General features: G+C 39.2%; 1 protein-coding gene and 1 pseudogene across 1 annotated transcript; one reads left to right on the top strand and one right to left on the bottom strand.

Annotated features, from left to right (window-relative positions):
• Positions 1-31,051: 31,051 nt before the first annotated feature.
• Positions 31,052-32,822, bottom strand: LOC134375923 (vomeronasal type-1 receptor 94-like; annotated as a pseudogene).
• Positions 32,823-42,320: 9,498 nt separating this feature from the next.
• LOC134375922 (zinc finger protein 670-like) lies at positions 42,321-62,476 on the top strand. The gene is made up of 5 exons (XM_063094657.1): positions 42,321-42,450; positions 59,723-59,849; positions 60,055-60,115; positions 61,246-61,620; positions 61,873-62,476. The coding sequence occupies exons 1-5, from the start codon at positions 42,421-42,423 to the stop codon at positions 62,474-62,476; spliced, it is 1,197 nt and encodes a 398-aa protein (XP_062950727.1). The 5' UTR covers positions 42,321-42,420.
• The last annotated feature ends 9,613 nt before the right edge of the window (positions 62,477-72,089 follow it).

Below are 72,089 nucleotides of genomic sequence, written 5' to 3'. Positions count from 1 at the left end.
CAGTCAGTTGCTTTAACAGATGTACACTGTCTTTTTCTCAGGCTGCCTGTGAAGATTATCTACATATTATAGTAAAGTGGAGGCTTGGGGAAAAACCACATGCTTTTAATATTTGAGAAAAATAAGGACTTTTAAGACAATTTTGGGGGCATTACTGTCCAGATGAATTTTTGGTTTTGCCAGGTAAAGGCAGAAAGATATTGTCTGGCTTGATTCATTGTAATACTGAAAAATGTACTATATAAGTCAATGACTATGAAAAACATGCTATTAATGGGCATTAAGTTTAATAAGTTATGAGAATTTGGGACCATTGAATGCCATGGAACAACAATATTATTTTTTGCTCTTAAATCCTGAATAAACCTCCACCCATGGTTACTTTTCTTTTATTGGGTATAATCAGGCATCACACAGCTAGCACATGAGAAAAAAAGGCCCTGTTTTTTATATTCCTCTGTGGTAGCTCTAATACCTTCAATGCAATCTGGCTTAGTGGATATAAATATTAGGCAGGGGTTTTGATCAATTGCTTATTAATAGGTGCACTATGAATTTTACAATTTTTATCAGTAGGTGAATTTGCCCATAATTTGTCCAATTTAGCAGTGAAGAGGTGGTATTGTTTTTGCTCCCTGAACTGGGAATGACATAACAAATGAGGGTACTTGACAAGTCAGAGGACTCCAGGTTGAGTCAAAACAATTTGGTTTGTGGGCTGAGCCCGTGGCGCACTCGGTAGCGTGCTGCGCTAGCAGCGCGGCGACTCCCGCCGCCGCGGGTTCGGATCCTATATAAGGATGACCGGTGCACTCGCTGGCTGAGTGCCGGTCACGAAAAAAAAAAAAAAAAAAAACAATTTGGTTTGTCAAATTTTAAAATTACTTTCTCCTTTTGGGAAAAAAAGTCCAGCATGTTCTTGTTTAAAAAAAAAAAGATCACACCTGAGAAGGTGGACAGGGACAGAATTAACAAGCAAAAGGGGTGTGTGTCTTGGAGAGCGCCAGTGCAGAGAAGAATGTGGTGTGACAGAAAAGCAGTTAAAGGTTTATTTGAAACTCCCACCATTTGTATTTTGTTGTTCCTCAGAGGCGGGATCTGATTGAGGGCTACAGGGGTTAAGGAATGATACACAGTTAATACCTCATTCCCAGTTTGAAAGGTCATTTCACCCAGATAATTAAGTGAGAGAACTGGAGAAATCCCCTGTAGGTTCTCAGAGTCCCTTCACTGAGACTGTTCACCAGATGGGGGAGAAGAAAATATAAATTGGGAGAGAGAATCCCTCTTGCTTTCGAGGCAATTTCCAGTTACCTTGTTTTTACGGTAATGGCACAACCCAGGAAGTTGCTGTTTTGACTTATGCCTGGGAACCTCCATCCTTTGTTGTAAGTGGAGATTAAGAAAGTGTTGTTTGTTTTGAGTGGTGTCCTCCAGAGTGCAGGGAAGCCAATTTATCAAGTTAACTAGATCATAGTGGACATTTTCTATTTTCTGTGGGCTCTTAAGCTGGGAATGTTGCCAAGAAAGGCCATTCACAAAGAGAATTAATGACTTAACATCTATGGATAATCCAGAATTATCTTTAAATACAACCTGGAGCCAAATGTAATAGATGTAAACTAGCTCATTAGATTCTTGGATACAGCCTGTACTTCATAACATTACTAAACCTCAGCCTAATATTTTAGGAAATGCCTCAAGAATAGCCTGGTAGAGTCTTTTTGCCATGCCTTGGACTTTTTTATGGTATGGGGGAATGTTTTTTGTTTTTTTCAAAATCCAGCTCGGGATTAGGTCAACAAGCTTTATCCATCCAGTGTTGGGCCTGGCCTTCACCAACAAATATGTGAACCAACTGATATAAGTTAGAAACCCTGACTGATAAGCCTGAATTACTGTGTTGAATTCATGAGCAAATTGGTGAGGGTCTTCAGTGAATTTTGGGAATTTTTTCTCAATGGCTGGAAGTTCTGTCTTGCTCCAAGGACCAAAAGAAATGTGGGGCTTAGAGAAATCATCACTGCTTTTAAGTTTAAAGGGACAGGTTGCAACAGGCTCAGGGGTATCAGGAGTTTAGGAATCCAGAGGGAAGGGTAATTCAGATAAAGAAGGATAGATAGAAGGAGCAGAGAAAAAAGAAAATAGGATGTCTTCTCTGGAGAGGAAGTATAGGAAGGCGCCTAAGGCCTTGTTGAGATAGTATCTTGTGAAGGCAATTTTAGAATCCTTACTTAGAACTTTCAAGGTAGGTATCAGTTAAAAAAGGCCTCACACTCTGATTAATCTTAGGACCTCAGTTTTCCAAGTTGCCCCTAACAAAAATAAATTTGGGGAGCTCAGAAGACCTGGAGGATGGCCATTGAAGATGTAAATTAGTTTTGGTGTACTCTTAATTTTAAAATGTGAACCATAATTTTTGAACATATAGCTGGCTTGGGGTCTCAGAAAGGGGGTCACTATTGCAAGCTTTGGAATTTTGGAATTTCATCCTGTTTCTTAGTAATCTCTCTATAGCAAAAAACTTATAAACCCTGTTAGAGAATGTTAGGTTTTGGACCAGTATTTTGCTTTGCAGCATCCTAATTACACTGAATTTTTTTGAAACTAGCAGGTCCCGAGGTAGTAAACTTGACTCTCCGTGTACCAGTTCTTCCTTACACAAGAGACTTTTTCGTGGAGACTAACATCTTCCATAAAAATGTGGCAACCACTCTAATGGCGTTTAAAGGGTGAACCCATCCATGCCCATCACTTTTGTAAAGTAACTTGCTCTTGAGTGATGTTCAGAAACAAAGAAAATGACAGGAGTATACACATACACAGCCCTTTCAATGCAAAACCAAAAGGAAAAGTGCACTTACCAGACTTACCACGTTTTGTACCAAAAATAACTTGTCCAGAAAAGACAAAGTCTTTTATAGACCCAAAGGACACAGAAGATTCTTTATTCAAGTATCTTAACCCAAATAGATCCAGAAAAACTCAAAAGTGGGGTGCTACCAAAGGGAGAAAGTTCAACCTGGGAGATAATTTACCTGAGCAGAGAGAAGTAAACCATGAAAATGGGGAGTTCAAGTGGCTGCATGGATTGTCTCTAGGCAATCCTGCTTCAGGGCAACTCTGGCACCAAATATTTTAATCTAGAAAAAACATATTAGAGAAAATTATCTCAAAGTATGTTTATTCTGAAATATAAACTTGGATTATAATCAGAAATGCATACAATGGCAAGCCACAAATGCATTGAGAGAAGGGTTGGAAAGAGATTTTATTGACAAAAGGGGAGAGTTTCACATAAGCTGCTTGGAAATGGTGTCCATTGGTGTTGAGGTGCAGAGTCAGATTTATCTTAGTTTTTTGGTTGAGATGATGTTATTGGACAGTTTCTTCTCAGAGCATCTTATCTGAATTACTGCAGTTGCAAAGAATGTCTGTTGATTAACTTTGTCACAGAAACATGCATATACACGCAAAGCAGGAGATGTGTGAAGGACATTAAATATGTGAAGGGATTTAGAAAGTCCCTGGAAACAGTTCTTATCTCAGACAAGCAAGCATGAGCTCCCTTCTTTCCTGGCTCTATCTGGTCTGGGTCTGAAAAAAGAATGATTTCATTACCTTTCACAGGTGTAATTACTCCTGGTGAAGATGTGAACATTGTTGAAATGACAACAAAATATTTAGTGTATTATATAAAATTAGTTGATAAAAAACAACAGGTTTTGAAGACAATAACTCCAATTTTGAAATAGGCTCTACTTAGGGTAAAATGTTATCAAACAGCATTGCATATTACAGGGAAATATTTTCTGAAAGGAAGAGTCAGTTGAAGCTGCATACTCCACTCTTTTAAGAAATTGTCACAGCCACCCCTCCCTTCAGCAATCACCATGCTGATCAGTTAGCAGCCATCAGTAGCCATTGATATCTAGTCAAGACCTTCCACCACCAAAAAGATTACAACTCACTGAGCCTTAGATAATTGTTAGCAGGTTTAGCCATAAAGTATTTTTAATTAAATTATGTACATTTTTTTTAACACAATGCTATTGTGCACTTAATAGACTGTAGTATACGCATAACTTTTATATGCACTGGGAACCTCCCACCCACCAAAAATCGTGCGACTAGCTTTATTATGATATTTGCTTTATTGCAGTGGTCAGGAAGGCCACAAAATCTCTGAGGTATGCCTGTACTCTTGTTCTTGGTTTATTAAGAAAATATCCACACTCTGTCCCGTATAAAGGGGTTAAGGTGATACACAAAACACAAAGGGAACATAAGGGGGACACAGAGAAAGTGCCAAAGTGTCCACTCCCTCCTCTCCTTGTCCACTGCACAGGGCTTTTCTGTTGAGACAAAAGTTTGTCAGATCAACTCAATAGATTTTGTTCACAGCCAAACCAATACAGTATCTACCATTCCCCTGGCACAAAAACTCTGCAAGAGAATAGACATTTCAATCCTCATTTTAAAGGTGAAGAAATGGCACTCAGAAGAGTTGAATAGCACAGAGAGCAAATATTAGTGAGTAAAGCTTAGACTCAGTCTGCGCATGTGACACCATCTCAGGCTTTTCCATCCTATATCACAACCACACACTTATGTGACTGCTGCTGCCCTTTCTCACCCTCAAAATACCAACTAAATTGACTTATTTGGGAAAAAGAAAACGACAGAAAAAAGCAGGTGGATTTGAGTGAATGTGGGCACAGTGCTGGTGGGCTGGGATGCAGCTGAGATGGGTGACGGTGATTCTGGTTCTAGAGCAAGTGCCCAGCACACTGCACACTGCTGCTACTCAGAAAGGGCTGTTTGCAAAATAAAATGAACGAATCTGAGGCCCAGTTGACTGGGGGTCTGACTGGAGACATACTGTATCCTGTGAAAGATTTATCCATGATTGGGAATCTCCTACTTCCAAAATTGATGGCCTGACTACAGAGGACATCCTTCATGGCTTGCTGTCCATGTAGCAGGAAGACACATGGGAGCCCAAAAACAGCAAGAACACAGGACGGGACTCTTCAGTCAATCTGGGAAGGGAGATAAAGATCAGCTGAGCCACATGCTGCCTCCCATGGACTCAGGGGTGTAAATTAGAGATGAAAACCCACTTCCTCCACAAGCCCATGGATATGGTCATCATCCTGCCATAGTTCTCCATCTTTGTAGTTGTTATGCTGCAGAGACCTGAGCCAAAATGTAGGACTGCAAATTTCTGGTGCCATAGAGGATCTGGGGTGAGTGGCTGGGAGAAGATGGCCTACCTAGTATATGAGATTCTTTCTTTTTACACTTCTGTCATTGTTCTCATTTTCTCCTAATTTAATGTTCCCTATTTGAAGTATAAAAAATCATTTATTAAGCCTTCAACAAATATTCTTGAGTATCTATTAGGTGCCACACAGTGTTTAGGAATGGAGACAAAGCAGGGAACAGCAAGAACCTTGTAGTCTTTGAATACACATTCTAGTGTAGAAGACAGACCACCCCACCCTGGAAAATGACAATATTGTATAGAACATGATAGCAGCCCATGCTTATGAGAAACCTAAGGATGGGTATGTTAGGTTATGTTTTAAAAGTCCATTTTTTAATAGGCATGCTGAAGTGTTTTGGTTAAAATATCAGGAAACTTTGGACTTGTTTGAAAAGATGACAGCAGAAAGAAAAAAAAATGCAAATTTGGCAAAATTGTAGTAGTTTTCAGATCTAGGTGATGTGTACATTGGGTTCATTACAGTATCCTTTCTACCATAGTATGTGTATAAAATTTTCCTTAATGCAAATTAAAAGGAAAACAATCACATACCTTCTTTTCCCATTATTAGAGTAGATTTAATTTCAAAAAAGACATAAGGGAGCTGGCCAGTTAGCTTAGTTGGTTAGATCTTGGTGTTACAACGCCAAGGTCAAGGGTTCAGATCCCTGTATCAGCCAGCTGCCAAGGGGAAAAAAAAAAGAAAAAAATCAAGAAGACATAAATGTCTGTTTATAGAGGTTTGCTCTGGAGAAAGGTTTAGGGCCAAAATATAACAGAGGAGTTTAATACACATAATTTTATGTTGTTTGCACATTTTAAGACAGGATTTATTCGTGTGTTACTTGAGTATAAAAAACACTAAAAGCACTACATAAAATGCACTTTAACAAAAGGTCTACTAGTCTTCACCAAACTGGCTGCAATTATGTCTATGAAGTGGAATAACTGGGGGAAGGGAGTGTTGGTGTTTTACTTTTTGTTTCATTTTCTAATACTTATGCTAATGATTTGAATAATTTAAAAATCTTAATACAAAAACGTATGAATATTATCTAATTTGTATGAGATCTCAGGTGAGAACAACAAAAAGGTTAAAAAAGGGAAACATGAAATTTGCTGATTCATAAGTATTTTTGCATAACTTTTAATGACTGAAGAATTTCCTCCTATGGATGTACTATAATTTATTTAACAAATTCTCTCAAGCATTTTCAGGCAGTTATTAGTTTTTACCATTTTAAACAATACAGTAATAAAGATCATCATTCATTATTTCCTCAGGATATATTCCTAGAAAGGGTGATGCCTCCATTTAAGACTTAACATTTATTGCCAGAAAGTTTGTAAGGAGACACTAGTTTTGTATACATGGTTAACAAGGAAGAACACATTTGAAAACAACTGATTGGTAACAGTGGAAAATGGGGCATCTTGTACAAACTGATAGGCTCATAGTAGGTGCACAGTGTTTTGTAATGTCAATCAAAAGTGCAGTTTGGTAATGTCCATCAAAAGTGTGGCAAACACTTCCTCCCTGAGCAAATTTTTTTCTGACTCCTCTGAGCCTTCTTAACTAGGCCTCAACCGTGGCCTGCTTTTAGCAAAAATCCTGACAAGTCAGTTTAACAAGAATCCTACCACTCTTGATATCCTCTCTCAGTAATTTTCTAGCCATTGACCCTCTCGTGTTGCCATTGGCTTTAAATTTACACTTATCTCTGTTGTATTAGTAGTTGAGCTCAATCCTCTCTACTATTGCAATAGAGTTGGCTCCTATTGTAAAAGTCTTGAATAAAGTCTCCCTTACTTTATTTTTCACAAATGTCAAAATAATTTTTCTATATGGTGACTACTAATATACTTGCCCTTTAGTATAGCAGGTAAACTTCTCAGAATTCATCTGACAAATTTTCCCACATGCACACAAAGATGAATGTATAAGAATGGTCTTCATGGCATCATTTGTAAGAGCAAAACACATGAAATAACTTAAATGCCCATCAGTAGAGGAGTGCAATTAAATTATAGTTCGTCCATACCATGGGCCACCACATTCATACTGTGCAGCTTTTTAAAAGTGTAAAAAAGTTCCATATATACTAACACAAAAAACCCCCCAAATATATATTGTTACATAAAAAAATCAAGGTGTGAGACATCATCTCTAATATGCCATGATTCCTTGTAGGAAAAGGACCAGGGTTGTCTATGAATCGAATTATTTTAAGAACACACAAATAGCTGGTTACAGTGGTTCCTAAAAGGAAACCACTGTAAAGGGGAAATGGGATGTTGGTGTGAGAGAGAAATGACTCACTGTACATTACATGGGGAAACAGTCCTTCATCCACTTCATGATCACCGTGTCTTTTGTTAGCTTCCTTTAAGTGTGCTATGCTCATTTTTATTGGGAATGGAAGGAGCATTGAGATTTGGCTTTTTGTCATTGACATTAAAATTGTTACCAATAGTAACTTTTTTAATTAAAACAATATGCACAAGTTTATGTGGTGAAAAATAAACATCCAACTTCCTGTGTCTAACCAGCCAGTCTTACCCTTTCTAGGTAACCACTGTCAACAGTTTGGGAGTTTTTGTTTGTTTTTTGATTCTTACCAGATTATCTAGATATGGTATCTGTATATTTGTTGACTGACAGGTATATCTTTTGCCTCTTTTTGTAGCCAATATGTGATTCAATGTGTACAATAAAACATTCTGCACTTTCTTTCCCTTTAATATATGTAGGATGTCTTTCCCCATTAATATATTGTATTAGTCTGTTTTTGTTGCTTATAACAAAATACTTGGAACTGGGTAATTTATTAAAAAATGAAATCTATTGCTTACAGTTTCTGAGGCTGGGAAGTCCAAAGTCCATCTGGTGATGGCAACAGTGACCCAGGGGTCTCATGTTACAAGATGGTGGAAGCAGAGAGAAAAAGACAGACTCTCTTCTTTTAAAGCCTTCTTTAAACCCTTGACCACCATTTTTAATCCATTCACTACTTCGTGGTCCTACAATCCAATCACATCTTCAATGCTCCACCTATCAATTACCATAATAGGATTTCTCACCCTCTTAACAGTAACAGTGGGGGCTAAGTTTCTAATACATAAAACCTGTGGGACACAATTCAGGCTTCAATGAGTTTTGGGAGAACATAATTCAATCCACTACATACATCAATCTTTTCAATGGCAACACAGTATCTGTCCTGTGGATGAACCATAAGTCCTCTCCTGATAGGTATTTGAGTTGTTTCCTGCTTTTGCTTTGACAAATATTGCTTTAACACCATTGAACATGCCTTTTGTATGCTTCACTGAGGATATCTGATGGATAAGTTTCAAGTAGAATTATGTTTACAAAATGTTGGATGTAGCCAAACTGCCCTCCGAAAGTTTCATCAGTGCCCACAGCCTCTGTCAGTGGAGATGGGTGTCTGTCTCCACATGTCATCACAGATACTGAGCTTTATCAAATGTATTAATCTTTACCAATGTGCTAGGTGAGTATTTAATTTGCATTTATAAAATTATAACCAAGGTAGTACATATTTCCAAATATTTATTGGTCATGTGTGTGTGATTTTTTGTTAGCCATTCTCTCCCATCCTCTACTCTTATGTAGACATGATTGTTTAACTTTCCTATATTGATTGATTCATTTTTTGAAACTTTATTATAAAAAAAATTTAAGCATATATGAAATTAGAAACAAATTATAATTACTCTATTAACCCATCTACCAGCATTAACAATAATCAAGTCTTGGCCAATATTGTTTCCTGCTTAGCCTCACCCACTCCCTACCACTCACTCCACTAGTTCATTTTAAAGCATCCCAGGCATTACAGTGTATCATCCATAAATATTTCCTTTAAAAAGATAAGTCCTCTGCAGAAAATTAATACCTATGCCACATCTAAATAATAGCAACAATAATTTCTTTACTTCACCAAATATCTAGTCAATTTTCAAACTTTCCTGATTGTCATCAATAATTTTTAAGTGTATTTGTTTGAATCAAGATCTAATTATAAACCATTTATTGAGATTGATTAATGTGTCTCTTAAGATGCTTTTAGTCTTTAAATGTCTTTCATTATCCCTCTTTTCTCCCTTGGCATTTATTTGGTAAACAGCTGGATTGCTTTTCCTGTGGAGTTTCCCAGTCTGAACATTGCTAATTTCATCCCCATGAGACACTGAACATGTTGCTCTATCCCTCTGTTTCCTCTGAATTGGTATTTGCATCATTTGGCAAAAGTCCTTAGTAAGTGATATTGTCTTTTTACATCAAGTAGCTCATGATGTGTGGCTACATTTATTGTGATGTTAATGTCATAATAGTAATTTCCTAGATCTACTAATTTATTAGGGGGGTAAAAATAGGTGCCTATATTGATTACAAATTAATGTAAAAATATTTTATAGAGAGGCTTTAGAATTCTTACTAATTGTATATAGAAAAGCTATTTGTATTTCTATATGTTTATAACAAGCATTACATTTTCTTACTACTATTTGTGGTTTTCTACAAGATTCTCTAAAACTATGTAATCAGTTATGCCATCTGCCAGTCACAATGATTTTTGACTCCTTGTTCCCAGTATTTTATACTCTCCTTTTTTTTTCTTGCATTATTACATTGTGAGCTCTGACCCAACTTTGAACAGCATCAGCAGTGAGAGTGCACACTGTGCTTGCACTGAGTTTTGTAATGTGGATCTCTGTGGTGTCATTTCACCCTGGAGAGAAAAGCTGGTCACCTCTTGTGCACTGTCTGCCTCAGGACAAGGAGTAGAGGCACCACTTTGGCTGAAGACTTGCCCTCAGTCCACCACAGTCACAGCCCTGGGCTGTTGGATCCTTCCTCTAGCCTCTCACCCTACTGGATTCTGAAATGTTTGATTTTGTCTCTACAGGGCAGGCCACATTCTCATAGAAAACTAAAGACTTAATGGAAATGGTGAAAAAGATGCAGAAAGGTCACATTCCTCCTCTATGTCTGAGGCTCAGCCTGCAGTTTGGGATCAGGCAGATGTGGGTTCAATTCCAGGCCCCCAAATTTACAAACTTGGGAAATTATTCCATTTCCTTTCTTTTATAAAAATTTAATTTCTTGAACTAAAAATAGGGCCCCATAATTCAAAACAGAGTATAAGATGATAGAAGGCAAAAGAAATATAAGAAATATAAGAAGATATAAGGTATAAAGAAGAATAGAAAGATAGAAGGGAAACTTTTTCACAAAACCTTGTCCCAAGCCCCCTGTTGATCACCCATTTGGTTCCCACTACACTGTGTTAGGTCCAGAAGTTTCCATCTTCATTCCCCATTCCTCCACCTCACCTCCCTCTACTCCCCGCTTCCCCCCCAGGCTCCTCCCAGCCAGGTTATCAGGGTGACCTTTGCACTAAGGATGTCCCAACCCACCTGGAGAATTGCCGGCCTGCCTGCTCCTTACCGGATTTGGGGCACTCAAGAAGTGTTCACACATCTGAGATACATTTCCTCCTCCTTCACTCTTTAACCCCTTGCCCTACATTATTTATCTTGACCCCAGTTTCCACAACCTGATTCTGTATCTCTGTTTGTCTGCTACTTGTTTCCCTATCCAGAATGTGAGCCCCTTGAAGGTTCCACACAGCACCTGCTCACAGTGGGTGCTCAATAGATTTATGTGGGGAGCATGCCTCACCTCAAGGGGTCCACACTGGTTGGAGGCAGGGCTATATCTAACCTCCCATGTGACTGGGCAAGCCCCATCCCTGAAGGTGCAGGGGGTGGTTTCTGATACCTGAATGTGTCACTGTTTTCCAGTGCATGGACAAAAAGCTTGCATGGAGGAGGTCTTGAACAAAAATAAGGTATCAGCAGCTCCTGTCTCCAGGCTTTTGCCTTTGCCACCTGCAGAAGCCCACTCTCTCTATGGCAAACAAAGCCTTTGAAACCTGCCTCAGCTTGATCCCTACTGTGCCTTCCACCAGACTCACAGTAAGTGTCAAAGCCCAATTAGGTGTCCACAGACTAGACATGATCTTGCCCTGTTCCAGCTGCCTGAACCTGATGCTTGGTGGACTCTCACAGGACCTGTTGCTCTCCCTGCAGAGACACTAAGGACCTTGTGGCAGCAGTGCCAGGAGGAGGAGTACACAGAGGAACAGAGGAACAAGCTCACAGCCAAGCCTGGCTCTGCCCTGCACCTTCATTCTGGTAGAGCAGAGAGGAAAGGATATGAGGCTAAGGCCCGCAGCTCTCATTCTTTCCTTCGTACAATGAGAGGCTGAAGAGCATCTTCCCCTTTGGCCCCAACAGCAGATGGTAGTGTTGAGGGAAACTCTCTACTCACTGGGGTAACCACTTATTTGCTACCTCCTAGATTCGGTTTCTTCAGCCAGTTTTTATTCTGTTCATTTTGCTCATTGTCACCCAGCTCCTTGGCTGTCTCTTCACTCATCTGCCTGTTCATTTAGGCATCAGGTACACCACCTGTCCATCCTCTCTCCTATCATCCGTTATCCCTCCATCCACCCTACTATCTGTCCATCCATCTCCCCCACTCCTGAATGCTTAGCTAGCCATTTTATGACCAGAGGTCCTGAGCCCTGGCACACCGAGAAAGGGGTTGTTTGGGAAAATCAGATGATATTAATACATGTGTATGGGAACTTTACCACATCCATGCTGATCTTCCTAAACCTCACAATGATGCTTCCGGGGGGCAACTGCTCCTGTCACCCTTTCCATTACCATGTAACAGAGAGAGATGTCAGTGTAGAGGGGCAGAATAGCCTTCAACAGAGATAGGCAGGAGCCCCACTCCAGTCCCTCCCGGGGAGTCATTCAGAGAACATGGCTGAGGACTGCCTCTTCCCATGTAGCACACCGTGTGGCAGGAGGGCAAGGAGAGAATTTCTGCCCTGAACTCTCAGATTGAGGAAGAGAAGAACAAACAGAGGCAGCTGAGGTGGCCCCTATGCCCAAGGCCTAGGGGGCTGGGCTGAGTTGTAGGTCGGGCACTATCAGGTATGGGGGTTAGAGGAACTGGCTAAGCTGAGCCCTGGAGGATCAAGGAGAAGAAGGTGCAGCTACTGGAGCAGAGCATGGGCAAAGCCCCTGAGATTTGTGCATGAAGACACGACCTAGGCCAGGCTGTGGGGCAGGGGTCTCAGCCCATGGACCTTCCTGCCTGTGTGGCCAGCACCAGGTTGCATGTTGAGAAACAGCTGGAGGATCTGATGGGCCAGCACAAGGACTTCTGGGAATTCCATGTGAGTCACTCAAAACTACTCCTTGTACCTTCCACATCTACCCCAGAAATAGCAGACCCAAATTGCAGGGTCATCCCAGGTTTTCTTCACCTTCCACACCCAGTTTCTCAGCAAGCCCTTGTGGTCCTAATGTCAACATCACCCTAAGTCCAGTCCTTTGTCAGCACGCTCACGGCCACCCAGTGTCCTCATCATTGATCCTGCCAACTCATCTTTACTGCCCTCCTATGTCCACTCAGTGGTAAGGAGAAACCTGATAAAACCAAACTGGAGTCATCCATTGAGGATTTCCATGAATGTGTCTGGGACTATCACACAGAGGAAAAAGTGGGGACCAAAGCATCCAGTGTTTGTCCCTGGGTAATGGAGAGAAAAGGAATGTCAGGAGGGAAGGGGTCAGTGAGGAGGTGACCAGAGCAACAGAGGGGAGGGGAAGGGTTACAGTTGTGCTGGTAACTGATCTTCCTGACAGCAGCCCAGATTTATAGTGTTCACAGTTTCTCTGTTGTAAATACACACTCAAGGGCCAATTTGAATGCCTGCAAAGTTCCTGAACACTAACAATTACTTGAGTCTCTCCATCACAGCACTGCAGGCATCTGGGATGAGAGAGGTCTCTGGGAGGGGATGGCCAGTGCAAAGGTCCTGAGGCTGGACGCTGGCTGGCATGCACAGAGGAGCAGAGTAGTAGGAAGTGAGGTGTGGTGACCGAGTAAATAACTGATTCCAGGACAGTTTTCCTGAGGCATCACGAGGGGAACAGAGGTGTGGACTGGCCTTCTTTCAGCCCCCTCAGAGGCCACAGTGGCTGGGAGGGAGATCTGCACCCCAGGCAGCAGCAAAGAGAAGCTTCTCCTGGGAGGTGAGGACAGGGGAAGAGGGTGGCCCTTATCTCCCCTTACCTGCTCATCTGCTCCTTCCTGCTGCAAGAGGACCTGATCAAAGCAAAGCTGGAGGCCATAAATCATGGGCTGTGCTCTTTATGTGGGGCCAAGGTCTCTCCACCATCATCTATGGGCTCTTCCTTTGCAGCCAGGAGGCACAGCCATGCAGTAAGATGTGGAGGTGGAGGGGGCAGGAGGAGGGAGAGGCCAGTGCTGACCCCCCACCCTCAGCCTCTCAGGCAGCTGTTCCAGAGCTGGATGACCAAGGAAGTGGCAGAGCTGGGCATGCAGCTGGGCCATTCTCCCTCTCTTCTGTGCCTTCTGTCTCTGTCTCTTCACACCCTCTTGTCCCTTCCCCACCCCTTCCCTCTGTTCTCCCATCTCACCCTTCTACCTCACATCTTCCCATCCAGGTGAAAGTGTTGAAAAAAAGCAGAGTGAGTTCCCTGCCCAAACCTAGAGCACACAAGAGCAAGAAGCCAGCTCAAGAGAGGCAGTGAGCCATGGAATTGGGTGGCAGGAAGCAGAGACAGCTCCTGAATGGGAATGAGGACAGGAGAGCAACAAGGGTCCAAGGAGTGTCTTCAGGGAAGGGCATTCTCAAAGGGGGCATAGCCAAGGTGAAGGCACAGAGGTCTGTTGGTGGTGGAGTAGGGAGGGTTTGGTGTGGGGATGATGAAGACCCCCATCCCCAGACAAGTCCTGGGCCCTTAGAAGTCTGTGAGGAGAACGACCCAAAGCCACCCACTGAGCAGGACCTCCCTTGGAGGACATACTCCACCCAGACCTTATCCCACAGGGCTTCAGGAAATGAGGGTGCTATTACTTTAGCTGAGTCTGTGCTGAGGGAGAGGTGGGGATCAGGCACAAGACAGCCAGGTCCTTGAAGCTGGGTGAAGCTTTGGCCTGGGCCAGAGTTGTACCATAGGCACTCAGTAAATGCTTACCTGACCTTCTGGTCTCCAGGACCTGACAGGTGTTGTGGGACCCCTGGCAGAGGTATGCAGGCCTGAAACTCTCACCATGGCTCCCGGGGGTCTGGAACCACCAGATTTTCAGAATTAAAAAAATTTAAAAAGTACATAAAAAAGAATCAACAAGCTGGGATCAAAAGTCAGTCAGTTCCATGCTGTAGTCCCCACTGTGTAGCTTTGGGTTTTGGACTCCAGAACTTGCACTACTGGCCTCCTGGGGACTGTCAGGCCTTCTGCCTCTGACTGGAAACTGCACTGTCAGCTTCTATTGTTCTGAGCCTTTTGGACTTAGACTGAGCTACACTACTGGCTTTTCTGGGAATGATGCTACCAGCTTCTATGCTTCCCCAGCATGCAGTTGGCCTATTGTGCATTTATGAATGTATGAGCCAATTTCCCCTAATAAGTCCATTTTAAATGTATATGAGGGTCCTTTGAAAAAGTCTTGGAAGATAATAGGCAGAATTGGAAGATAATACACATCTTTACATAAACTTTTTGAAGTACATTTATATATCCTATTGGTCTATTTCTCTTGAGAACCCTTACTAATACAAGTACTGACAGGACATGGTACATTCTAACTTTCTGGGGGCCACCAAAAATAGAGACAGCAGTTTGGACAAACAATTTTGGGAGGCACCTTAGAGTCACTGTCTGAATGAACTGATAAAATCCTCCTATATGAGGCCAGTCTGACAAGACTGGGAGAGGTTGTCTTAACTAATCTATAGAAACCAACAGAGTCAACAGAAATGATAAAACATGGAAATATATTTTAAATAAATATTTATAATAAATCTCCAGAAATCAATTCTAACAAAGTTTGCCCAACTGTAGGCTAATGTAAATGTTGTGAGCATGTTTAAGGTAGGTTAGGCTAAGCTGTGATGTTTAATAAGTTAGGTGGATTAAATGCATTTTTAACTTACAGTATTTTGAACTTATGATGGGTTTGTCAAGAAGTAACCCCATCATTATACATGTATTGGTCATAAACATGCTCACTGAAGTCAGGAAAGCAATGTAAGAACAAATCAAGTATTTCAACAAAAAGAATGTACAAAATAAAAGTGCCAATCAGAAAGCAAGGAGCTGAAGTATACTCTAAATTAACTCAAAATTTCTATAGACGGGTTTGACAACACACTAGACCAAACAGAAGTCAGGATCAGTGAACGCAAAGAGTCATCAATAAAAATAATCCAATCTGAGGATTAAATAAGTAAAGAAAGAAATGAAAAAGAGTGAACATAGCTTAAGAGACTCATGACAGCACATTATCAAGAGGAACAACTTATGCATGATTGATGTACCAGAAGAAGAACAGAGAGACAGGAACAAAAAACGTTTTTAAAAATAATAGCAGAAAACTTCCCAAGCCTAAGAAAGAAAATAGAAATGTACACCTAGGAAGTTCAAAGGACATTAAATAAGATAAATCCAAAGAGACCCACCCGAGACCCACCCACACTGAGACACATAATAATCGAATTGTCAAGTTACACACAAAGAAAAAATTTTAGAACCAGCAATGGAAAGGTAATTTGGTATGTACAAAGCAACCCCCATAAGACTACCAGCAAATTTTTTAGCAGAACTTTGTGGATCAGAAGGAAGTAGGATGATAAATTCAAAACTGTGAAGGAGAAAAACTGCCAGCCAAGTATACTATACTCAGCAATCCTGTCTATCAAAAATGAAGGGGAGATAAAGATTTTCTCAGATAAACAAAGCTGAGAGCTTTCATCACCACTAGACCTGCCTTACAAAAGTGCTAATGGGAGTTCTTCAAGCTGAAAAAAGAGAATGCTAATTAGTAACATGAAAATATACAAAAATATAAAACTCACCAGTAAAAGTAAATACATAATCAAATTCAAAACACTTGTAATGGTGGTGGGTAAATTAATTATATCTCTAATAAAGAAGTTTAAAACAAAACTGTTAAAAACAACTATAGCTACGAAAGTTTGTAAAGATATACAAATTATAGAAACATATACGTTGTAGTATCAAAAACATAAAATGCAGAAGAAGGAGTAAAAGGGTAGTTTTTGTATGCAATCAAAATCAAGCTGTTATTAGCTTAATGTAGCATATGTGTAGATGTTTATGTAGGCCTCAGGGTAACCACAAAGCAAAACCCTATACCGGATACATAAAAAATAAAAAGGAAATATTCAAAGTGTATCACTACAGAAAACCATCAACCCACAAAAGAAGAGAGCAAAAGATAATTAAAGAAACAAAAGGTATACAAAACAACCAAAAAACAATTAACAAAAGGATACTAGTAAGTTCTTACTTATCAATAATTTCTATGAATGTAAATGGATTAAATTCTCCAATCCAAATACATAGAGTAGCTGAATAGATAAAAAAACAAAACCCAACTATATGCTGCCTACAAGAGACTAATTTCTTTTTTTTTTTTTGTGACTAGTAAGGGGATCGCAACCCTTGGTGTGGTGTCATCCACACTGCGCTCAGCCAGTGAGCGCACCGGCCACCCTATATAGGATCCGAACCCTCAGCCTCAGCGCTCCCAGCACCGCACTCTCCCAAGTGAGCCACAGGGTCGGCCCACAAGAGACTAATTTCAACTTGAAGGACACAGATTTAAAATGAAGGGATGGAATAAAAAGTTTAATGCAATTGGAAACCAAAAGAGAACAGGAGTATCTATACTTATATCAGACAAAATAGACATTAGGTAATAAAAATAACAACACCACAAAACAAAAACAGTGGCCTTGAACTGCACTTTAAACCAAATGGACCTAACAGACATATACAGAACATTTCATATAACAGCAACACAATGCATAATTTTATAAAGTGCATATGAAATATTTTCAAAGATAGATAATATGTTAGGCCACAAAACTAGTCATAACAAATTTAAGAAAACAAAAAGCATATCAAGTATCTTTTCAGACCACAACAGTATGAAAACAGAACCATAAGGAATGAAAAAAAATTCACAAATATGACAAAATTAATGATTGTGAACAACTATTGGGTCAAAGAAAAAAATAAAAGGAAAATTTTAAAAACTATTTTTAGAGACAATTGAGAATGCAAACAAATACACAAAACTTATCAGATGCAGCCAAAGAAGTTCTGATAGGAAAGTTAGTAGCAGTAAACACCCACATGAAAAAAAAGAAAGTTCTTAAATAAAAACCTAACATTACAACTCAAGAAACTAGAGAAAGAATAAACTAGGCCCAAAGTTAGCAGAGTGGAAGAAATGACCAAAATCAGAGCAGATAGTCTGAGTCAGATGTCAGGGTCTCATGATGGACTGGGTGCTATGGCATCATGGAGTCTGCAGCTGGTGGACTGGTCAGCTTTAAACCCTTGACATTATCTTGGGGTCAGAGTTCTTATCACCCAGGGAGAGCTCAGAGACAATAACCTCAGTCAAGCACCACTGGAAAATAAAAATACCTGACTCCTGCCTCTAACTGATGTGGATACAATTTTCCTTTAAGCAAGATGTTGAGTTAATAATCAGCTAGGGTGTTTTGCCTTTCTCTTGGAATTCCTTTGTTTGCAGTTCATTAGGAAAGGTAAGAAAGACAAGAACTTACTTCCAATTCTTAATTTTAGTTATGCAACATCTAAAGTAAATCAGCCTAAGAGGGTGTAATGGGAGATAAACAGAAATAAACTTCCCAAAAGGATCCTTTTGGGGCATGATTTCATCCCAGGGTAGTTCAGCCATATGGTCAGTTTCTCAATTACTCTGCAAAGGTCAAGGAATTGATGATTATCAGTTCCTAAGTTAGTGACTAACTGAAATTTTCTGCTTGGTCTTAGTTACACAGAAGAGACCATTCTCTGGATAAGATCCCTTTCATTAATTCTATATTCTCCATTTGATCCTGCTTCTCCTGTGGGAATGTCTCGGTCAACTGAAACTTTCCTCTTACCTACTCTGCCAATTCTGTTCACCTTCTTCTTGTTGACATAATTTCTGCTATACCTTAAAATTCCTCTTTGAGAAAAACAGAAACCCTGACTGATATATCATTTAAACTTGTAAAGAAAACAAAATAAAAAGAAAAAAGCAGTCTCTGACTGTAAGACAGACAATATTACAAGTATCCGTGCTGAGTCCAGACATAGAACATGCTTGCCCTCTTTCTCAAAGGGTGGATCACATTAATTTAGTTGAAAAGCAGAAGCTGGGTTGAAAAACCACTAATATAAGCAAATGAGTCTCCAAAATAGGCATTTCTAGCAATAAGGCCTATTTTCTGCTGGTTACTTTGAGACCCTTTTGTAAGAGAAATTTACATCTATAAATGAAATCTCCATTTGGAAAGTGATCTCTCTCTACCTCAGAAAGGAAAGGAGGACTGAGTAAGAATGAAGAACACATTGACTTAAATCTACAACACAAACCATACCTTCAGTTAAGGTATTTTTACTGATCATCTTGTCTTAACTGGGCCTTAACCTACATCCTCCTATCTTTGTTTAGGCAAATGATGGTATTTAAGTATGAAGTGGAAGCTCTTTTTCTTCTCTAAACCTCATAACTATTTTTAAAAAATACGAATTTAGAAGAGCTGTCTAAGAAGAAGAAAAAGAGTAAGAGGAGGACAATGAGAAAATAGAAGAGGAAGAGTTATTTGGAAATTGAGCAAATTAAAAATCTTGAGTCTTTTCCACAAATATTAATAAAAACTTCTAGTCACCTCAGGAAGTAATCAGGTGTGCCATCTCCCAGAAACAATCTGATGCAGGTATTTTATAAACTAGTGGGTTTTATGTTACTGTACTTGGCATAAGGCTAAATTTTTAGAATAAAAGCTCTAAGATCTGCTCTGTCCGGATTTTTATATATGTCTAAAACATATACGTTTGTGTGATTTTTTTTCTACCGTGGATGGTATTGACATAATTTATAAAAGTAATCTATATAATTGGCTTAAAAAAATAAGTGTTTACATAAACTGAGTATTCATAAAACTCTCAGAAATATAGAAACTAATCCACATTTTTTTTCAAGTTTACATGATCTGGCATAATCTTTGGTAAATGAAAGCTAGTTAAGGTTTCTCAGTTTAATTAAAACAGGCATGTGTTCACAGTTGTCAGCAATAAATATAATACACACAAATTTCGTTATACATAGGCTTACTAGTCAAATAAGCTCATGTTATCAGCGTTACAAAAATTGTTAGCAAGAAAACAAAAAACCAAACAAACAAAAAGTCTTGATAAGGGCTGATCTTGTTTGGTATTGTAATATGCTTACTTTTTAAAAGTTTCCCAAATACCTTTGACAACTTATATCTGTCAACCAGAATTAAGGCTGTTGAGGCAGAAATAATTTTGTAGAGTATTTACAAATGTGAGGATCAACCCAAGAAACACCATCCATCTGACAGAGTCAGAGAAGTGCTCCAAAGTTTATTACAAATAACAAAGGCTTTATAGACAGAAAAATGCTGGGGGGTGGTGGGGGGCGGGGGAAGCAGAAATATCAAAAAGTGGATCAATCATTTCAAAGTTACTTTTCTTGTAAGGTGGGGACAGACAAACAGAACAATAGGAAAATAACATTAGTTAACCTCAGGTTACTTCAGGCTATCTCTTTTGCGTAAAAATTAAAGCAACAGAAACTTTATTATTATATATATTGAAGATTTAAACTGGCCTTTTCAGAAAATCAGTTATTTGTCTCTCTTGACTCCTTGGAAGGTCTGACCATAATCTAAGTGATGTGGAACTTGGCAGGAGTGACTTCATTTTAATTTTTATTCTGGTCTTCTGGGGCCCAGTGTAGAAACTTAGTTCAAATCAATGGCCTCTGATAATTTTTATTAAACATACCCTTAGTGCTCCACTAAATTAAATGATGGATGTTTATTGAACATCTAGATCATTTTCAAATAAGATGATGTACTGAATCATTAATTGCTGAAAATAAGTTTATCTAGTTTTGGCTTCTTGTTACAGAAGGACTAAATATATTTGGGCCAGTTAGCAAAATGTCCTAGGCACAATTGAAAAATTATGGTATTAGGTAACACATGCGTCTAGAAATTATGATTAATAGATTTGCCAATCTACAGAATACTGGTATAAAAGACAGTTCACAACTATTTATAGTTTTACCTAGAAATTAAATGTAGTGAGAGTTAATTATGATTAGCTTACAGTAGTTAAAATTACTAAAAAGTAATCAAGGAACCAACTCTATGCAAGAAAAGTGAGACATGTATGATAATTGAAGCCATGTGGTATGAACAGTCTGTTTTTGTTAAGGGAAAAAAAGAATAAGTTTTGTCCTCAAGTGGAATGACTGTGGCACAATAAGAAAGAGGAAGAGTATAGAAAAATTATAAATGAGTAAAATAAAGTTGTAAAAGTTTGTTGAAGAGAAAAAAACTTGGAAATAAAATTTTATGTGTGATGAAGCTGGCTAAGATTTGAGAAAATTATTTTTGTTTTGTTTTTTAATTGAGCATTGTTATCAATAGTACATTGATGCAGAACTATAATTCTTCTTTGTTAAAATAACAAATTGTTCATGGAGTATTGGTATGCTCCTAATAAGAAATTATAAAAGGTTTTTCTTAACCTTGTAAATAATTGGCATTGGAAACAAAGATTCTGCTTTAAACAGTTAGTTTTCTGTGCTTCATTTTATCATTTTTAGGTCTTCAATTACTTAAGAAAACTAAGTTATTTTCATTAAAAGCCTAAGTGTATTTTTTCTATCTAAAACTATAACTTTCTGTATTTTTCATTGAAGTCTTTTAATTATCACTTTGGTTGAATAAATAAGTGTTGTTTTTCAGTGACAGAATTTAAACTGTCTGATAATTTTGATAATCATTCCAAAATCAAAGTTTAATTAAGCCTGCTTTGGCCATGAACTAACTTTGGCAGTTTCCAGAGGGCCCCTGAAATATCTCCAAAGAATTTGTTATAGGGGAAGCCCATAGACCTAAGCCTTCTTAGGAAGATCGTAGGATGTATGAGATTCATGGTTTTGTCAGTCTCTCCCCAGCCATAGTCCACATATGCCCCTCACACTTTGGAATACAAAAAGTTCTCTTTCTGGACCCAAAATACACCCATTTTTCAGTTGGTTCTGAGGTCTGTCATCCTGGCCAGAATGTGGGAGGATGCATTTGTATGTTGAGGAAGTCGAATCTAACATTCTGTGGACATGACCTGCTTACGATATCTACTGTGCGTGTCTGACTCCCTGACTAGAATTGAGGCCCAGTGATTGCTGTCTGCTTTGGTCACTGAATTATGCCAGGTGTCTAGAAAAGCGACTGTGCAAGGTAAGTTTTTAATATATGTGCTGAATGAGTAAATCACAAACAGCTCTTTCCTAGATATCTGAGTGGGCCTTGGCCCTTCTTTCAGTGCCCAGTGGTCCCTGTTTTTTTCTATATCATGAACAAAGACAAGCTAAAAGTAATCTGAAACCTCTTTTACAAATGGAAGAACAAGTTTGTATTCTACGTGCTTTTCCACCACAGTAAGTTCACAGGCCAGCAAGGCTGCACTTGTGACTCTCCTTGTGTCAGTGCAGTTGACTGGTAGTCAGGCCACCTGCACAGTGACAGGGGTGGTCCACATCTCTGCTGAAATCCCTGGGCATGCTCCTGCTATCTGTCAGGTGGGGGGTGGCCCATGGCTCCTGCTGAGGTCCCTGGGTGTGCTCCTGCTGTCTGTTGGGCTGGAGGCTGCCTGTGGCTCCTCCTTCTTGTGGTGTTTTTAATCTGGTTTTGTTACCAGGGTGATGCTAGCTTGTAATACAAGTTAGAAGTATTTTCTCATCTGTTTTAGTCCATTTTGTGTTGCTATAACAGAATACCTGAGACTGGGTAATAAATAAAGAAAAGAGATTTATTTGGCTTATGATTCTGGGACGGTTGCATCTGGCATGGGCCTCAGGCTGCTTCTACTCATGGCAGAAAGTGGCAGGCAGCCGGCGGGTATGAGCAGATCACATGGCAAGAGGAAGCAAGAGAGAGAGAAGGTGCCAGGGTCTTTTATACAACAAGCTCTCATGAGAACTAATAGAGCAAGAACTCACTTGTTAGTCCCCCCGTCCCCCAGGGAGAGCATTAATCCATTCATAAGGGATCCACCCCCATGACTCAATCAGTTTCCAACACTGCCACATTGGGGATCAAATTTCCACATGAGTTTTGAAAGGGACAACTCATTCAAACTCCATCATCATCTTTGATTTTTTTTGGAAGAGTTTGAGAATAATGAATAATGTAGTTTTTAGATGTGTTCTTGAATTAACCTGTGAAGCTTTCTGGTCCTGGGCTTTTATTTTGAGGATTTTCTTGTTGTTGGGTTTTTTTTGTTTTGGGGGGGTTTTTTTGTCTTTTGGGGTTTTTTTGTTGTTGTTGTTAATTTACTCATTTGATCTTCTTATCTGTTATTTGACTTTTCAGGCTTTGTTTCTTTTTATCTTATTCTCGGTAGGTTGTGTGTTTCTATAAATTCATTCATTTTGTATAAATTGTTGGCATATGTGTTCGTAGTTTTCCCTTTGTATTTTAAGGTAAATATAAGATGCCATTAGGTGGGTCCCACATAGCTGCAAGAACACATTTTCAGGGTGGATTTTTGTCTTTTTAAAGCTAGTACTTTTCCTGAAGCAATCCCTAAAATTATCCAGCAACTCTTCCCATAGATGCCCGGATTTAATCAACATTATACACTTCTTCCGTTAAAGCAATAGCATCCTTCACACCCCAAAGTTGTTGCATATTATCAACTATCATACACATAAAATTAAATAGAGTGGCAGTAATCTCAGAGTGAGCCTAAGTTTTCCATAGCACACAAAAGATGACGACAGCCACATCAAAAGGTTTAAGACTTAAGAGAGTTAAAATCTGTAGAGGGCATGAATAGAACAAAAAGGAAAAGTAGAGTACATTTGCTCTCTCTTCTTGAGATAGCACATATGTCTCTTCCTGATTTTATACATCACCACTCCTGGATCTCAGGCCTTCAGAATGCAGGGAACAGTGCCACCCCCCACCTCAGATCTCAGGTCTTCAAACTGTCACTGAAAGTTATGTCATGAGCTCATGTGTTTCTCAGGCCTTCTGAACTAAACTAAATTATACTGCCAGCTTTCCTAGTTATCCAGCTTCCAAATAGGAGACGTTAAGACTTTTCAGCCTCCATAATTGTGAGTCAATTCCCATTATATATATATGTATATAACACATAGAGAAATATTTATGTTCCCCCCAGGGTTGACATTGACAGGAAAAGCCTGGGGTTGGTAAGGAAAGGGTGGTAGAGTTTCCCAGGGATTCCCCATTGGCTCATGCTGTTTATAGTTAACGTTAATGGGGAAAGCTTGAGGCTGGTGGTGAAAGGGCGGGGGAGCCTCCCAGGGATCATTTAGTTGAAATTTGTGTTGCCAACTGGCTGTTAATTTGTTTATTGTTTGTGGCCCCCTCCTGTAAGTCTTTAGTGAGAGGAGGGAGGGGAGGGTAAAGGCCCTCCCCTGGGGGCTTCCGCTGGGGAAAGTCCCGGTCCTCTTGTGACCCCCCACGTTCCTCTGGTGGGTCCCCAGAACTATTTGTTGGCTGAAAGGTATCCTGGGCATGACCTTGTGAAGAGATGGTTAGGCCACCCTTAATACGCTCCCTTTCAAACTTTTCCCATTGCCCTTCTAAGTCTGGGGAGGTAGGGGTATGGTTATCACCTTTGTGGTCTTGCAAGAAGCAAAACTTAAGAGCTGAAATAGTAGGTAAAACCCTAAGCATGGGTCCTCCCCACAGAGAACCTCACACTGCTGGGCAAGGGTTTGTACGCGGTCCCACATGTCCCAAGAAAACAGGTTAGCTGAGACAATCCAGGGAGCCAGGGCTAGAATGGTTTCCCAGGTCTTGGCAGCCATATTGTCAGAAATCTCAAGTCCTCTACTTTTTAACAAATATTTTAGTGCCTTAAGGGCCAGTTTTGCCCATGGTATTTCCCATGGTGTTTAGACGTATAGAAACAGAAAGACAAAGCAGCTGAGTGTTATCACCAGAAAAAACCTGACAGGACTGGTGATGGCCAGTATTTTGGGAAAAGGGGATGGCCGGTCCCTCAGCTGGAAGAAGGCAAGGAGGACTTTCACCTGGTCGGGCTTCCGCTACTGGAGCCGACTGACATGAGACCTTCAAGGTCTACCAGAGAGTAACCCTGTCCATGACCTGTCAATTGTCCCACACCCGTCAGCTTGTTTGCTGAAAGGCACAGAAGGGAGAGGAAAAGGGTAGTGGAAAATACGAGTAGGAGGAATAAGAAAAGAGTGAATATGACTTACCCTATTCGCCTGTTGGGAATAAGGAGACTCACCTTGAAAACGTCCGTTATCCCAAGATGGCATTTCTCCAGAGGGAAACTCCGCGCTGAGGCTCGTGGCCGCTGGTCGCCTCTCTCTCAAGGTTGCACGGTGGGTCGGTTCTTCTTATGTGGTGGGCCCCACATTGGGCGCCAGCTTCTGTGGGGGTGCACCTGGGGTCCTCCCGCAGACCCAGAAGGAGAAGGAGCTGACAGGATTACCCCCAGTGTTGGGACCGAGGGATCTTGGGGAAACGTGAGCCTGCTGCCCACCAACACAGCCCCGTGAAAGAGACACTCAGACGCGGCAGGGGTTCTGTCAGGGCAGTTCCACTTTATTGCCGTTACACTACAATTTATATAAGTAAGCAAGTAGGGGCTTTCCATGAACTAACCAATCAATTAAAGGATCACGCGGGCATGCATTTTGTACTAACATGTTGAGCATAGCGATCATGCAGGGCTCATGAGTGCAGAAATACTGGAGGACCAATAAAAACCTTTTGGAGCTATCTTGAGTTACGCCTCCCCTACTACCCACGGGCACCATCTTCATCCTCCACCCATAGGCGCCGTGTAGCTCATAGATAATGTTTGCTCCTAAAAATGGGCCCAACAAATCTTCATTTAACAATAACACAGTTGCAGTTTGATCTCCATGTGTCAATACCACCCCTTGTTTTGTTGCTTTTTTGGTGGGCTATACCATATATTTTTGCCCTTGACGCTATCAATAGGTACATGTGTGTTATAAATAAGGGCTTCTATTGTCACTTACAACAACAGACCTATTTCTGTTCCCTGTTCTAGAGCACATGAGGAAGCTACACAGACTAAGTTTGGGCCTTTCCCTAAATAAAAAAGATATTTGAGTGTGTTACTAGAGACAAAGCCATCTCCCCATGGATAAGAACACCAGGCCACCTGGGAAGGGGATACTATTTTAACTTTTAATTCAATAAAGTTTTCCCAGGTGGGAGGTCCTGTGGCAAACTCAGAAAAAGCCCCTCACCAACTGGTAGTGGCCTTAAACCTCCTTTTGTATTTGTACTTTCAAAGCTCTAGTGATTGGCATATGCTTAGCCAATTGGTCCTAAGCAGACATGTGTTTCTTCTCATGGTGGGCGTAGCATTTATCAGCCTGATGGCTTCCATCAAGCAAGGGGACCATACCTTTAGTGTCCCATCTGGTGATAAAGCTTTCAGGGTGGTTATCATCATATTTCTCATCCTCTCAATGAGACCAGCAGCTGTAGGATTATAAGGGAGATGAAAAGTCCAAAATATGTTGTGAGCCTCAGCACACACTTGCACATTATATCTGGTGAAGTGAGTTCCTTGGTTACTGTCAATTTGGGACAGAGTTCCATACATATTCTTTAATTTGCTGAGTTCCTTTATAGTGGCAGCCTGGTTTGCTCTTTTATAGGTGAAGACTTGTACAACTCCAGTTGCAGTGTCTGTGCATGTTAAAATATATTCTTCAGATTTTGGTAGAGGCCCAGTGTAATCTACTTGCCATCTGATGACTGGGTGGGTAGATCTTCCGATGTGCTCTGGTGCCCGTCTCAATGAGCATTGCCGCAATTGACACTGCAGGCAGTACTTATCAGTAGTATGCAAATCTGAATATTTAATTGGTAAATGAAGCCTTTTTATTATTTCCCAAGTTGTCTTTGTTCCTCAATGGCCAGACTTATGATGAACCCAATCTGCCACATCAGAGGTCAGCAATCCTCCAGCAGAATAGCTTGAGCCCTGAAAAGGGTGTTGACCTCGTCATTGCCTGGTAGGGTAGTCAAGGAGTAAGCAGACAAATGCTATACAGACACCTGAGCTGCTGACTATGTGTACACTTCCCATGTCTTTCCATAGCTTGGATCTCCATAATGATTTCCAAGTACAGTCCAATTTTCATGGTGTCATTGTGGCATCCAGGTAGTCAAGCCTGTCCAAAAAGCCCAGGTGTCAGTGACTGTACTGAGCTGCATTGGCTCATGGTTCAGTATGGTCTTCACCACTCATAGCTCAGCCCACTGCCTACTCTGTTTAGTCTCTGCTTAAAGCCAGATAATACCAGAGTTCAGCCAGAAGACAAAGGAATGCCAGGTTGGCAGATTCCCTTGGATGCTACCATCAGTGTGCCAGGTATTCGGGGAGAAGTGCCAACCCCTTTCTATACTTGTGAGACAGATGAAGCAATATCCATGATCTTTGGAATGGGATCTGGGTCCATCTACATGACCAATCCCAATAAAGTATGCAGATCCTGAAACAGCAGGATGGAGTTATATGAGTTCTTTTGCTGCTGATATGCATGCCATTTCTACAGAGTGCTTATCTGTGTGCATGCACTGTTTGGTTTTAAGAACATGTCCTTAATCCATCCTCTTACCACAAGGAGGTTTGTACCTCCACAGGCACATCAGTTGTTAAGGCTTCTGTCTGCTGCAGAGATAGATATATAGCCAACAGCTATTTCTTTATGGGGCTGTATCTGATCTCTGCATCTTTCCATAGCTGTGACCAAAATCCTTAGAGAATGAGTTTCACATTTTATTTTTGTGACAGGCCCCAACCAAATCCCTCCAAGTAAAAACTAACATTCAGTTTATATCTTACATTGCCTAGCATCAACACTCCTGATGCTGTTCCTGTTTTACCATTATCTTAGCCTTGTCAAATGCTTCTTGATGGGGAATGACCCAATCCTATCAAGTTTTTTTTTCTTTCTATAGCATAAAGAGGTCTCAGGATTTGAGCTAAATGGGGGATTAAAGTGTGCCAATAACCCAATAGTCCCACTAATGTTGGTAGGTCTTTCACAGTTTGAGGAACAGGGAAAACCTGTATCTTATGTACAACCACCTTTGGCATTACTTTAGTCTTACCCAACCAGATAACTCCCAGGAATTTTACAGACTGCCCTGGCCCTTGTATCTTGTACAAGATTTACTTTCCATCCCCATTTCTTCAAGTGTGCCTGCAAGGACACATTCCAGCTTTGCAAAGAGACAGTAAATCCTCATTGGTTACCATAGTATCATGAATATTGTGAAACATTTTGAGGGACATATTTGATTTCCATCCTTTTAGGTCCCTCGCTACCATGCCATGACAGATGATAGGGCTATGTAAGTAGCCTTGAAGCAGTACCTAAAAGGCCCATTGCCTCCCATCCCATATGAAGACAAACTGATTTTGAGATGACTCATCTAATGGAATGTTAAAGAGTGCATTTGCTAAATCTAGTACACAGTGTATGTCTCAAGAGTGGTAGATATCTTTTCCAGTGAAGAAGATGTGTGAGGCACAGCAACATGTATGGGTGGTAAAACCTTGCTTAGTTTGTGGTAACCAACCATCATATGCCAAGTGCCATTGGGCTCTTTTTTAAATTTTAATTTACCAATATACAATGTAGTTGATTTTCGTGTCCCTTTACCAATCCATTGGGCTTTCTAACTGGCCACGCAGGGCTGTTATATGGACTTTGGAACTGCAGAATCACACCTGCTTTATCTAATTCCTGAATGGTAGCTATGATCTCTTCATGCTCTCCAGGCAGTTGTACAATGGTGATGGCCTGGCAAGGCCTGGGTAGCTTTACTAGGTCCCAGTTTGAATGTCCTACCCATACCAGTTTGACAACCCAAATGCATAGTCTGAATTCACTCATTGTCATTCTCAGATCTAGGTTCTACAATACGTCTACTTCTAGTGTATACTCCAAAATTGGGGAAATATATACCAGAAAAAGATGGGAGGCGCAGCTGCCCAATTTGTAAGTACAGACTCATCTGTTTAAGTGATTTTTTGGCCCTCATATTCATCAGTGGCTTGAATCTCACCTCTAAATTTAGCTGGATTGCCGTAAATCAGAGTGTACTTGGCTCCTGTGTCAATTAAAGTCAATACTGTTTGTTTATTAGTGGGGGTCCAATAAATGGTTAATTCTACATGGGGCCTCCAGTCACCCCTACCACATGCAACAGAAGGAAATGTTGATCCAACCCCTAATCTGTAGGTGTAGTGGATTGAATTATGTCCCCTCAAAGCTCACTGAAGCTTGAATTGTGTCCCCCAAGTTTCACGTACTAGAAACTTAGCCCCCACTGTGACTGTTAAGAGGTTGGCAAATCCTATTATGGCAATTGAAAGGTGGAGCCTTGAAGAGGTGATTGGATTGTAGGATTGTGCAGTCCTACAATCATTAATGGATTAAAAATGGTGGTCAGGGGTGTGGTTCTGAGGGCTTTAAAAGAAGAGGAGAGTCTGTCTGTCTTTCTCTCTCTCTCTCTGCTTCCACCATCTTGCAATGTGAGACCCCTGGGTCACTGTGGCCACCACCATATGGCCTTTGGACTTCCCAGCCTCAGAAACTGGAAGCAATAAATGTTGTTTTCTTTATAAATCATCCAGTTTCAAGTATTTCTGTTATAGCAACACAAAACAGGCCGATCCAGGAGGGGTTAGGACTATCCACCCCTCGAAGTCCTCCCGGGAGAGAGGGGCACTAGGAGGCACTGCCGGTTTTTCTTTATTCAGCTTAAGGGGAATGAATCATTTGTCCTCTGGGAGAGATTCCCATAAGGTCAGAATAACTGAATTTGGCTTCATATCAATGTCCTCTTTTGAGTTGCCCCCTAATAGCAGATCCTGCCTTAATAGCTTATGGGAGACGCTTGTGGAGCCCCAATCTTTGGCATCCCCCTTCTTAAAGTCTTTGGTTTTTTATTAACCTTTCTATTTCCAAATACTGAGCAGAATAAATATAGCCAAATACAGTAAAGAGAGGTAATGTGATAGAAAATACAAATATAATCATGCATATATGAAGATTAGAATGAGAAGGAATAAAACACCTCTAATTTCTTAGCTAGAGTATAGAAAAATAATGAACTAATCAAAGGAAAAGGGATTTATATATTTATAAAATTGAGAACCAGGCATGAATCTTTGAATTTGTTAGTGTAGTGTGTAAAAAAGAGAGAGACAAATAAATAAAAGTACTAAAAATAAATAATAGCTATACTACAAAACACCAAAAAAAAAAGGACAAAGCTTAAAGTTAGTGAGAGAGAAAGAGATAACCTACAAAGTGACAGCAAAATCTCCACAAGTTGTATAGGACCAGAAGCCAAATAAATAATGAATGTTGAGATAATTATTCAAGCTACAAACAATACATAGCTAAAATATCTGTAATGAATAAGGTAGATTAATATTTTTCAAAAGTGAAAAAAAGTGATGGATTTGTTTTCAAATAGGAGCTTTTTAAGCATATAATTTGTTAAAATATACCCTAAAAGACAGATAAAGATGGACTCTTTGTGGTTAAAAGACATATTCAAATTGCTAAACAGAACCAAAAGGCCACAGCAAGATGGAAGGGGCAGAAACACATTTTCCTGCTTGCAATTATGTGTTACCAACTGTTACAAGGTTTTTCATTCCTGTAACTAAGTCGAAAACAGCTCTCAGAAGATAAGGCCTAATCAGCTATGACTGGAAAATCTTCACACCAGCCTCTGTGGGACACAAGGTAGCTGACACCAACCCATCCTTCTCACTCCATGGAGCCCACTATGGCTCTGCTTGGACAGAGAATAGGCTTCATGGACATTCTTCTGGAAAGAAAGTCCATACTAAAACCAGCTTCAGCCAGTCTATGGAGACTGCACAGTCACTCACTTCTGTGCCCTACAGTTAACCCTCTGACATCAGGGGCTAAAATTCACCTTATTTTAATACTAAATCGCCACCCCAATTTAAATGTGGGATGTATGTTATGTATATGTTCACTCACTGCACACATGCACGGCTTCCTTCATAAATATTCATAGCATTTCTCCAAACTTGCTGAATATGTATGTAGATCTGGTCCCTGGGAGCCTAAATGGCTTCCTCCTCTCCCTCAGTGAAGCACATGCCTATGGTTAATCTGGAGGCCGTGTTATCCCAATCTGCAGATGGTCTCTTTTGCAGGAAAATAAAGTCTCCTCTTTTCTCTCCAGTGAATCCTGTGATCCTTTTGTTAATGACTTCAAAAAGAAAGAAAATTTTTCTTGCATGAAGTTCTGTATATCAAAATGAAAGACTAAGAGACCTGATGTGAGAATATCAAATCATAATAGTGGACATGAAAGTAAAAGAACCACATAGTCCTTGTGACATCAAATCCAAAAGTATTTAGAAATATTTAAAGCATAATTCTACAGATTTTAAATAAATCAAGTAACAAATATTGTGCTCCTCAAATTTAGATGGGCAGAACTAGCTATTTTTTCAGAAAATTTTTTCCATCACTAAAGTTAAAATTTGAAGGCATTTCTGTTGCATTTTTTGCAGAATGTTTACCATATTCTTATTAGAACAGAGTAGCACCAAAGCACTGACTGTGGAATAGGCATTGACCACAAGACTGGACACCCAGGATGGCTGGGTCATACACCCACAACAGAGTTGAGGAGAATGAGATGATGAAGTCTACCCAGTACATGACCACAAAGCAACTCACAAAGCAGCAGGATGGCCTGGGTGACCCTTTTCTTTCGTGAGGCTCTTGGGAAGAGGCTGGTGCTGTGAAGGTATTGGGATTGCCTCTGATGGCTGGACAAAAAAATTACTGTGTGTACACTTTAGAGCAACATAATCCCTACAAAGAAAACATGCCTGGATGTTGTCAGAGTGAAAAACAGTCCCCTGATGATGAAGTTCATAGGGAAACCTGAGCAATATTTGCCTATATTCAGTAGGTCAGTCTGCATCATGTTGGAAAAAGCTACAATATAAAAAATCAAGTTACTACTGAAAGACAAACTAAGGGATCATAAAGAGAAGAAAACATAGATAATGTAATTTGTGAATTTATGTTTAAAACTCACCAACCAGTAGGTGCTGGGGCTGATGGTGATAACCTGGAGCACACACAGGAGGCAGATGGTGCAGACAGAGTCCCCTCCACTCTGTTCATATAGAAAAATGCCTTACACTTGAAGTCATTCTGAAAACTCAATGACTCAAGGAGGTCTGGAGATGACAAAAACAGTAGGGTGAGTGGATGAGGGTGAAGTGACAGATAAATCAGGTCAAAGTGTTACCAAAATCCCAAAGGTCTGTTTGCTCACCACTCCATACCCAATAATTGAGAGACAAGTGTTGTTTTAAGGAAAGGTAGCCTTTAATCAGGAAGCTGGCAGCCTGGGGAAATAGTGGACTCATGTTTCAAAGACCATCTCTGCCTCTCCCAGGCTTGCCAAAGGGTTTTGTTGGGGGTCTGCGGTGGGAAGTTGATTCATGGTGACCAAGTGGGGATGTGCAAACATGCTTCAGTGTTTCAGATAATCATCAAGGAAATTCCCAGGTGGGAGTTGGCCAGTGTCATACTTCATTTTCCATGGGCTCCCTTCCTGTTATTCTCAAGTAAGATCAGGCTAGTTAGCTAGTGAAGAATGGCCATCTGGGTTAATTATTTTCCCTCTATTTGTATATAGCGTGAGAGCAAGAGTCATTGTGTTTTGCAATTAGCTGCAGGCAATGTGGTTTGGGTAACAGGAGAGAAGTTTTTAAATTCAAAGGCTTAACAAAATGTAGTCACTTCTTTTCATGCTGTTACAAATGGGCTTAGGCCCAAGATTCAGAAGGAGTGTAAAGATTTGTAAGTAAAGGAGAAAGGCATTTGCTGAGATTCCACATCCAGATTGGAAAAGAAAGGCATTTTTAGTGATAACATAAGTGGAAAATTAATGGCACAGAGAAAAACTATTTTGTATATCTAGAAAAAAAAAAAAGACTTCACATCATCAATGTTCTTTTTTGGGTAGTCAAAATCATACCCATCATAATTATTTTTTATTTCTCCCAATTTTTCTTGTTTAACCCTATCTCATATGATTTTTTAAAAATAAAGTTTCAGTATTACTTTTTACACAAAATAACTCATATATATCAATTCACAGCATAATCCAAAATCATGACTATACAGGGTACCCATTATCTATACTCTCATTTTACCTGAGACTCTCTCCTTAGGAAGCATTTCTTTATTGTTCCACATTGCCTAATTTAATAATTAGCATCCCAAACAGTTATGAACATGTAAAATTATTCAGTGTTTTGTTTTTGATAAGTTGAACTGAAAGAAATTTTATGATAGGGAAAAACACCACCAAAATGAACAATTGAAAAAGCAATCAGTTTGAGTCTCACAACACATCACTTTGACCCTTTCTGTATCACACTTCCATTTTGTGAGCCCTGCAATTTAACTGCAGCCCCTACAATACAGAATAATTGATACTAAACCACGTTCTTGGGTCTCAATATTATAGAAATAAGTAATGAACCTAACAGCATGTCCAGCAAACAATGCTTTATTAAAAGAAGGAAAGCTTGTGCATAAGGGAGGCAGAAAAGGAGAAGATATCTCCCTGAGGGAAGTTGGGGAAGAGATTTTAAAGGCAAGCAGTTCCTCAGTTGATGTCAGCATCTTGCTTTGATGATTTCTGGTATTTTTACGGTGGTTGCAAGAGAGGTCTGTTCCAGGAATCTTGAGGGTAACTCCTAAAGTGGTCTTAAAATTAATCTGTAATTCATTCTCTATAGTTATGGGAAAAGAAAGAATGGGCACATAATGATACTGTTTAAACAAAAGTAACAGTTATACTTTGACAAGTTTTAGGATCGGGGTTTTGTAGCTCAGCAAATACCATTTCCCTCTTATCTTAGTTTCTGCAAGAATAAATGTTTTTTCCCTAGTTATTTTTATTAGGGCCAAGGGACAATGCTGAGCTCTGCAGACCTCATGACTAAGAAGGGAAAAGGAAAGCTACCTTGTAACAGAGTCTCTCCTTCAGGGAAAATGGAGTAGATCCAGTTCACGGGCCTGGTCCTATCCTCCCTCATAATCTCCCTATAGTAAAACATCCAATTAGCATACTAGATTCCATCTACAAACTTATTTTTTCTTTGCCAGAAATCCTAATGTATCACAGGGTCTGGGTATTAGGATGTGGATATCTTTGGGAGTATTATTCTCTGCCACAACTTCTATTAAATCTGTCATCTCAAAATGATCTTGGGTCTCTTCCAATTTAGTTTCCATCCCAGATATCCCTCATGTAATAATTGTCTTTAACTCAGAAGGAAATTGATAAAGCTCATGCCTCAATTACTGAGGAGATAAACAGTACGTTTATCCACTCCATGGCATCCATGAGATTGCATCAAGCTTATTGAATAGGAATCTTTTTTTGAGACTTTATACAAGGATAGTTTCTGATGCCTTGAAAAATACTTAGGTCTTCAATAGTGAAAGAAAGTGAGCCGAAACGTCGGGTACCGATCAAGCTTTATTAAAAGAAAAGAATCTGCCGGGCTGCACTCAAAGTGGAGGGCAGCCCGGGCCACCCTCAAAATGGAGGACAGCACCAGGTGGGGGGTTAGGAGAGCTTATATAGGGCACCAAGGGCTGGCTGATACAATCAAGGAGGGGCATTATGCTAATGTGGAAGCTATGCAACCAGGGTGGAGAATTGCGCCCTTGTAGAAGCACAAGGGTTTCTGTTTCTCAGAAATCATGAGGTTTCTTACAAAGGGAGGGGTCGGTGACTATTTTTTGCTTATTGTGTGCAAAATGGCACTGATCATGTCCAAGATCCATCAAATAGCAAAGAAACTTTTCCTCAAGTTTTAATCAAGATAGCCTCAATATCAAAACCCTATGTAAAAATTTTCTTAATAATTTTGTAATTACTTTCTAATGTTATTTGCCCAGAATGCTGACATCATTATTTTGTCAAATTACTATAGTCCAGTAATTATTAGCTGTACAACACAGACAAAAATGAAAACCAATGCATTCATTGAGGTTTTTCTGATGTAAATGTCTGCTCAATTATATATTGAAGGTAACTTTTTTTTTTGTCTTTTTCACGACCGGTACTCAGCCAGTGAGTGCGCCGGCCATTCCTATATAGGATCCGAACCCGCGGCGGGAGCATCGCTGCGCTCCCAGCGCCGTGCTCTCCTGAGTGCGCCACGGGCTCGGCCCTGAAGGTAACTTTTAACTATATGACCAATGAATATAAATATGTAAGGCAATACAGAGATGTGGACTATCAATATCTGTGGCACAAACTCAGAAATTTATAAATGAAACAGAACATTGTTCTAAAACTATTTGATAGTTATGAGTTTATAAATGAGACATTGATTAAATGATTGTTACTCTTTCTCCAAATACTTAATCTAGTACAAGTACAAATTTCTATTAACTGCCAGAACCAAACAACTTATAATTGCTACCAACATTCATCTGAACCCTCAGTATAATTGGGTTCTGCTGTCTTATTCACTCAGGAGAAGCATGAGGATAATATTGATTTGAAGGCTTAATGGTCACCACATGTTAAAGATCACAGTCTAATACCAGTAAAAACAAATAATTGGGCATGCACTACACTAATTAACATATGTGTAATACTAATACATGTGTAATATAATAAATGTATATTTACTACATTTCTGAATCATTTTATTAATATAATGCAGATAGAATAAGCCATAATCAAAAAAGAAAAAAAAAATTAAATAGCAAAGAAACTAATTTTAGTACTATCTACTCTCACCCCAAGAGATAGCCAGCTCAATCCCCCCGTAATTCATGCAACTCAGTTCATAAATGACCATTACATACTGAAAAAGAGTGTATCTGCTGGTTCCTCAAATGGTGTCTATCTCCAGTAAAGCTTTTAAGGACACTGGTGCTGAGGCTGCACAGGAAAGAACAGTGGTTCCAAGGAATTAGGGTTGACAGCTAAAATATAATTACTTTTATTAAATCTGTTGGAAATGTATCTGTTACCAGAACCAAACAACTGAAAGTTGTCAACAGCATACATCGGCACCCAAATAAGTAATCTGAGGGTTTTAAAAAATTTTTTAAGCTTGTTTGTGTTTTGTATTTGTATTTGATAAATCTAGAAACCTTCCATGAAGGAACAGTGGGATTTGCAATAATATTTTGCCGACACACGAGCAATAGAATGGAGTAGAAATCTATAGAGGTTGCTTATGTTACCGGACTCAGGTCTGGCTGCCCACCCCCTTGAAAAGGAAAGAAAAGAAGTCAAACGGTTGGTGTTAGAAAAGCAGATGTATTCAGCTGAAGGAGATGGTAGGCTGTCCCATCTCAAAGATTTGCATTTACTGAGAGGTTTTTAAAGGAAGGGTTGAGGGAATGGAATGTGGGAGGTGAAAAGGAGGAGAGCAGGAGATGTGAGCTAGGAGGGATCTGTTTCTATGGATCAGGTACAAGGTCTTGCCAAGGCCTCATCTGGTTTCTGTTCTCATCTTCGCTTTTATCTCAGGACCCTGCAAGATTTTGATTTGCACCAGTGTACTTGGCTGGTGCCCAAGGCCAGCTTCAGTGATTTGGCCTTGATCATTTCTCAAAACACTACAAGTCTCAAAGAAAGAACAGTTAGCTTTGCAACATACTGATTAGCTCCTCCGCCTTGTTTTCCTACTTAACGAGCGAGATAAGAGGCTGATATGTTGATCACGTTCTGGCCTGCAGCCAGAACACTTAGCCAAGGCATTTGCTTCATCATTTCCTGAACTGGGTAAGGGGAAGTGTCCTGTGACATGGAAAAGAATTACTTTTTTCTCATGCCCCAATTCCCATAACTCTTGCCATATGGCTTGTCCCCACAGGGGTCAGTGACCTACCATCCACCATTGATACTTCCAAAAGAGATCCAAAGGGTTAAACCTTTGTACACAGCCCAGCTGTTAGTACAGATGTTAATGGCCCAGGCTCATTTTTTATCACCATCCATACTGCTCTCAATTTAGCCCATTGACTGCTTTGCCCTGTACCATTTTCATACCACATGGTATCTGTTAAGGGCTGGACAGCAACCACTGTCCACAATGCTGAAGGTCCCATGCTAGAGCCATCTGTATACCAAGCTTGCTCTGTGATAGGTCTCTGTCCCTCATGGAAAGGTGTAGCCTCCACCTCCATGGGTAACAGTTGTGTAAAAGTTTCCTCCACAACCTCTACTGGGGCTGGCACAGGTTGCAACTCTTTGGACAGAGGACTCATTGACACAGTGCTCTTTTGTTCTATATATGCTCCCCATTTAGACAAAGTGGAAGTCTGAACTACACCCATTTTAGGGTTGGTTGCCCATGTGTGCAGCCAACCTATTATGGGGTATGTTGTCCTTACTAGGACTTTGGCAGTTCCTGTGATAGCTTCAGTGGCTATCAAGGCAGAATACACAGCTGCTAACTGCTTTTCTATTAGGGTGTAGCACACTTCCAGAGCTGAGACCAGAATCCTACAGGTATCCAGAATTGGTCTTATCTCTGCCACAAACCCCATCCTAACCCCTCCTGGGTTATATGTACATCTAACTCAAATGACTTAGTGGAATCAGCCACTTGTAAAGCTTGTACTTGCTGTATTGCCCTTTTCGTAGCCCAATAAGCTTGCTCTACTTCCTCAGCTCAATCCCAGAGGGCTCTTTTCTTTGTCAATACATATAGTGGGCATACCATTTGGGCCATATGGGGTACAAAAGCTCTCCAATACCCCCCAAATCCCTAATACATCTGTAGCTGAGGTATCATTGTGGGTTGAGGGTATGCCTGTATTTTATCTATAATAGCTTCTGGGATGACCATTGTCTTACCCGACCAGACCACTCCCAGGAGTTTGACTGACAGCCCAGGTCCTTGCACCTTGGCTGTGTTCACAGCCCACCCACATTGTTCCAAATGACTTAGCAGCATTGGAGCTGCTTGGTTTAAATCTGCAAGAGAATCAGAGGTTAGTTACATGTCATCAATGTAGTGAAACATTGTAACCGTGGTGGGCCTAGTCCACTTGGCTAGGTCCCCAGCCACCAAACCATGACAGATGGTTGGGCTATGCAGATAACCTTGGAGCAATACTTGAAAGGTCCACTGTCTCACTTCCCAGGTGAAAGCGAACTGATCTTGGCTATCAGCCAAGATTGGAATAGAGAAAAAAGCATTTGCAAGGTCCAATACTTAGTGATAAGATCTGAGCTGAGTCATCAGCTGATCCATCAAGTCCTGAACTGAAGGCACAGCTGCATGGAGGCATGACTTTGTTTAGTTCTTGGTAGTCTACAATCATTTTCCAGGTACCATCAGGCTTTTTCACTGGCCATACTGGAGCATTAAATGGGCTCTGAGCCAGTTGAATAATGCCAACTTTCTCTAATTCCCATATAGTAGCACTTATCTCTGTATGTTCTCCTGGTAGGTGATACTGCTTTACATTAACTACATGTCTTGGCTTGGGTAACACCTGTGGGTCATGTTTAGCATATCCTCATAACACAGGCATTACTGTCCATATTCACAGCCAAAACTCTCTAACTTTTGTTTGCAGATACAAACCATAAAGTACATCGATACCCAAGATGTATTCAGCTACTGGAGATATATATACAGTATATACATGAAGAGGTAATCTTCCTATGCCCAATGGCAATGACACAGCTTTGACCTCAGTTAGTATGTCCTCCATAGCCATCTATATGAACTGTGGCCCCTGGAAACTTATCTGGATTGCCATATATCAGGCTACATTCTGCACCTGTACCCACCAATGCCAAAACATGCTGCACATTCGTCCTTGACCAATATATTGCCAATTCAACATGAAGCCTCCAGTCCTTGTCTGCCCCCAAAAGATGAGTACTGTGGCCTGCTCCCTAATCGAAATAGAACAGTTTATCTGCCTCCTCGGGAACAACCAAGAAGTCCTTTAAATCCACTGAACATACCTTGCTACCTGTTTCTGGATGTTTAGTAAAATGCTATTCAGGGTGCAATTGCTGCCACAAAGCAAACAGAACTGTGTTTGGCTGCCAGTCGATTTTCTTTTTATCAGCCCCTACTGCAAGCAAGTCAAGCCACATCTGCTTATGGCAAGTCTTGCTTGGTCCATTTGGGATAAAATCCCAAGTATTTCTTGGGGGGTTGGTCTTAGCCACCTTTAAGACCCCTTTTGCTTGTCTTTTCTCCTCTACTTCACCCAAGCTGGCTATCATGGTCATTACCTCATGTATGGGACGACCAATGTATGGGTCCATTATGGCCGTCAGTGACCCAAAGGATGTTGATGGGGCATTTTGCAGCACTATGTCTCTCATGCTGCCTGTAAAGTTCTCATTGTCTGGGCCACGAGTGTTCACATTAAACATGGACTGCCGCATCCCCAGCTCTGGAATGATTTGGACCAGCTCAGCAAATGTTTGCCATTTACTCACAATCTTGGGCAGTTCTCCAGCATTTGCCCCCATGGTTCGGGCAGTTGCATTCACCCAGTCCATCAAGGAGTGATTACCTCACCCAGGTGCATTCCTGTGGCTATTCTGCAGCCGTTGTCTCAGGGACGGGTGCGTGGTGATGGAGGCCAATTTCTCCACCTCCTCATCAGAGCACATTACATTACACTATCTACCCCTAGATCCCATAACCACAACTGCCAAGCAGCCAGGGCCTCCCCCTGTTTCTGCCAAAACTGTCTCCCCAAGTCATCTATTTCAACCTGGGTATATGGGTCATACGTGGTGAACTGGTTCACCTGTGGATTGCCCACTGGTTGTTTGTCTGGTCCCATACATAGGCTGCTCATGCCTCAACTTCTCTTGCACAACAGGTCGTGCCTGGAGATGCACAGTTTCCCCCAACTCACCATTGGGTTGGTCGTCTTCCCTGGTGTGAGGGGCAGGAGTGGCCAGTCACCACATGTCATCCTCTAGGACATTTATCTGTGCTTCCAACGACTCTGCTTTCTGCTTCAAATCTTGATCAATTTGCAGCAGAGTGAGCAAAAGCGAGGCTCCAGTCAACAGAAAAGTGGCCACTGGGCACCACCTGCTCAAAGACAGCCACATTTCTTCGCCCTCCCAAAGGGTTTTCTGCCATAGTACCTGGTCTATGCTGCCTTGCAGTACAGTGTGCAGCAACCAGGTCCCGGTCAACAGAAAGGTGGCCACAGCGCACAGCATATTCACAAATAGCCACATTTCCTCCTTCTTACAAGAGCTTTCAGCTCCTGTATCTGCTCAGTCCTGTCACAGGTTACTCCAAATGTGGCATAATCCTGCTGATACGCCAATTTGTCTGGCGTAGTCCTGCTGACTACACCAATTTGTCTGGCTACTGCTAAGGCCTACTGTGAGGCTAAGGCTAAGGCTGATGTCACATATCCTGCTCACAGTGCCAATTGTCTAGCTCTTAATCCTGTTGGTGATGCCACTTGTACCTAGGTGACCATGCTAGTTGTCACAGCTCTTTTACCTGCTGGTAATCTTGCACTGACTGGGCTGATGGTTGAGCTAAGGCTGGGTCTGGAGCTCCCAGACCCCTCAAGCCTATTCACAGACTGGGTCACAAACCCTTCACATGCCAGGCTGGGTCACCAGACCCCTTCTCACAGATCTATATGCTAGGTAACTGGACACACAGTCCTTGGAAGCTGCAGGTCTGGAAAAACATGGCCATGCAGGGCGGGCGCCCAAGGCAGTAAAACCCAGCCAAAGTGGCATTGCTTTGCAGGTGCACGTACTCCACCCACACACACATTGTTACCGAACCACCCTGAACAGGCTCCGAGGCGAGGGGAGCCTGACCAAATTGTTCCATTTTCCCAAAAGAGGTCAAAACTGAAGAGGAATGAAAAAGGAGAGATCAGTGAAGTCCTTGCTGTTGGTGTGCCCAGTCTACAGACATCAAATGAACTTCAATATGACCAAGGGCTCTTCAAACAATCCAAGAGGATGAACCGTGGATTTGCATGTGGTGAAGATAAATTTTACACTGTTATGCTCAAGACTGGAGCTGTAGAATAGATGTTATATAGAGAATTTACAGGCGCTGGAACAATCTGGACAAAGACATGTATGGTGATAACCTGGAAGCTATAATAAAGACCCTCAGGTTTGTGTCTAATGAGGAGTTTTCTGGTGCAGACCTTAGGCAGAGAGGCCAAGACAGAGCCTTTCAGTATGAGCAAGATCCTTTCGGTTTGGACAAATTTTTGCAAGAAACCAAATAGCAGGGAGGCTCTAAAAGACCCACAGCTGCTGCAAAAGAAACATGCATGAAGGCAAGAAGCAGAGGAAAAAGTAGATATGCTTCTCTTCAAGGTAAATGGACTATAATCCATAATCCTAATGATATGGGTCATATGGAGCAACACTGTAAATGGTCAGGATACAAACCAAATCTGGGAGCCAGATCCCACTACTTTTTACTATGGGACAAAAAATAAAAAAATTTTAAAATTGGTTGCTTTTAAAGAGTGGTTTGCATTTGTGCTTCTTTCACCTTTCAGCATTTATAGACCATAGTGCCCCACGCACGAAATTAAGACCACTCCCTTTTGTGTGACCACTCCCCTTTTCAGTAGCTTGTGGTTAATGTTTTGTGTAAGAAAGACTACTTGTGAAGAAAGTCACCCCGACCTCAACAAGTAGGATGATTTTCACATATTTCAACTGCCCTGCCAAATGAATTTTGTCTCTATTGTGCTGTGTTTTAATTTGGAGTGAAAGAAGTAAGTATTTGCTTGGTGCACCCACTTGTTTCAAATAAAAACATTTTTAAAAGTGCTACTGCTGTCGTCACGGGCAAGAGCCTTAATGCCTAAATTATTGTAATACAGAATGAAAAAAAAATGTGCTAATTCCACAGTTAGTTATATGGAGTCTGCGGTTTCGGCACTTTTTGTTTGAGTAGAAACACTCATCTCAGGGACAGGAACCATCCCCAGCTTCTCGCAATTTGGGGGGCAATGAAGTCCTGTCCAGAGCGCCTCTCCCACGGAGTTCTGGGAGATGTAGTTTTCTCTCACTCCGTGCTGTGGCACTTTCCATCTAAGCATGCACCAGGGGAGGATCTGGAATCTCAGGGAGGTGAGCTGGCCGGGTGGAAACCGGAGGAGGAACAGAACCTAGTGGGTCCTGTGACCGGCATGAGTTTGAAAGGCAGGGCTGCAGAAGCTCAGAGCCCTGGAGAGAGAGGACCAGGGACTGCCAGCAGTGCTAGGGCCTCACAGCTGCCTCATCTCTGAGCTGAATACCAGGCCGAAATATCAGAGTTTCACACTCACAAAACCGGAGGCCATGTAGGTTATAAAATTGGAAATTTAAAAATAATTATCATTATATTGTTTCCATGTGTGAATAACATATATGTAGGTATATATTATTCATCAGTGGATATAACCCTATGTACAAGGCTAAATACAAATGTTCCCTGGGCGGAGTCAGGTCCCAGCTGCCTGAAAAGGACGGCAGCCAAGAATCTGTCCCTCTAGCTTCACTCAGCCCTGAGTCTGATGCACCTCCTGTCCTTCAAGGCCCTAAGGGACCGAGCCTGCAGTCTTGACCAATCAGGGGCGCTGGGGTGAGAACTGTCCAATCAGGCGTGCCGCTGGGGAGGAGGGGGCGGATTCTCTAACCTCTTGGAGCCTTTGTCTCTAGGCTGCAGAACTCAGACTTGTCTACAGAGTTCCCTGTCCTCTCCCCCGGGGAAGCTCAGGTGGCACCGGTCTGGTTTCTGTCACCCTGTGACCTGCAGGTACTGGGCGATTCATAGGGAGGATGTTGGGACACCCAGGCCACTGGGAAATGGTGAGTGTGTGGAGCTGAGGGTCCCAAGACCCCAAAGATGCATTTGTTTTCTGCTCAGTAGCCAATAATTGAGACACGTGTTGTTGTAAGGAAAGGCAGCCTTTAATCAGGAAGCCCGCAGCTTGGGGACATGGTGGGCTCATGTCCCCAAGACCCCTTCCGGCTCTCCCCGGCTTGCCGAAGGATTTCATGGGGCTGTGTGGCGGGGGCTGATTTACGGTGACCCCGCGGGGTGTGCAGGCAGGCTTGGGAGTTTCAGATAGTCACCAAGGGGAGCTGACCGGCCTCATCCTTTGCCCTCCATGGGTTCAGTTCCTGTTAATCTCAAGGTCAGGAGAGTAAGCTGGTAAAAACTGGCACTCTGGGTTAATCGTGTTTCTCTAATTATTTTGGGTACAGTGTGAGCAAGAGTCGCTGTGTTCTTGCAGTCAACTGCAGGCCGTGTGGGTTGGGTGACAGGAAGAAAAACAAAACAAAACAAAAAAACCCAAGCTTTTACTTTCAAAGGTGTAACAAATGGAGTCCCTTTCTGTTCAGGCACAGCGTCTGGGTAGAACCAGCCAGAACCGGCTGCGGCTGGACCCGGGCTTCCGGGAGTCAGCTCGGGTCTGCCAAGGAGTCCGCAGCTGGTGCAGTCGGGCCCTCTGTGGGGTCCCCGAGCGATCTGTCCTGTCCCCGCGCGGGAACTTCCGCGGCCCGGAGCCCTCTCTGTGCAAGCTCCACTGTCGCAGCCCGGCCGCTCCCCAGATCGTGCGGTGACAGCGGGAGGGTCATCAGGAGAGTCCCCACCCGGTGTGTGGCGTTCGTTCGGGGTTCCTTCATGAGAGAAGCTGTCGTCCGTCGGGTCCCCAGCCCCTGCTTTCTCCTGTTAAAAATTAAACTCTGAATGTTCGAGTTTACTTGGCAAGCAGCGATTCATGCGTGGGAAGCACCCGCCATGGTTTGTGGTTTGGGGTCCGCCTGAGGGGATTGAAGGAAAGGCCAACCAAATTAAATAACTGATTGGTTACAGTTACGTGGTGGCCTTGTTTGGACTGTCTGGGTGGAAATTTACTGGCTGTGTAATCAGGTGAATTTGCTGTTTGTGGTTGCTTAAGCCTAAATTTTGTTTTCCTCTACATTAGTAACTTACAAGAAATGCATTTGAGTTACATTTTGGATTCCTTATGTAGGAACCCAGGAAACTACAGCCGCTTCAGTCGGATTTTCTCCTATTTATTTCAACACTCCACAGGTGCACTGGTTGTCCCCGCCTTTTCCAAATATATGCGAAGCAGGGTCTCAAATCCACGACCCTGTCTCCCCAGCGTAACTTTTCCAGCGCTTGCAGTAAAATCCTAAATTTCCAGTTCCTTCTCAACATTCCCAAATAACAAATTCCCCTTTCCTATTCATCACATCGTCAACTATTTGTCTTTTATTGTACATTTCAAACAGTGTTTTGATTATTTATCATTTTTTTCACAGAGCAACGGATGACTTTTAGAAATATTTCTTTTCTGTTTGGAAACATTTTACAGGACAGGAAAGCAAGAGGAATCACCTGACACTGCTGTAAAAAAATCTTTGTGCTCTCCTCCTCTTATATCTTCCCTAGGGACAGGCACAGTTTCAGAATGTCTTTGGGTTGAGAATTCCCTTTGGAAACTTTACAGGGTGATGTGTCCTCAACCCAGTCTTGCGTTTCAGAAATGCCTGGAGGTGACCCAAAATGCCCACAGCTGCCATGTCTTTGGGAACACTATATGACCTATGAGTCATCTCCCAGAGGACAGCCTGAGGGGAGGGGGTGGCTAGAGCCTCTCAGGAGAGCAGCTGCATGCCCTTCATCTAGAAAGCTAACTCGATGGGGCATTCAGATTTTCTTTCCCCCATCCTGGTTTGTATTCCTTGGAGACACATTGGTGGTCGGCCCATTGGAGACTAATATTAAAAGGAAAAGACACAAATGATTTCTGTCCTCTGGAGGCTCTCAGACTTGTGAAGGAAGAAAAACTATCCCAAAGGACAAAGGAAATTCATCGCAGTGAGGTGGTGCAAAAACCCACAAACCGAAATACACCTCAGATGCAAGGTGGGGGTGCGGAGTACAGTGCAGTGACTCCTGGCAGGGTGGTCATGGAGCACTTCAGTGAGCAGGATGGGGGTGGAAGGATGTCCCAGTGATAGGGTGGCCTCACTTGACACTGGAGTCAAGATATGTCTGTGTTCCAGTCAGCACTATTCTGGTCTGGGTTTGTGGCCTTGGAAAGATTTGTTGAGCTAATCAAGCCTCAGATACAGTAGAGTTTGAAAGATAAGGCAATATTTCCAAAGAACCAAAAAAGAAATAGATGTTAGGGGAAAAAAAAAATACTTAGTCTTACAGTTCGTTAGTTTAAAATTCTTATTTACCATTTTTTTTCAGAATGAGCGTAGTAATTTTCTCAGGTCTTTTTGGGCGAGGCAATGGGGTGGCAATTTCAAATGGAATTCCAGAGCTTATCTTTGGGAGTGCTAACAGGGAAAGGAAATAATAAAAATCTCTCATTAATTATGACTGAAAAAAAACGAATTCATTTCCACAAGAAATTGTAGTAGATTAACTGGTGAATTATAAATAGTAACCAAAACATCAGTTCCTCTTTGTTGCAGGGTGGAGAATTTGTGATAGTTAATAATTGCATTCTGTATCCTGTTACCTGAATTTGGCAGATGAATGCTAAATCTTATGGGACAACCTTGGCAACACCTAGAAGTACTCAAATAGGATCACTTTACCACATGATTTATTATTATGGAAATAATAATTAAATGACTTTGCTGTTTTCTGAGAGAAATAGATTTATGTATTTTTTTTATAAGGCTACTAATCCCATTTAAAGGGCTCCCTCATGATCTCATCTAATCTTTATTACCTCCCAGAAATTCCACCTAATGCCATTACGTTGGAGGTTAGGATTTCAACTTATGAACTGGAAGTGGGGGGACATAACCATTCAGTCTACAACACTCTCTAACAGTTTTTTTTTTTAGAACATCTTGGCTATGCTTAGACATTTGTCTTCTCTTTCAGTTTTTAGAAAAAGTTTTTAAGTTCAACAGACAACAAATCTGGTTGTGAATTTCATGGAATGTAATAAAACAATAGATCTGTTGGGGAGAGCTGACATCATCGAGATGTTCAGTCTCCTTTTTAAGAACATACGCCATACACCATTTTTTTCATTTATTTTACTATTTTACTATATTTTGATACCTTTTATAGTTTATATTATTCATTAGACATAGGACTTCAAACAGTTGTTGGCTTGTTGGTAGCAATTCAGTGAACTGAGACTTGTGTATTGAATTTGCATTCTGGAAACTTACTACAAATATTATGTACACAGAAAACAGAAAACAAATGTACAGTCACTGAAACACTGTAAAGGGAATGTCTGAGTAATGACAACCAGGCAAAACTTGGAAGAAGCCTTCACGCCACACACCCCACTTAAAATGATTTCTAAATGCCTAGTTATCCCATTTGTCTCCAATTGAAGCCAGTTTTATGAATTATAAGGCCATTTCCTTGTTTTCCTTCGTAGCTTTATAACTGGTGTATGCATTCCTATATCAATATACTTTATTGTTACACATTTTTAGGAAAATGGTATCGTTCTATATATAATATTATTTTGTTTTTGTTATTTTCACTGTTATACATCTTCCATGGAATGGTAGTTTCTTTACTTTTTTATTTTATATACTTTATTTTTCAGGACAGTTTTAGATTTACAGAAAAATTGAGCAGAGTTACCTTATACCCCTTCTTCCCAGCTGATAGTTTTATCTGTTTTTAACATGTTGCATTTGTGTGGTGTATTTGTTACAGTTGATGAGCCAATATATTATAGTGGATAACGATGAGACTTGAATACATTATTATAAAGTCCATACTTTAGGATTCACTCTTTGTGTTGTCCAGTTGTGTGGGTTTTGACAAATGCATGTATCATGTATCCACTGTCACAGTATCACACAGAAGAGTTTCACTGGTCTGAAAATTCTCTGTCCTTCACCTATTTATCACTCCCCCCCCCCCCCCCCCCGCCATTCCCACTCTTCCTCCTGAATTTCTGGCAACCACTGATGTTTTTTCAGTAAAAAAAAAAAAAAAAAAAAAAAGTTTCGCCTTTTCCAGAATGTTATTTACTTGAAATTATATTGTATGTAGCTATTTCCCACTGGCTTTTTTTACTTAGCAATATGCATTTAAGGTCTCTTTTTGTCTTTTCATGGATTGATAGCTCATTTTTTTTTATAATATTCTTTTTTTATGTATACATCACAATTAATGCATTCACCTGTTGAAAAGCACATCTTGGTTGCTTCTAGATTTTGGCAATTATAAACAAGGCTACTATAAATGTTTTCGTGAAGACTTGTTATGGACATTAGTTTTCATCTAATTTTGGTAACTACTTAGGAGTGTGATTGCTGAAACCTATGGTAAGTTTTCCTTCATAAGAGCATGCAGACTGTCTTTCAAAGTGGTTGTTCTATTTTTCATTTACACCAACCATGAGTGAGTGTTCCCGTTGGTTCACATTTTTTCCAGCATTTAGTGATGTGCAGTGTTTTGGGTTTTAGCCACTTTACTAGGTATATGGGGTACCTCTTTGTTCTTTTAATTTGCAATTTGCTAATCATGTATGTTGTGCATCTTGTCATATGCCCATTTGGTTTCTATGTACCTTGGGTGAAGTGTCTTTCCAGCTCTTTTGTCCACTTTTTTATTGGTTGTTTTTTTCTCACTGAGTTTTAAGAGGTTTTCTTTTTTTTTTTGTATATTTTGGATACCAGTCCTTTATCAGATATGTGTTTTGCAAATATTTTGTCCCAGTCTGAGTTTTGTCTTTTCATTCTCTTAAAAGTCTTCTACAAAACAAAACTAATTTCAAAAAAGTCAAATTTATCAATTTTTTATTCCCTGATCATACCTTTAGTGCTGCATCTGAAACATCATGAATAAACCCAAGGTCATCTAGAGTTCCTCCTATGTTATCTTCCAAAAATTCTAAATTTTGCATTTTACATTTCAGTTTATGATCCATTTTGAGTTAATTCTGTGAAATTTGCAGGGTCTATGTCTAATTCATTTTTTTTTTTTTTTGATGTACTGGTGTTCCAGCAATATTTGTTGAAAAGACTACTTTCTCTATTGCATTTTTTTTTTTTTTTTTTGCTTCCTCATCAAAGATCAGTTGACTATATTTGTGTTGGTTTATATCTGGGTTTCTGTTCTGTTCTGTTTATCTGTGAATTAATTACCAAATACTGTCTTCATTACTAGATTTATATTAAGTCTTATTCACGTAGTGTTAGTGTGAATCCTGTGAATTTATTCTTCAGTACTGTGTTGACCATTCTGAATCTTTTCCCTTTCCATATGACCTTTAGACTCAGCTATTTGCTATGGACAACGTAACTGATTAAGATTTTCACTGGGATTGTGTTGAATGTATAATTCAAATTGGGGAGAACTGACATCTTAGGAATATTGAGGTTTCCTATTTGTGAACATGGAGTACCTCTTCATTTATTTAGATCATCTTTGTTTCATTAGAAATTTTTGTAGTTTTTGTCTAGATCTTTGTCAGATTTATATATAAATATTTCTTTTTTTTCTTTCTTGGTGCTATATAAGTGGTGGTATGTTTTTAATTTCAAATCCAGTTGTTCATTGCTGATATACAGAAAAATGATTGACTTTTGTATATTAATGTCATATTTTACAAACTTGCTGTAATCTTTTATTGTTTTCAGGACACTTTTTGTTGGTTCTTTGTGATATTTATATACACAATCATGTCATCTTCGAACAAAGACAGTTTAATTGTTTTTCTTTTCAATCTCAATGCCTTTTTTTCTTTTTCTTGCCTTACAGCTTATCTACAACTACTGATATAATCATATGCTTTTTGTTGTTTAGCTTTTTCATGTAATGGATAACATCGATTTTTGAGTTTTAAATCAGCTTGCTAAACTGTAGTCATTTCCAGTTGGTTGTGGAGTATAATTATTTTTATACATTTTTAGATTCAACTTGCTAATATTTTTTAAGGGGTTTTTTTCATTTATGATCATGAGAGGTTTTGGTCTGTAGTTTTTCTTTCTTTCTTTTTTTTTTTTTTTTCTTTTTCGTGACCGGCACTCAGCCAGTGAGTGTACCGGCCATTCCTATATAGGATCCGAACCCGTGGCCGCTGGGAGCGTCGCCGCGCTCCCAGCGAAGCACCCTCCCGAGTGCGCCACAGGCTCGGCCCATCTTTCTTTTTTTTTTTAAAGTAACTATTTAGTTTTGCTAGTAGGGTAATATTGGCCTGATAGCATAAATTAGGAAATGTTTATACTGCTTCTATTTTCTGGAAAAGATTGTAGACAATTGGTGTCAGTTCTTCCTTAAATGTTTGGCAGAATTTACCAGTTAGACCATGTAAGCCTTGATCTTCCTTTTATGGACAGTTATTTATTGATTTAATTTCTTTAATACATACAGGTCCGTTTATATTGCTTATCTTTCTGTGTGTGAGTTTTGGTACATTGTTTCTTTCAAAGGATTGTTTCATTTTATCTAAGCTATCAAATATGTGGTCACAAAATTGTTCCTAATATTCTTTTATGGTCCTTCTAATGTTCATGGGATTAGTAGTAATGGCCCCTTTTTCATTTTTGATCAGTAATTTTTGTGTCTTTTCTCTCTTTTTTTTTTTTAACTTCACTATAGATTTTTCAATTTTATTGATGTTTACAAAGAACCCACTTTTGCTATTGTTGATTTTCTATATTGATTTATAGTTTGCTATTTCATTGATATCTTCTCTAATTGTTGTGTTCCTGTGCTTGACTGAGGTTTACCTTACTCTTTTTTCTCTAGTTTCCTAACATGTAAGTTTAGATTGTTGATTTTAGATCTTTCTTCTTTTTTAGTGTATGCATTTAATGCTTTAATTTCCCCCTAAAACTGCTGTGCTGCATTTCACAAATTTTTATAAGGTGTACTTTCACTTTGTTTTCTTTGAAATATTTAAAATTCTCTTGAGACTTCTCTTTGAATCGTGTTATTTAGGACTTTGTGGTTTAATCTCTAATTATTTGGTACTTTATCAACTATGTTTCTTTTTTTAAAAAAAATTCACTTGACATGTAATGATTGCACATATTTATGAGGTACAGTTATATTTAAGTTCATATATACAATATGTGATTACCAACTTAGGGTAATTAGTATATTCATTATTGCAAAAATTTATTCCTTTGTGATGAGAACATTTAAGCTTTCTTCTAGCCCTTTAAAAGCATACAATAAATTACTGTTAATTAGAGATGCCTAGCACTACTGTATACCACTAGAACTATGTATCCTATCTAGCTGTAATTTTGTGTCCATTAGCCAACCTCTCCCTATATACTCTACCTGCTCTGCTTCCCAGCTTCTTATAAACACAGTTCTGCTCTCTACTTTTAAAAGCTCAACTTTTTTTTAAGCAGCTCCCACACATGAGTGAAAACATGTGATATTTATCTTTGTGTGTCTGATTTATTTCACTTAACATAATGTCTTTTGGGTTCATCTGTGTTGCTGCAAATGATGTACTTTCATTCTTTTTCATGGCTCAGTAGTATTCCATTGTGTGTATATACCATATTTTCTTTATCTATTCATCTGTTAAGGGACACTTAGGTTGATTCCATATCTTGGCTATTCTAAATAGAGCAGCAATAAACATGCAGGTGCAAATATTTCTTTGGTATGCTAATTTCCTTTCCTTTGGTCCCTGCAGTGGAACTACTGGATCAAATGGTAGTTCTAGTTTTAGTTTTTTGGGGAACCTTTATAATGTTTACCATAATGGCTGTACTAATTTACATTTCCACCAACAGTGTATAAGAGCTCCCCTTTCTTCACATCCTTGCCAGCATTTGTTATTTTTTATTATTTATTTATTTGATAATACCCATTCTAACTGGGGTGGACACAATAATATCTCATTGTGGTTTTGATCTGCATTTCCCTGGTGATTAGTAATGTCAAATCATGTTTCTGTTACTGATCTCTAGTTTAATTTCAGTATGTTCTTAGAGCATATTTGTTTTTTTACTAGACTTTTACACTATTATTTGTGTTTTATGGCTCAGACTGTGGCCTGTCTTGGTGAATATTTTATGTGATCTTGAGCAGAAACTGTACTTTGCTGTTGTTCATTGAAAAATTAGAAATATCAATTAAATTTAGTTGAGTGTTATTGCTATTTAGTTAAACTATATCATTATTGATTTTCTGCTTGATTTGTCAGTGACAGAGGTGTGTTGCTGTCTCCCACTGTGATTGTGGATTTCTTTATTTTTCTTTGCAATTTTGTAAGTTTTTGCCTTATGTATTTTGAATTTCTGTTTTAGGTACATATATATTAAGGATTTAAGGTAGTTGATTTAAAGTCTTTGTCTAGTAAATCTCAAGCCATTTTTTTCCCCATTGATGATCCATGTTTTCCTGTTTCTCTATATCCTTTGTAGTTTTTTGTTTGTTTTTGTTGTAAAGTGGACATGAGTACATTATAATGGGGTAACTCTGTAAATCGGTTTCTCCCTTTCTCCAGTGTTTGCTATTCTTTGTTGAAAAAGGCTGTAGGTGTTTATTTTTCAGTGACTTTTTCAAATTATTTTTGCAGAGACTGAATTACTTTTTGTGTATAGTTACAGAAAACTCTGTTCATTTAGCTTATGTTTGGTTTTGTTAGAGATTTTCTTGAATGTCAGGAGCTAAAAAAGAAAAAGAAGAAACGGAAAAAAAACCTCTCAGTTATTGCGGATTGCTCTTAGCTGGAGCTTTTCTTCAACAGGTAGATAGGCTGTTTAAAACTCTTCTTCAGACTTCACTTTCTGCTGAACTGAGCCTAGAGATAAGGTCAGTGCTGAAAATGAGGGTCTTCCCAGGTCTTCTATGAAAATGAGTTATTTCCTGGGCACGCACAGAGCTTTTTCAGTACCCCAGTATTACTGGATACCTTTGAATACCCTAATTTTGGAACAAAATTTTCACTCCAGGTTTTCCTCTCAGGCTTTAGGTGGTCTACTCTAAGTATCAACTGTAATTTATGGTTTCAGGCAGCTACAGGCTTTCTGTTTACTGAGCAACTTTTTAGGCTATCCCTGCCAATTTTATACACTCATTGGCTTCTGACTTAGGTAAAACAGAAAGGAGAGTCTTATTTCAGACCTTTGGGTAGCCTCAAGACAGATTGTAAATTACTACGATCACAGTAATTTAAAAATAAGATCTACTGTGCTTTTTCTGGAACCATTGACTGGAGTCACACACTGGAAACTCGGGCTGCTGTCTTCAAGACTGGCACTGAGTAGGGGAGGGATTGTGGCAAGCACAAGTAAAAACTTCACAAAACTTTACTACCATTTTTTTTTTTTTTTTGATTCTGCATTCACCTGGTTGCTGTAAACCTTTGATGGTTTTCAAGAGCTTTGACAAAGTTGTTTCTGACAGTTCCCCTTGTTTTCCCATAATTCTGTTGGGGAACGTGTGTTTGGAGTTGCCCACTCTGCCATTTTACTGACTTTACTTGCCCTGGACTCTCTGTATTTCACTGATCTAAATGATTTTTCTTGTGTCCTTACTACAATATCTTGGTTATTGTTGCTTTGAAGCAAGTTTTGAAATTGTGAAGTGTGAGTCCTCCTACTTTGCTCTTTTCCAAGTTGTGGTATCCTGAGTCCCTTGCAATCTAACATCGGCTTTTCAGTTTCTATGAGGTAGTCAGTCACTGGGATTCTGATTATATCAGACCTGTGCATTGTGTCAGGGAGTATTGTCATCTTGATAATATTAGGCCAACTGACCCACGAACATGCGATGGTTTTCTATTTATTTGGATCTTTAGTTTGTTTCAACAAGGTCTCTAGTTTTTAGAGAGTAAGTTTTGTAATCCTTTTGTTATATCGATTCCTGTGTGTTGATCTTTTCAGTGCTATCATAAATGAATTTTTTCTCTTAATTTGCATTTCCACAGTTTATAGAAGTACAATTGATTTTTTTATATTAATTTTGTAACTCCAATCTTGGTGGACACATCTTCATCTTGGTTGCTTCCAAGCTTTGAAAATTATGAATAATGTTGTTGTAAACCTTCCTGTGCCCGTTTTGGTGTGGACCTACATTTTCAACTCATTTGGGTAAACTCATCTTTGGGAATTGGTTTGGTATTCAGGAGACACCTCTCTGCCACATGAGATGGTGATGGGAACAGTTCACTGTAAATTTCAAGTGGATGGAGTCTGTGATGAGGTTTGTGTAAAACGTGTGTGTGTGTGTGTGTGTGTGTGTGTGTGTGTGTGTGTGTGTGTATTTGTGTGTGTTTGAGCCCAGTAATTTATCAAGTACTACTCTTCGGTGTAACAGGCTTTCCCTCCTTCTACTAGGTACTGCAGTGAATAAAACTGAACAAATATACCTGTTCTCTTGAAGCTGTTATTCTAGGAAACAAAGAAGAGGCAGAAGTAAAATACACAGTTATCAGATGATACTTATTGCTAAGGAGGGAGAGAAAGGTGGTGAAGCGTGCAGAGGCCTGAGCTGTGTGTGTGCCTCTGAGCATTTCGTGGGGTCTTTGGGCTGTTGTATTTGAAACTTGGTGAGTTTTTTTTTTTTTTTTTTTTTTTTTTTGGTCTTTTTCGTGACCGGTACTCAGGCAGTGAATGCACCGGCCATTCCTGTATAGGATCCGAACCCGCGGCAGAGCGTCGCACGCTCCCAGTGCTGCATTCTCCCGAGTGCACCACGGGCTCGGCCCTTGGTGGGGTTTTTTTGTCTGTGTCTGGGTGTACCACATGTCTGTGTAGTGACACAATGTATGTGAGTTTGTATATCTTTCTGGGTGAGGGGGGCTATGTGTGTATGCTCTTTAAAAATCTGGATTACTTTTATTTTCTTTTCTATTTTCCTTTCTTACCATGTTAAGTAGAAGTGGTGAGATCAGACATTGTTGTCTTATTTCTGATATTAAGGAGAATGCATTCAGTCTTTCAGCATCAAGTAAGCTGTTAGTTGTGGTGGTTTTCACAGATGCCGTAACAGTATCTTGAGGAAGTAACCTTTTATTCTTAGCTTATTGTTTTTATTGTGAAGGGATGTGGAACTTTGTTAAATGCTTTTTTCTTCATTTGTTCTGGATATGTATTAACACTTTGCCAGATATATGTATTGTTTTTTTGTCAGCTGGCTGTCATGATGATCCAAAACCGTGACCTTGGTGTTATAAGGCTGTGCTGTAACGGACTGAGCTAACTGGCCAGCCCACTTGCCACATGTATGATTTACTAACATTTTCTGCCATTCCATGGGTTACCTTCACTTCATTTGTCCATTCCATGGTTCATCTTCACCACTGATAATGTTCCCCGAGGAAAAAAATGTTTAATTTAGATAAAATCAAATTTGCCTGTTTTTTTTGTTGTTGCTGACAGAGCATGTGGTTACATCCAAGAAATAATTGCCAGGTCCAATGTGGTGAAACTTTTGCCCTATATTTTCCTCTAAGAGTTGTTTAGTTTTAGTTCTTATGTTTAGGTCTTTGGTTCATTTTGACATAATTTTCACATATGCTGTAGGTAAGGGTCCAACTTCATACTTCTACATATGAATATTCGGTTTTACCAGCACCATTTTGTCCATATACTTTCTTTTCTCACTGAATGATCCTGGCATTCAGTTTTTTATATGTAATATAGATTATATATATCATATATGTATGAATATATATATTCAGTTACATGTATTGTTGAAAATCATATATATATGATCAAATGATTATCTTTATGGGCCCCCTATACTATTCCACTGGTGTATGTGTTTGCCTTTATGCCAGTACCACAGTGTCTTGATTACTGTAACTTTGAGAATGTTTTGAAATCAGGAAGAGTGACACATCCAACTTTGTTTTTATTTTTCTATTGTTTTTGGTACTTGGGGTTCCTTGAGCTCCATATGAGTTTTAGGATGGTGCTTTCTACTTTTGTAAAAAAATTTAAAAGGTCATTGGTCTTATGATAGGGATTGCATTCAATTTGTAGATCATTTGGGATAGTAGTGACATCTTAACAAAGTCTTCTAACCCATGAATGTGAGATAACTTTTCATTTATTTGTATTCTTTTAAATTTCTTTTGGCAGCATGTTGTGGTTTTCAGTGCGTAAGTCTTTTGCCTTTTTGGCTAAGTTACCTACTAAGTGTTTTATACTTTTTGATGCTATCGTTCATGGTATTTTCTTAATTTTCTCTTTAGATTGTTCATAATTAGTGTATATAAACGCAACTGATTTTTGCATGTTGATTTTGTACCTTGTAACTTTGCTGATTTCATTTATCAGTTGCCACTGTGTTGCGTGTGTGTATGTGTTTTCGTTCTATGTGTGCATTCTTCAGGATTTCTAAATGTATGCTGGTTTCATCTGTGAATAGAGATAACTTTACTTCTTCATTTCAAATTTGAATTTTTTTTTCTTCCTAATTGCTCTGGCTAGGATTTTCAATACTGTGTTGAGTGGAAGTGGTGAAAGCAGGCAGGCATCCTGTCTTTTTTCTGATCTTAGGAGAAAGGCTTTTGTGTTTCATTACCGAGTTGATGTTCCTGTGGGTTTTTTATATGAGGCCTTTATCATACTGAGGTATTTTTTTTCTAGTCCTACTTTCTTGTGTGTTCTTATTGTAAGTGCTCTTCACATTAGTTGAGACACTTGTAGTGTTTCAGTCACTTTGCTAATGTGGTGTATTATATCAATTGATTTTCATTTGTTGAACATCCTTGCAGTTCGGGAATAAATATCACTTGGTCATGGCATATAATTCTTACAATATGCTGCCAAATATGGTTTGTTAGTATTTATTTGTGGATTATTGCATTTATATTTATAAAGGACATTTCTCTAGTTTTCTTTCTTGTAGTACCTTTGTCTTTGGTGTCAGCATAATCTTGGCCTCAGAGAATGAGTCCTTTTTGGTGTTTTGGAAGAGTTTGAGGAAAATTGTTATTTTTTTAAATGTTTGGTAGATTTGAGCAGTGAAATTATGTGGTCCTGGGTTTTTATTTGTTGGGTTTTTAATTACTGTCTGCTCTACAACCGTAGGTCTGTTCAGATTTTCTATTTCTTCATGACTTGCTCTCCATACATTGTGAGATTCTTGACATTTGTCCACTTCAACAGTGTTATTCACTTGTTGGCATACCCTGAGAGATTTCTTCAATAAGGTCTTGAGGCATACAGTTTTTGCAGTTGTAGTCTACAAAAGGAGAAACATTCTATAGACCTACGATTTAGCTTTATTTTTAACCCGTGTTGTGCCTCCCGGGGTTATGACTTGCAGATGTACTTCTCAGTCCTTACTCCTTTGGTTTTGAGGCAGAAAGTTTGGAGGTGGATGGAATTGGGTATTTTACTTACTGCAGGAAGTTTGGCCCTGATAAAATCTCAGGTGGTTAGTCATTTGAGAAATAGTTTTGTTTTTTTAAAGACAACTTGTTAAGAAAAACAGAATTCTCTGGGCATATTTGAAAATGTCTACTTTTTCCCTTCCCATGCCAAAAGCAGAAAGCAGTTTTTCTGTGATCTTTACTGTGATACCCTGGTAGTGTTTCTGGAGGTAAAACTCATGAGTTTATGGGGACCCCTAAAACTGGACACACTGAAGACTTTAACTTGTAAACTTCAGCAATTCACTAATTACAGTTTAGTTTTTTCTGTGCCTGTACTGCTTATCACAAAGATGTTGTATGGTTTTCTAATAAAGTAACTTACAATTCTCTGGATGTGCCTCTGTCTCTCCAATTTGGGGGAGGGGTTTTACTTGAAAATTCAGTTCTCTGATAGATGTAAGAAGAGTTGTTGATTTAAGTTTATTTGATGAGAATGTCGTTCCCTGTAAGACTGGAAACCAGAAGTGTCTGTCTCCATTTTCTGATGATTGACTGCTGACAACTGCTAATCCTAATCCCTCCTTCTTCCACTTGTGGCCCCACATCTGGATAAGGTGAGAAGAAACTGTGCTGCTCCCATTTTTTTCACACTGGCAGCAGATTGAAATTATGCAAACCCCTGCGCATGGGAGTGAATTCTTATCCTAGCTTCCCACCTAATGTCATTAAAAAACCCAGGTCAGGCTCCTTTTCTAGCTCACTCAAGCCATGTCAGACCACCTTGAATGGTCTGCCCTACTCTCCCCCCAGCATGGACTGCACTTCAGTAATTTCCTCATTAGGAGGGGCAGAACTGAATGTGTCAGCCACCTCCAAAGTTAGCCTCACCCTTTTACTGTAAAGACAAGGAAGTTTTACAAGAAAATTCAGTTGATTTAACCATTACAAAAACACAAGGATATTGGCAGAATTATGGCTAACAAATGGAAAACTAGTAACATCATTGAAATAAGCAAAGTGACATTCCATAGTGCAATTTACAAAAGGTCAAGTCGATCCACCAACAAAACCCACCAACAAAAGCTTGTTCTTAGCAAATACTGTGTTTTCATACAGCAGTTTCCTCAGTATTTTTACATAACAATAAGGGAACTTTCTTAACATATCAATTAGTAGGTTAACCTGCTCCAACGCCATCTGTCCTTGCTGTGTTACAATTTTCTATGTATATCAGAGACTTTAGCCAGGGGAAAGTTTCCTGTCTTTTACAAGGTTAACATTTCTATATGTAATTTGAAGAAGTTAGGCTAACCCTGAAACTACAGGGCTTTGGAAACTAGGCCCTGTGAGATACATTTGTTTTGTAAATGTTAGTATATTCCGCACCATATCTCTGCTGGTCATCATAACACTTGGCTCCATGAGCAGGATGTCCAGGCAGAGGCCATCACCCTGTGGGTCTGTCTTCTCAGTCTCTGACTCGCTAACCCGTTCTCCTGCTGGGTGTCCAGCATACACTTTGACCTGCTGCTGGCTGGGAGCTAGTGCTTGAGCTGTGCTGCTCTGTTTCTGCCAAATCTGTGAATTAAAACTCAGATTTCCATATTACAGGGCAGACAGACATTCACAAATTGTATTCTTTTTCAAACCTAATTAATTTTTAAAAATTTTATCATGAAATATAGTCACAAAAGAATGAATAAAATATTTGTTATGTTATACTAATAATAACAAAAACATCCTTGGAATCATCATCAAGATTCATTGGGTCTTGAGAGGTCAATTAGAGTTTCCTAAGTCTCCCAGGCTCATCTTTGTCTTGTTTCTTTGATGACCACTGTCCTGATTCTGTAGCTATTTTTCATATCTTTACCATCTGTTATTTTTCACTACCCTGTGTTCTTTTAATTTTGCCTCCTTTGAACTTTCAATAAATAGGTATTAGTGGCATTAAAATGAAAAGGGATATTGGTGGTTTTCTTGCCTCAGTATGTCTCACACATGCTAGTGTCAGAGGCTGTGGACCATTCAATTCACTCATCTCTTTCATTTGTTATGGTGTTTGGGCTTTTTCAAGTTTATTTTTTGTTCTTGGAAAAAATACTGCTCCTATCATCAGTGTCCAAGTGCAAATGCACAATCAATTCTCTGCATATTAGAGAAAATTTACTGGGCTGTAGACTGTGGTGAAGTTCAAATTACAGAAAATAGCAGTAGAGTATATCAATGGATTCCTCCTTCATTCATGCATGACTTTATGTTCACTGCTGTCATCACTACTTGGGATTCTCTAACTGACTAGTTTTTGTCTTTCTAATCAATGTCAGATGTCATCTACTTCACATTTTATTTGCTTTTTTCTTATTACCAAGGAGATGAACCTTTTTTACGTATGGACTTTTATCTTTTGTGAAATTACAAAAATTTTTTTAAAATTATGTGTTCATTTTTGCTCTGCACACTAATTCTTATACTGCATTAACAGAAGCTTTTTCTTTCACTCTGTTTTTGTCCTTAATTTTCTTAATTTTAATATATTTTATTTAATATATTTATGTTTTATTGCTTACTTTTCTATATAAAAAGTTTTTACCTATTATTTCATCAAACCAAAACAGCAAGCAAGCAAACAAACAAACAAACATTTGCTTGTGACTTCTGAATGTGTTCTAGTTTTATCTTTTACATTTGTATCTACAGTACATAGATTATTGTTCATGGGAATGCAGTGTACTTTTCCAGTTAGATTTCATCTTGCCTTGCCCCATGTTTTAAAGTACTTGTGATTTTTTCCCACTACTCTACAGTGTCTGCACTATTATTCATCAAATTTTCATATAAATGCTGACCCATTGATGACTTTTATATTTCTTTCCCTTGGTCTATTTATTTATCTCTCTGCTACTGGTATGTTGCCCTAAATATTCTGGTTTGAAAATTCTAGTTGTGTATCAGGGAAGCCATCATCACCCTCTTATTCAGAGGACTTTGACAATTGTTAGACATTTGTTATAACTATTAGATTTGGAAAAATAGATTTTGTTGACTGCTAAAAAGTGACTTTTTGAGATTTATAAAATTTTATAATGTAATTTGGAACAGCTGACATTTTGGTAACACTGAGTTTTTTCTAATAATATGTATTATATTTCAAATTATTCCATTCTGCTTTGACATTACCTAACAGAATTTTTAAAATTGTTCTGCCAAGGAGGTTCATTAGAAACTCAGTGCTCAGAGTGTTTTTAGGGAACTGATCCTCTAGACACTGCTATAAGACTGAAACAAAATAATAGACTTTCAGAAGGTAAACAGGAGCTCAGTAAATACCATGTTCTTGCATAAACCATGTAGGCACAGTGAGCCACTCTTATCACTTAGGTTGGTGGAACCCCTCCCAAAATCTAAGTTGCCTGATATCAGCAAAGGTTGAACTTTGTAAGCAGGCATTTCAAAGAATAAGTGGTCTCAGGACTGTTGATATTAAGTCTCTCATGCGCACCAGACAATAAGACCTTAACAGGTAGTGGAGATCCATTCTACACTAAGAAATTGGGGGTGACCCAGCAGCACATCTTACTCCCGAGATGTACCCACCACTGAGCGAGTATTTCTACTCTGCTGTTTCCTTTCTGAATAGTTTAATTTTAGCATCAAAACTGCCATGTGGTAGAGAGTAAGAATCTGACTCCAAAAACAAATGTTTGGAGACCACAGAATCATGTCTTAAGAATTTAATTAATTAAGAATGTCTTAATTGAGCACTGATTTCCAATGCTATCGTTCTCACCCATCCTCCTCTACACATATGTGGGATGTTTTAGGACTCAGTATCCTTCGAGGATGTGGCTGTGAACTTCACCTATGAAGAGTGGGCTTTGCTGGATCATTTCCAGAAGAACCTCTACAGAGATGTGATGTGGGAAACCTTCAAGAACCTGTCTTCTATAGGTAAGAATGACAACATTTCTTTATTTAGTGAATTAGAGAGCAAGTGTTTCTTGGTTGTCAATGCTGTTCCATGATTTGGGATGTGGAAAGTGAATATTTTGGTGATTAAATCAGCCATGGTCACAGAGTACAGGAAACCTAGAATCTAGTAATTTTTAAAATAATTTCTAACAATTCATAATGTTTTTTGGGGTTTATGTTTTAGAAAACAAATGGGAAGTCCAGAACATTGAAGATGAGTACAAAATTCCTGAGAGACATCTAAGGTAATTGGCATTCTCAAGAGGAACCAATGCTTCTTGAGGAAATCCTACTTAGAATGTTATAATATTTAATTTTATTTTTAAAATTTTTAATTCACATAATAACTGTACACATTTATGAGGTACCTCTGGTATTTTGATACATGTACACAATGTGTAATGATCAAATCAAGGTAACTGGCATATCCATCACCTCAAACATTCATTATTTTTTGTGTTGAGAACGTTCAAAATTCTCTCTTCTAGCTATTTTGAAATATATAATAAATTATTTACTGTTGTCATCTCACTGTATTATAGAACATTAGAACTTATTGCTTCTATCTAACTATAATTTTGTACTTGTTAACCAACTTCTATCATCTCTTTTTCTTAGCCTCTTGTAAACTCTATTCTACTCTCTACTTTTATGAGATCATCTTTTATAGCTCCCACATATGAGACAGAACATGCAATATTTGTCTTTCTGTGCTTGGCTTATTTCACTTAACATAATGTCTCCTAAGCTTACTCATATTGCCTCCTATGACACGTTTTTATTTATTTTATGGCTGAATAATATTTCACAGATGTACGTATACCATATTTTCTTTATCCGTTTATCCAGTGATGGATATTTAGATTGATTTCAGATCTGGCTACTGTGAATAGTGCTGCAATAAACATGGAAGTGCAGAAATCTCTTTAACGTATCGCTTTTCTTTTTTTTTCGATATATACACAGTAGTAGGATTTCTGGATCATATGGTATTTCTGTTTTCAGTTTTTTGCAGAACCTCCATAATGGTTTAAAAACAAATAAAACAAATAATCAAAGCTTTAAGTTTATTTATTTTTAGAAAGTTTTTACCACGAATATGAATATATACTTTAATGTAGCATGGATGTTCAGTGTTTGCAAAAGAGTTCACTTGGAAACATTGCTGAGAAACTGCATATATGAATGTCACTGTTTTGGTAATGTCTGTGTGAAAGGCATGTTGCAGAGTAGTCAATCCATTTACTTGCAGACAATTTAGACAATGTAAGTTGAAGGCCTGTAAATAAGTAGCAATGTAAGTTGAAGACCTATTAATAAATAGAAAAAGTATTAATAATCCAACCACTAATAGTGTGCTTGTTGTTTTTGACAGAACTTATGTGGTGGAGAGACTCTGTGAAAGTAAAGAAGGTTTTCAGTCCGGAGAAATCTTTAACCATATTCCAAATCTTAATCTGAAGAAAATTCCTACTGGAGTAAAACCATGTGAATGCAGTGTATGTGGAATTGTCTTTACATGTCACTCATCCCTTGATATGCATACCTTATCTCACTCTGGATGCAAACCATACGAGTGTAATGAATATGGAGAGAAGCCATATAAATGTAAACAATGTGATAAACAATTTAAACGTTTCAGTTCCTTTCAAGTACATGAAAAAGTTCATGCTGAAGAAAAACACTTTGTATATAAAAAATATGATAAACCATTCAATTTTCCCAGTTTTCTTCAAACACATAAAAAGACTCACACTGGAGGAAATCCCAATGAATGTAAGGAATGTGGAAAAGTCTTTAGATGTTCTGGTTCCCTTCAAATACATGAAAGATGTCATACTGGAGAGAAACTCTATAAATGTGAGGAATGTTGTAAAACCTTCAGATCTTCCAGTTCTTTTCAAAAACATGAAAAATCTCATACTGGAGAGAGACCCTATAAATGTAAGGAATGTGGTAAAGCCTTCAGTAGTTCTTTTTCTCTTCGACTACATGGAAGGATTCATACTGGAGAGAAACCTCATAAATGTAAGGAATGTGGTAAATCATTCAATTTTCCCAGTTACCTTCAAATACATGAAAGAATTCATACTGGTGAGAAACCCTATGCATGCAAGGCATGTGGTAAAGCCTTTAGATCTTCCACTTCCCTTCAAAAACATGAAAGATTTCATACTGGAGAGAAACTCTACAAATGTAAAGAATGTAGTAAAGTCTTCATATGTTCCACTGACCTTCAAATACATAAAAGAACTCATACTGGAGAAAAACCCTGTGAATGTAAGAGATGTGGGAAAGCCTTTCGATGCTGTAGTTCCCTTAGGAAACATGAAAGAACTCATACTGAAGAGAAACCCTACAAATGTAAGGAATGTGGGAAAGCATTCTATTTTCCCAGCTGCCTTCAAAGACATGAAAAAACTCATACTAGATTAAAGCCCTATAAATGTAAAATATGTGGTAAAGCCTGTAGCAGTTACATTTCCCTTCAAAGACATGGAAGATCTCATACTAGGGAGAAACCCTATGAATGTAGGGAATGTGGGAAAACATTCAGTTTTCTCAGTTTCCTTCAAAGACACAAAAGATCTCATACTAGAGAGTAATCCTATGAATGTAAAAATTATGACAAAGACATCAGTGTTTCCAAGCTTTATCCTGCTTCTGGAGGCACCAAGGTCACCAGGCAGTAGACTCTTCCACTAGATTCTGATGAGATGCACATGACCTCCCTGTGATCATCAATACTGGGGTAATAAGGACAATGCAGAAACTGCAACCAAGACCAGGAAAGGTCTCAGGAACACATCTAGCTTTTTTTTTTTTTTCCATTCTGACAGGTTCATTATGCACAGTTGAAGGCAGGTTGATGTGAAGAAAATGTATTTTTTCACCATTTGAGTTAATTCAAGGAGATTTCATTCTAGTTCTGAGAGGTGAAAACAAGCACTGGAAGTTAATTATCTATCTATCAATGATTTCAAAAGCTTGTGTCCATAATACTGAGTAGTCTTCATGTATGATTTTCTTTTGAATATATAAACAAAAAAGGGAAAAATATGGAGAAACTCTGAAATTATTGAACAAAGCATATAATTGTTAGTCTCCCCACAATATTAGTATTTTTGTATATATTTACATGTATATCTACTTATAAAGCCTTTTTTTATTAAAATTGTATGTCTTTTTCATTTTTAAAGAAATAGTTCTGTTTGTTTTAACACCAAAAAGGGGGGGAGGCAAACATTGTGGATTTTTTGATTTTCTGTGACTGACAAGTCAACCTAAGTAAACCAGAGAAGGGCTGAATTGCAGCCCTCTGTGCACAGGTAACATAGGGAATGTGAGCAGGGCAAGTTGGGACCAGCTGAAGGGACAGCCAGGCCCTGAGGATTCTGAGGGCCAAGGCAGTGTCCATAGACACTGAAGACCACATGTCCATGGCAAGCCAGACATAGCAAGATCTTGCCAGCCCTGGAAAGTGGGCCTGATGAGTTGTTTGGAGGCAGCTGAGTGACAGGTGATGGAAGACTCTTTCCCCCAACTGAACTGAACCTCAGAAGGGGTCCTGCTCCCAAAACATTTTTGGCCACCAACAAGGTTATCAGACAAAAGGAAGCAGATGAGAAGCTGAGTCTTGGGCTTCAGCCTCTGTAGGTAGATATCCCAGTGGCCGGGACAGCTCCCCGGAAAAACAGGTGGTGTGAGGCACAGAACAGAGGACCTGGAAAGGCAAACTGCATGCAGTTGTCTAGAGGCTGCAGAGAGCCCAGAGTCCATGGGCCAGGTTTCTGGCACTGGCACTACAGAAGCTCTGGTTTTGGGGGCCAGTTTGATTCTTTGATACGGGATTGTGGCCTTCTAAGGCTGCGTAAGTCAAAAAGAGCCTCATCTTTACTGTTTTCTGAAGCTCAGTGGTTTCAAGACTGGATAAGATTTTAACGGGACCTCCTGATAATATTAGGTTCTCATGGATCCAGCTGCCCCCATTCACCCAGAACCACCCTCTTTTTTTTTTTTTTTTTCCCCTTTCACCAAGAGTAGTCATGTGGCTCTTTCTCAACATCTCCTACACCTCTACCTCCCAGGTAATGCACTCTACAGTCTAATTCTCAGCTTGATACCTGGTATGACAGAGGTAGGCAGCTGCATCTCAGCCCTGAGCATTGTAGGCTCGTACACATGCCCTGTAATGACTGGAAGTGCAGGACCCCACACACTTACATTTCGAAGGAGAAGGTAAATGCTTCCTACTTCCTTAGCCTCTACCAGCCACTATCTAACACACCTTTAAAAAGGTATATTTAAACACATTATTTCCAGTTTGGTAAAAATGTAGATTTAGTAAATTAACAGTACAGTTAACTTTTATAGAACATTTCTAAATTTATCTTTTCAACAATGTCTAAAAAACATCTGTCATTAGATTCACACACCAAAATAAAATTGTTCTTAATCATGACTTGCACTCCATGCTAAGAAATTCCTGTACAGTATTTTTAAGTAAGTTCATTACATAGGTTGCAGTTTGTAAAATTCTTAAATTCAGTGAATTAACAAAAAGTTAACAGCTTTTAAGGAACATTTTCAGAAAATTTTTTTAATCGTGTCTAAAAACATTCTAAACATTAGATTCTCGCACTAAAATACTACTCTTCGCAGTAATTCCTTAATCTCAAAGCCAAGAAAGGGCCTTCAGGGGCTTGGGTGGTTAGGTCAGTTGGTTAGAGCGGTGTTACAACACCAAGATCAAGGGCTCATATACTTGTACCACACAGCCGCCAAAAAAAAAAAAAAAAAGGAATAGGGGCTTTTATACATGTGTTCTCAAAGAGCATCCCACAAGCAAAAGTTAGCTGGCTATGCAAGCAAGAGGGCAGGGTAGGCCTTTGGAGACCTGGCACTGAGAATGGCAGTAAAATGTTTATTTCAGCAGTAAGCAAGGGCTGTGTGGATGGTGAAAACACCTTGCACCGGGGAAGGTAGGGCACAGGTCATAGAGGACATAAGCTCCAGGCTGCTGGGGGACAACTGAGCCAGAAAACACACCACCCGCTTTCTGGGTTACCTGAAACACAAACCCTAAGAATTCAGACATGCAAACTCAATGCTTTCCAGAAGATGTTCTGTAGAATGCAAAGTGCCTGAGATATTAAAAAATGCCAGTTGATTAATAAGCCCCACCCAAGGACAAATTGATTCAGAAAATTCATATGCTATTGTGAATCTTAAGAGAAAAAAATCCAATATTTTCCAGATTTAGGCAGCTTTCACCTGAGCATCTTGATAAACTAGTTCTCTGAGCATACCTGGGAAAGTGCTCTGTTAGTGTTCACATGGCACCAGTGCTCCCTGGCTAATCTAACAGTTCTCCGTCTCCTTGCTGATTACACACAAGCTGAAGGAAGCTGAAGGGAGGGGCTAAAGATGCATTAATGATGGGAAAACCCAAACGTGGAGAGTAAAAACAGCTGTCCAGATGACCGACCTTCACCTTCACCCACTGCCCATCTAGCCTGTGCGGGATATTGTAAGCCATTTTGCTCTCCAGCATGCCAGCTTTGGGCTGTGGCTGAAGAACATTTCCTTTTTTCTTCTCTCATTTCTCTGCATTCTTCTAATCTCTTGAGGCAGTACAGACTTTCATGGATATTAAAGTCAACTATTTTTATAACAATACTGGTGGGGAAAAAGTAGGAATTCTTGATAGAGGAGAGATTGATTGGGAAATAATTTGATTTATTTTGGCCCCTCAATTCCTCAGAAGATTATGCTTTCTAGGAATTCTGATTTTCAGAGATAATGAAGCTAACTAAATTTTTGAATGACAGCTACATAGGAGTCATCTTTCATCTGTATTGAAAATGTCAGCATTATTGGCAAGGCCTGGTCATTCAGAGAGGATCTGACCTACTCTTGGATATCAAAGGGAAAAAAAAAAAGTAATTTCTCCAAATTCCACAGAGCCTCTGCTTTTGGGTCACCTGTGCAAGGTGACTATTGCCCCTCATCAGCTACTCTCCTGATGTCAGTGTGTGTGTCCCAAGTGTTAATTCCTGTAAGTTATGTGATTTGTACTTTTCATGATACTCATAGACTTAAAACCCTACGGGTAAAAAGGTCTTTACAGGTGATGTGCATAGGGCTTGATGTGGTCTTCTGCTGTTACAGAAGTAGCTATAAGGTGCATCTAAAGGATGGGTAGGCCTTGGACAAAAGAAGATGGGAGGAAACTGTGAGCAAAGAGATAGAGGGTGGGATATGGGTTGTGTTGAGGGAGTAGGTCTTATGTTTATCTTTTCCTCATATCACAATTGATTGTGGCCTCTGTGCCTTGTAGATGAGGTTAGGACCATAGAGGGATGGTGTGGTGAGACTGTCAGATGGAAGTTTATAGACAGCAAAATTTTATACTAAGCTTTGTTGTATCTACTTCATCTCCATTTGGCCAGGTATCTTCTGCGGTTAGCTTATACCCTGGAATTATTTGTTATCCATATAAAAATCTATCATATGTATATATATTTTTAACTTTTGAAAGATTATGTTGCTTCTAAAATAAAGTCTGATTGAATGTTAAAACCTCCAGCTTCTTTTCCTTCTCACTGTCTAAATGCATACAATGGCTATCCTAAGGAAGTGAAGTAGCCTTTTCTTGGAGTAATTACGAAAGATAATTAGCTACTTCTCAGATACTTAAATGTATATCTTATGACACACACAAAAAGTGAAGCTACTTAAAGTTTATTATGTGAAGAAAGGCAAATGTCTTGCATTATTTTCAATTAACTCTTGGTGTTGAAGTACTTTGGTTTTTGTGTCTCCCATGTGTGGTAAATAAATCTGAGCAATTTATTAGTTTTATAAGTGTCATCTAAGGGGGAAGAAAATGAAGACCTCTCTGCACTTGAGTGAGTGATTTCACGCCTATTTCTGGCTTGCAATCTAAGGGGATAGGGAGGGAGTGATGTATTTATTTTAGGCAGAAACCTCTGAGATTTAGTACAATATGTTAATAAGGCAAGAATACTACTTTCTTCTTCTTTTCTCCAGAGTGGGCTAATAACCTACCACTGAGGGCTTTCACCTTTATACTTTTTGTCTCTTTACAGATAGTTGCACAAAGTTCTGCTAGCCCCCTCTGCCATAGAGGTGTTCAGAACTCACTTCGGTGCACTCATCCTGTGCTGCTGGCTCACATCTCCCTGCCCAGGGATCAGCCGCTACAGTAGATCCCCCAGCTGCAGTGTGCTTTGGGTTCTGTCCTCTCACAGTCCCCAGGCTACAGAACACAGATCTCATGAAAGGAGGAATTTGAGCTTTTTCCAGAGTGATACTGCTTGGTGAGGTGTCTGAAGACTTCTGGAAGGGCTCTTCATTGAACATTTTATGGCAGGTGTTTGTGGCACATTCTGTAGGCTGATGTGCAGCTTTTTGGGCACAGATTTTGTTCTTGAATGTACATAACACAGTGCATGGCACATAATAGTGCTCAATAAATAGCATTATTTCTCTTTTCCGTGCCAGGGAGTCACACAAGCACCAAAAAAAAAAAAAAAAACAATTGCAGGGAAAATTTTTGAGGAGAATTTTTGAGGATAGCTGAGGTGAGAATGAGGAATGTTTTTTGGACAAGGCTGATTTGAGTCAAGAATCGAAGGACAGGTTCATTCATTCATTCAACAGACACTACAGTTTACCAGTTATATTTCAGGTACTTCTACAGAATAAGAATATGTAAGAATAAGAATAAGAATAATGGTGAGCAAAAACAAATAGGGGTTTACTGTCTGTTTAGGCAGATGAACAATCAAATAGTCACATAAATAAATAAATTTACATGGGAAGCAACCTAAATGTTCAATAGGAAAATGGTCAAATAAATTATGATGTGTTATTTTGATTTAATATCATGTAGCCATTAAAATTGGTTTAAATAATTGCAAAATAATTAAGTCTATTTATTTCTTGTTTTATTGCAACACGATTGTACGTACCTGTATGTGTTGAATGTTAATACCTGTGTGTAATATGTGATGCTCAAATCAGGATAATTAGTATATTCCACATTACCCCGTGTGTTCATTTTTTTGTGGCACTTTACCAATTTCTAACCCCCCTCCCCTTCCCCTTTCCCACCTCTGGTGGCCTTGGTTCTGTCTCTCCTTTTGGAAGTTCAGTGAATTACTGTGATTGTTGGATCTTTCTTTTTTACTTATTTTTTTTTAGTTCAAACTTATGACTGAGGACATGCATTAATTTTCTATGCCTGGCTTATTTCACTTAACATAATTTTCTCTAAGTTCATCCATGTTGCTGCAAATAGCAGAATTTCATTCTTTTTTATGGCAGAGCAGTATTCCACTGTGTGTATATACCACTTTTCCTTATCCAGTTATCTGTCAATGGACATTTAGGTTGGTTACAACTCTTGGCTACTGTAAATGAAGCTACGATAAACATGGGAATGCAGGTATCCTTTCTACATAATGATTTCCATTCCGTTGGATATATACCCAGCAATTGCATGGCTGGACCATCTGGCAGTTCTCTCTGTAGTTGTTTGAGGAACACCATATTGTTTTCCATAATGGCTACACTAATTTACAGACCCACCAACTAGGTAGGTGGGGTCCCTTTCGCTGCATCCTCACCAGTATTTGTTATTCTCTGTTTTTTTGATGATAGCCAGTCTGATTGGGGTGAGGTGATAGCTCAGTGTGATTTTAATTTGCAATTCCCTGATGCTTAGCGATGTTGAGCATTTTTTTCATGTGTCTGTTGACCATTCATTTGTATATTTTCCTTTGAGAAATGCCTACTCAGTTCCATTGCCCATTTTTAAATCAAGTTACTTGTTTTTTCATTGTTAAGTTGTTTGAGTTCCTTGTATATTCTGGATATTAATCCTTTGTCAGAAGCATAGTTTGCAAATATTTTCTCCCACTCTCTAGGTTGTGTTTTCACTCTTAATTGTTTATTTTGCTGTGCTGAGGCTTTTTAGTTTGATGTAATCCCATTTGCTTATTTTTTCTTTTGTTGCCTGTGCTTTTGGGGTCTTTTTCATAAAGTCTTTGCCCAGTCCTACTTCCTGAAGTGTTTCCACTGTGTTTTCTCTTAGGAGTTTTATAGATTCAGATCTTATATTTAAGTCTTTAATCCACTTTGAGTTGATTTTCATATATGGTGAGAGGTGTGGATCTAGTTTCATTCTTCTACATATGGATGTCCAGTTTCTCCAGTACAATTTATTGAGGAAGCAGTCTTTTCCCAATGTATATTTTTGGTGCCTTTGTCAAAGAACACTTGGCTGAAAGTATGTGGGTTGATTTCTGGGTTCTCTATTCTGTTCCATTGGTCCAAGTGTCTGTTTTTATGCCAGTACCATGCTGTTTTGGTTAATATAGGTTTGTAGCATAATTTGAAGTCAGGTAATGTAATGCCTCCAGCTTTATTGTTTTTGCTTAGGATTGCTTTGGCTATTCAGGGTCTTCTGTTGTCCCATATGAATGTTAGGATTGTTTTTTCTATTTCTGTGAAAGATTTCATTGGCATTTTGATGGGCATTGTATTGAATCTGTAGATCACTTTGGGTAGTATGGACGTTTTCCAATCCAAGAACATGGAATGTCTTTCCATCTTTTTGTGTTCTTTAATTTCTTTCAGCAGTGATTTGTAGTTCTCATTGTAGACCTCTTTCACCTCCTTGGTTAAATTAATTTCTAGGTATTTTATTTTTTTGGTGACTATTGTAAATGGGCTTGTTTATTTGATTTTTTTTTTTTTTTTTTTTTTGCTACTTCGTTACTGGAGTATAAAAATGTTAATGATTTTTACAGGCTGATTTTGTATCCTACAACTTTACTGAAGTTATCTATCAGCTCTAAGAGGTTTTTAAAAATTTTAAAAATTTTTTAAAGAGTCTTTAGGTTTTTTTATATGTAGGATCATATCCTCTGCAACAAGGGCAGTTTCAATGTGTCTTTTCCAGTCTAGATGCCCTTTGTTTTTCTTGCCTGATTACCCTGGCTAGTACTTCCAATACTGTGTTAAATAGGAGTGGTCAGAGTGGGCATCCTTGTCTAGTTCCATTCAGGATGATATTGGTGGTGGTTTTGTTATATTTTGCTTTTATTGTGTTGAGATATTTTTTTCTATACCTAATTTGCTGAAAGTGTTTATCATGTATGGATGTAGAATTTCGTCAAATGCTTTTTCTACATCTATCAAGATAATCATATGGTTTTTGTCTTTATTTTGTTGATGTGTTATATCACATTTGTTGACTTGCATATGTTGAACCATCCTTGCTCCCCTGGGGTAAACCCCACTTGATCATGGTGTATAATTTTGCATATGTGTTGCTGTATTCTGGTAGCTAGTATTTTATTGAGGATTTTTGCATCTATATTCATCAAGGATATTGGCCTGCAGTTTTCTTTTTTAGTTGTATCTTTACCTGGTTTTGGTATCAGGGTGATGTTTGCTTCATAGAATGAGTTTGGGAGGATTGCCTCTGTTTCAATCTTTTGGAATAGTTTGTAGAGAATTGGCGTCAATTCCTTTTTGAATGTTTCGTAAAATTCTGCTGTGAATCCATCCGGTCCTGAGCTTTTCTTTGTTGGGAGCCTTCGATAACAGCTTCAATCTCTTTAATTGTCATTGGTCTGTTCAGATTTTCTACATCTTCTTGGCTCAGTTTTGGTAGTTTGTGTGGTTCCAGAAATTTATCCATTTCCTCCAGATTTTCAAATTTGTTGGCATATAGTTGTTTATAGTAGTCTCGAATGATTCCTTGTATTTCAGACATATCAGTTGTAATATCACCTTTTTCATTTCTATTTTTTGTTATTTGGGTCTTCTCTCTTCTTTTTTTAGTTAGCCATGCTAATGGTTTGTCAATTTTATTTATCTTTTCAAAAAATCAACTTTTTGATTCATTGATCTTTTGTATCATTTTTTGGGTTTCAATTTCATTAAGTTCTGCTCTGATCTTAATGATTTCTTTCCGTCTGCTAACTTTGGGTTTGAATTGTTCTTGTTTTCTAGTTGCTTAAGGTGAAGTATTAGGTTGTTCACTTGCCATCTTTCCATTCTTCTGAAGTAAGCATTTAATGTGATAAATTTCCCCCTTAGGACTGCTTTTGCTGTATCCCACAGGTTTTGGTATGGTGTATCATTGTTTTCATTAGTTTCAATAATTTTTTTGATTTCCTGTTTTATTTCTTCTTGGACCCATATGACATTAAGTAGAATGCTGTTTAATTTCCATGTGTTTGTATAGTTTCCAGAATTTTGTTTGTTATTGATTTCTAATTTTAATCCATTGTGGTCTGAAAAAATACATGGGACAATTCCAATTTTTTTGCATTTGTTGAGACTTGATTTGTGACCTAACGTGGTCTATCCTAGAGAATGATCCATGTGCTCATGAGAAGAATTAATATTCTGAGGTTGTTGGATGGAATGTTTTGTAGATATCTGCCAAGTCCAATTGGTCTAGAGTGTTGTTTAGATCTTGTGTTTCTCTGCTGATTCTTTGCCTAGATGATCTGTCCAGTATTGATAGTGGGGTGTTCAGGTGCCCTGCTATTATGGTATTAGTGTCTATTTCCTTCTTTAGGTCTAATAGAGTTTGTTTTATAAATCTGGCTGCTCTAACATTGGATGCATATATATTTTTGTGATTATTATGTCTTCTTGATGGAGGAATCCTCTTATCATTATTTAGTGGCCCTCATTATCTCTTTTTATGGTTTTTAGTTTAAAGTCTATTTTATCAGATATGAGAATAGTTACTCCAGCTTGTTTTTCATTTCTGATTGCATGGTAAATCTTTTTCCATTCTTTCACTCTTAATCTATGTGAGTCTTTATAGGTGAGGTGGGTCTCTTGAAGGCAGCATATAGTTGGGTCCTCCTTTTTAATCCAGTCAGCCAGTCTGTGTCTTTTGATTGGAGAATTTGATCCTTTTACATTAAGAGTTGTTATTGAAAAGTGTTGATTTACTCCTAACATTTTATTGATTTTTGTTTGGATGTCTTATGTGTCTTTTGTTCCTTTCTTTCTGATTTACTGTTTGTTTTCTGTATTTGTTGGTTCCTTGGGTTGTAGATAAACTTTTTTTTTTTCTCTTCATTGTTGGCATTTTTATTTTTCTAGTGGGTTTTGATTTTTCTTGAGTTTTTATGGCAGTGGTAGTTATTTTTCAGAAACGAA

This window comes from Cynocephalus volans, chromosome 4 (genome assembly GCF_027409185.1).
Source record: "Cynocephalus volans isolate mCynVol1 chromosome 4, mCynVol1.pri, whole genome shotgun sequence".
Classification (NCBI taxonomy): domain Eukaryota; kingdom Metazoa; phylum Chordata; class Mammalia; order Dermoptera; family Cynocephalidae; genus Cynocephalus; species Cynocephalus volans.
Note: the sequence above shows the minus strand (reverse complement) of the source record. Positions and strands in the feature narration are given on the sequence as shown.

Excerpts from the sequence above, each read along its gene's own strand:
- LOC134375922 (XM_063094657.1), top strand. The coding sequence starts at position 42,421 with ATGTTGGGACACCCAGGCCACTGGGAAATG. Across the intron at positions 42,451-59,722 it reads ACCCAGGCCACTGGGAAATG|GACTCAGTATCCTTCGAGGA; the intron begins GTGAGTGTGTGG and ends GGGATGTTTTAG. Across the intron at positions 61,621-61,872 it reads CTTCAAACACATAAAAAGAC|TCATACTGGAGAGAAACCTC; the intron begins TCACACTGGAGG and ends ACATGGAAGGAT.